This window comes from Neolamprologus multifasciatus, chromosome 5 (genome assembly GCF_963576455.1).
Source record: "Neolamprologus multifasciatus chromosome 5, fNeoMul1.2, whole genome shotgun sequence".
Classification (NCBI taxonomy): domain Eukaryota; kingdom Metazoa; phylum Chordata; class Actinopteri; order Cichliformes; family Cichlidae; genus Neolamprologus; species Neolamprologus multifasciatus.
This window is the reverse complement of record NC_140443.1, coordinates 18,130,828-18,197,984: the sequence shown is the minus strand read 5'-3', so window position 1 is coordinate 18,197,984 and position 67,157 is coordinate 18,130,828. Positions and strand designations below refer to the sequence as shown.

At 41.0% G+C, this 67,157-nt stretch overlaps 1 protein-coding gene across 2 annotated transcripts; it reads left to right on the top strand.

The window, feature by feature from the left end:
* Positions 1-16,481: 16,481 nt before the first annotated feature.
* On the top strand, positions 16,482-36,536 carry slc6a1b (solute carrier family 6 member 1b). Of its 2 annotated transcripts, none has more exons than XM_085159376.1 (15): positions 16,482-16,919; positions 18,179-18,629; positions 18,914-19,045; positions 19,266-19,366; positions 19,801-19,910; positions 20,340-20,472; positions 21,193-21,327; positions 21,955-22,058; positions 22,628-22,752; positions 23,382-23,494; positions 23,725-23,856; positions 25,766-25,868; positions 26,059-26,159; positions 26,526-26,693; positions 29,686-36,536. In XM_085159376.1, exons 2-15 carry the CDS (start codon positions 18,383-18,385, stop codon positions 29,797-29,799), a joined length of 1,818 nt encoding a protein of 605 aa, XP_085015502.1. In that variant the 5' UTR covers positions 16,482-16,919; positions 18,179-18,382; the 3' UTR covers positions 29,800-36,536. The 2 variants fall into 2 exon arrangements, with proteins under 2 accessions (XP_085015502.1, XP_085015503.1); XM_085159377.1 differs by lacking the exon at positions 16,482-16,919 and adding an exon at positions 16,971-17,145.
* Positions 36,537-67,157: the final 30,621 nt, after the last annotated feature.

The following is a 67,157-nucleotide window of genomic DNA, read 5'->3' as shown; positions in this document are numbered from 1 at the left end:
TGGAAGCAGACAAAAACAAGCACGCATGCTACAAGCTTTACCCGAGTCATTTAGACAGCCGTTAGCACATGATTCTCCTTATGGGGACCTGATATGTTTAATATGCTGCTGAGAATATAGCCCAGAAGAAGCGTATAGTATAGCTTTTATTTTGGAAAGAGACATTTCTCCATAATAAACTCTCTTTTCCAAAGATGAGTGATTCCTCAATCAGATACAGGGCTCGCAAAATCGCTAGCCCGACGTCCTGGGGCTTTTTTCCAGTCGGGTTACCAAAATCTATCTCTGCCCTGCCCGTCGGCCTATGTAGGAAGGAAAAATATATGTCAATGCTTTTGCATTCTTTCGGAAATGTAGCTGGGTAATTATGTCATTGGCATCGGCCACTGTCAATATGTGACATACTGAAATTGCGTTTGAATTTGCCTTGTTTTTTGCTTTCACTTTGCAATCGCGTGAACTGTGTATAGAGAGCGACAGTACTGATTGGTGAGTGATGATAATTTGCGCACCAATTCCTCTGACATCGTCTTATCAATCGTTAGCTTACTATGCAAACATGACAAGTGAAATCTCCCGCAGCAAGCTTAAACATGTGAGCGGTTGATCGCGCAGAGAATCGCTGAGCGTTATGTTAGTGCGTGTGTAAAAGCAGCAGGATATATATTTTAGTTCTGCTGAGCCAAATAAGACAGGTCAGGGTGAAGAAGTGACAAAACGGAAAAGTTATGACAAATCAGACTATAAGGCAAAAAGAAAGTGCAGCTTTATGGTTTCATGGACAAAAGAATTTCTGTGGCTGCAATATGACGAGCTAAATAACCAGGGCTGCACATAAGTGGTCCGCAGGTGCGCATTCGCTGTCAAAATAAAAACCCGCACAAGATAAGAAGTTGCAACGCGTGTTTGCGTACATAAGATTTTCAGGAGGAGGACAGACATTTGTTTAGAACTCTTAAAGATGTCGAAGAAGCTCCTTTAAGCAATTACTTTGGTGTTCCTCCACCTCCAAAGAAATGTCAGAAGGAGTCCGAACCACAAAAGAAGCACGTATTCTCGGAAAAGTGGTTGCAGGAGGTGAGCTGGCTTCAAACAAATGATGAACGCACAGAGATGTGGTGCAGAATGTGCCGTGAAAATTTAATAAATGACAAATTAATAAAAAGGCATGAACATTTTTTTTGTATCGAAAAAATATCGAACCGTGACACCAAAGTATCGAACCGAACCGAACCGTGAATTTTGTGTATCGTTGCACCCCTAATATATATATATATATATATATATATATATATATATATATATATATAACAACATTATAGTTGCCTCAGCAATGGAGATGCACAGCATGGTCTATTTGGGCTGAGTGTCCCCAGCATCTCAGTATCTTGGAGATACCTGTATCATCAGATCTCAACACATTGCGGTGCATAAGTCACCTTCATTTACTTCTAGCGCTGTTAATAAAAAGCAATTCTGACTATACAGAAGATTTTGGGATCTAAGTACTATAATGTATCACCAAACAGTGATTCTAGCCAAACCAGTGTGGATTTAATTTTTTTTATTTTGATTTAAAATATAAAAGTTTTGTTTAAAAATGGCTCAGAGATTTTCACAGTGTGACGACTTTAAACTACTAAAATATTAAAGGATGTGTTTTGCATAAAACATGACAGAATAAATAAAATGGCCTTCTGTTAAAGTAACAATATAGCCTGTTGTGCTGTCACTAAAGACAGGATCTTTTGCCCTACACTGATATGCATGTGATGACAGATATCTCCGATTGCCTGCTTTGTATTTAGGACAGGGAATTGTAGTGGTCCACACAGCTTTTTGCAGTACAAAATGACTGTTCTTAGTGTGACAGCTGGAATCTGTCAACTTGTGAGACAATTAGACAGTGTAGTCTCAAGACAGATCCGTGACTGATGACTGTGTAAGGATGTCTATTAAAACAGAACATGCAATCATCACCATCTATCAGGAGCTAAACCACCCTAAAATCTAAAGAAAATGATCAAGAAAGAAAAGACAGCATTGTAACCAGAATACTATTTATGGAAAACCAATGTTGCTCTTGAGATTTAAAAAAATAATGTTTATGACTATTAATATATAGTGATATCAGACTTCAAATATTTTTTAAAACATGCATCTAATATTCCAAGTTGTGGAAAATTGGGGTTTACCTTTGTATTATCTGCAAATGTAATGATAACATTTGTATGTAAACATATGAAAGATATGTATAAAAATGTATAAAAAACATATGAAGTTTAATTTGAAAGTGACAATGATAAAGAGGAGGTAAACACAGACTACACGAGAGCTCTCGATTTACACTCCTCGTTTATTTCGGCAGGGGGGCCGAAACGCGAAACCCACGTTGACAAAAATGCCCTGGCCACCGCTGCTGCTGTAGTGGACGCCAGAGGCACTGCCTCGGGACAGCTGGTTGTGCGGTCCACTACAGTCAAAAAGTGCGTGAAACCTTGTGACTGCGGCAGAGGACCAACCAGGTCCACGTGCACATGATCAAAACGCCTCCCTGGGACGCGGAAGGATTCGAGGGGCGCCTTGTGCCTATGGATCTTAGCGCGTTGGCATGGGATGCACGCCGCTGCCCAGTCTTTCACCGATTTACGAAGGCCCGGCCAAACGAACTTAGAGCTGACCAGCTCAACCGAGGCCCGGACGCCTGGATGAGCGAGGGAGTGTACTGAGTCGAAAACGCGACGACGCCACGAAAGGGGAACTACAGGACGCGGACGGCCGGTGGAAACATCGCAGAGCAGGCTAGGCCCGCCATTCCAAGTGTAACCATCTCTATAAAAGAAAACATTTGGCAGTTGATCTCTATCGGTCTGAGAAAGGCTATGAGTCATGCTTGACATACCAAAAGTAAAGAAGAGGGTGGAGGAGTGATGATTTCGATTTGTTCTGCAGCTTCTGAGATTCTGCAAGGTGTTCCGATTCTGAACGCTTTGCAGAATTCCTTATAGTTAGAGCTTGGCCAAAATTAGTGTGATCCTGATTAGTGTGATTAGAGTTTTCCTAAGCACAGCGACAAGTCTACAACAGAATGACTAAAATAAATAAATAAATAAGGTGTTGTAATGTCCTTCTCAAAGTACAGACCTCAACCTGACTGAGATGCTGTGAAGAACCCCTGAGAGAGTTGTGCATAAACTAATGTCCACAAACCACAATAAACTAAAGCAACACTGTAAAGAAGTGTGCACTAAAATTTGTCCACAACAATGAGACTGAAATCATACAGAAAACACTACTTACAGGTATTTCAACTGATAACCACCTGGTGGTGAGGTGGATCAGGTGGCAAGGAAGGATGCAGACCTGGCATGGCTAAATGTACGGTGAGGGTGCACTGGAACGCCTAGCAGAACACCCATATATGGTAGAGCTTCGACAGCATCCAAAAGGAGACTGGGGACATTGAGTTTGAATGGACCATATTCAGCACCTCCATTGCTGAAGCTGCCGCACTTAGTTGTGGCTGCAAGGTGGTTGGTACCTGTCATTGTGGTAGCCCCTGAACCAGATAGTTAATACCGGAGGTGGGGGGGGGACTTCAGAGGCAGCTGATAGATACCGACAGAACAAAGGGAATGTGGCTCTGGCTTTCACTTGAACGGTCTTAGAATCTCGTCTCTGCTTTTTTACGGATGATATGATTCTGTTGGCTTCAACAGGTGGTGGCATCCAGCTCACACTAGAGTGGTTTGCAGTCAAGTGTGAAGCAGCAGGAATGAGAATCAGCACCTCCATGCTACTCAGCCCGAAAAGGGTGAAGTGATCAGTCCAGGTCAAGGATGAGTTGCTGTCCCAAGTGGAGGAGTTTAAGTATTGCAAGTTATTGCTGCTAAAAGCAGTTCTACAAGCTGTTCTATCATATGATATATTAAATTTTTCACACTCTGCTTCTACAAAATACCTAAAGCTATCATCATATTAAATTAAATATACATGCAGTATACACAGTAAGTGCATAAACACTATCTTCTCTGAATAATGTCTTCAAACGAAATTTTATTGTATCAAATGTTGATGTGCTTGAATAGCTGTTAGGACTGTTTAAATTGTGCATAATGCTACTGGTCAGACAATCATGGCAGCTTACAGCCTATAAAATATCTGATGGAGCAAACCAAATTTAAATTAACCCCCAAGAACCTCATCTGATGTGCCATAACAGGGATTCTATAAAACCTAATGAGGCTTTAACAGCAGCCCACAGGAGCTGGAAGAGAAAAGCAGCTACAAAGTCTGGCTGTAACCTCACCCTCCAGCCTCTGTTTCAGTTCTCTCCTTCACATCAGAAGTCCTGCACAGTGACTGCTAGGCTCGCTACTCTGCACAGAAAAGATTTTGCCTTCAGTCCAAACATCAACTTGCTCTTTGTCCCTCACTGTATTACTCTCTGTTTCTCTGTGATGTCAGCTTTTTTGTAGCCAATCTGGATGTTTCTGGCTGCAGCCTTATACAGTATGACACTTTACGTCACAGAGCCAAGCAGCAGTTAGAAGAGCCACATCAGCCAACCTCATCAAAACCCCTTACTGCTTCAATAAACGTTCTATTATGTTTCTATTACATTTCAGTGTGTGTGTGTGTGTGTGTGTGTGTAAAAGCCATGGCCACAGTTTTGACCCTTGCATAAGACCCTTGCCCTCAGAATGGTCCAGACTGATGTGACCAATCAAGCAAACAGCCCACTACTCTGTTACCTAGCAACACTTCAGTGCATATTTCATTTATGACAGCAAGTTTTGCATTTATAACTCTTGTATAACTTGAACTCATTTAGCCTCCATTTCTTCTCAGGTATTTTTGGCTGTTATGCCATAAACCAATCAAATTTTTACCTCTTGGTTGATTGCTGCCATTCAGTGATTATCTCAAACTACATGACAGTTTGTGTAATCATCGTGCATTATGTTCCCATCCAATCAAATCTGTGTATTTTACTGAATTAGTTAGTTAACGGTTCCTGCATCCTGCACAAGACAGAAGATGACAAAGAGTGGAGGGACTACCACAAACATTTTCTTACCATGTGTGTGCTGAGGGTTCAGGTGGCAGCAGATGCAGATTCTCTGAAAGCCATTAGGTTTACATATCAGTCCAGACTCCTTGATAATATTCTGCCTGCCTCAATTACTTTTGCAGCAACGCATAAAGCCAGTCTGGGGAACACAGCTGAAACCATCAATAAGCACTATTCTATTGAATGGCAGTGTAAGTTGGAATCACAAAGATGTATGCAATAGAATTTTATCTGTGAATAAGTATGTGATAGACTGCAACTGGTGCTTTGCTCTTGGTGCATATTTAAAACCATCTGCATGACAGCCTGTGATTTCATTTCTTAAGCATCTCCATTACAAATACACATAATAAAAGCTAGCTGAGTTGAACATAATTCAAACTATTGACTACTGAGTCCAGCAAGCTTGTACCTCCCACAATGCACATTTCTGTTGCTTGAGTGATGTAGAACATTGCAAAATAAAAATTAGTTTTTTATTCCAGACAAAACTATCCAGAGGAGGAGGATGACAATGACAATGGTGGGCTTTACAGAAGAGAATCAATGTGAGAGTCAATGACAGTCAGATGTGTGTAAACAGTGCTACTGGCAGTCAGACTGTGCAACACTAATAATGCCAAAATCACCTTAAAAATGTTGTGCAAAGGACCGCCTCTATTAATCCCAACCCCCTAAAGCCGTTATAGGTCAGGGTTTCTAGCCATACTCTTTGGAGGTGCAACACTAACAAAAAAAAACCCCACACACCTACAAATACGAGTTCTCTGTGGAGGTGTCTCTGTAATACAATCCAGAAAGTGGTGTGTATTTTCAAGGTGAATGTTTTTTTAATTCATATAATTTGCAAGCGAAGAGTTTTTTTTAATCTAATCTGTAGATCTCTGCTTTTATTAACCAAATCACAATGTATTCTAAATGTAAACATTCTCTGTATCTTTTTTGAAAAGTACTTTATAAGTTTTGTTTATTATTATGTTATGCTATTGTTATAAAACTGCAATGATAAAGAACTAGAAAGAAAGTGAAAATGAAGGATTGGCGCAAATGTCTATACTATGAATGAAGCGTATTACAGATTCGTGATCATACTGGCAGAAGGTTTTACTGATTGGAATTTTGATTTTTTGTCAGAAAGGAGAGGTTCCTCAAACCCTGCCAGTGTACCACCTTAAATCCTAATTAATAGACTCCACACTGCCATGACTGTGACACAACACAGGTTACACATATGTGATGGAGTGAGAGGATGGAGTTGATGGATTGGATCTCGGCCAAGCAGGCTATCGGGTAATTCAAGCCACAGCGAGTTAAAATGAAATCTATAGAACAAAAAAGGAAAAGGTGCTTCAGTTTGCAGGCGGGAATTTACAAAGAAAGAAGAAAAAACTCAGGAATAAAGGATACTGGAAAGCAAATGAAATGACAACAATCAAAGGGAATGGTTGGGCTATAAATATATAAGGAACTTAACAGGGAAACAACACAGTAAAAAAATAATATTAAGATAAAAGTCACATGCTTTTAACTTCTGGGATATTAATTTTGTCAGTTAACTAGCAAAGGGGTTTAAACAGGTACACTAGAGGCGCAACAATGAAACAACCCACAAAACAGGAAGGGTTTGAAAAGTTGATGTGAGTGGCACTTTTTCCACCACCTTATCTTCTCTGATTGTTTTTTCACTTGTTTTGGATTTGGATAAGATAAGATAAGTCATTGCACAGTCATGCATAGTACAATAGTGCAATGTTAGGGTTAGTGTCAGTACTGGTATACATACACTGGTAGCATGAGGTGGTACCTGGACTCTAGAGAGGTTGCACAGGATGATGCATCCTCGGCCCTTTGTAGGTTGATCATTTTCATTTCCATCAAACAGTGTGTCATTCTTATGATTCTAACACATTATCCAGATTGATGATTATTTAGACATCCAGGATGATTTTTCCCATTGAGATCTGATGTGTAACATTTTTGAAATAGTGTATGTACACAGACATGGAAAGTCACTAACAGGAAGTAACTATCATTTAAAAACAAAAGAGACAAAAAACTGAGGGAGATAACAAAAGGGAAGCAGAGGTGACACAGTGAAAAGGTAAGCTGTAAAACAAATAAGAAAGAGAAACTACAAGAAAAATACCCGAAGAGCGAGTGTTTTTCTCTTCTTCCTACACATATTTCACTTTCTTTTTCTAGAATTTGTGCCAGCACTCCCTCTACATGCTGCCTTCCTCCTGCTTCTTTCTCACCGTGCCTTTCCCCAAGGCTCAGTTTGAATCAGTTCCCCAGTTCAATCAGGCTTCAGCAATAATCTCTGCACCTGGTTTAAAATGGCAGCTAATCTTTCACTTAGAGTGTCTGTGAGGGTAATGTGAGTGTCTTTCATGGCCCTGTGTATTTTGTAACATTTGCTTTTATCCTTGTGTTATTTTGTGTCTGCTAGCCAATGGTTTCTCAGCACCTGTATGCTCTGTAGCACTGTTTGATTCCCTGAAGACTAGGCCAGGCTTAGCTTTAGTCATTTTTACTATTAGATGCACAAAGAAAAGGGACACAGCTATGTGTATTTTGATTGTAGTAGGAAGCTAGGTTCTTTTCATTTGTAACTTAATAACTTTAATATTGGAGCACTGTTTGCTTCTTTGATTTTGCAACACAAGGCCTGTTTTTCTCAGTATTGTCTCAGTATTAGTATTCAGTATTGTCCCCTTTGTTAATTGTAAACTGCTCCAATGCCGGTTGCCTTTGATTCTAAAAGTCTCTGGTTCTCTAGTGGAGGAGAGGAGACATGGGTGGGGACATTGTAATCCTGGCAGAATAGTTAGGACATAGATGTTTCATTATAGAGTAAAGTTAATCAGTCTGAACAACTTTGCATTGATTTGCAGTTACGATTCCCTCTAAAAGAAAATAAACCAAGCCAGCAAAATATTCCCAGAGCCACCAGAGTCCAACTCTGTAGGGGTCCCAGGGTTTGGCATGTCACCTGTCTGCATATTAAAGCACACGTTAACCAGAGAAGACAGAATGAATAAGAGAGCAGATATTTAATCGGTTAAATATGCAGATGTTTAATAGCACTCATTAGTATAAAGATGTGGCTCGGTACCACACAAGCAATTGAAATTGGCACTGCAACATGTTACCATGCCAGAGAATCAACCACCCACAGTCTGTCCAAAGACTGTGATTGCTGACTTTATCAGCAATCACTTGTATTTAGAATCTGTGATAATCCCTGCCCCAGTGGCTGTGTACAACTCTGAACTTTAGCTCAAGCACAGTTGCCAGGTCTGTCTCAAAATCTTTGATGGTGTTTAGATATAAATATATTAATACATTGTTTAAAATATAGGTTTGCAGTTATATGTCATATCATTTTAAGGCAAAGCAACAAAAAAGAAAGAAAAGAAAAAAATCAACAACAAAGGAGCTACCACTTTTTGAAAGTATGTAGCAATCTACAAGTTAAAAGTGCAGTTAGTTATTTTTATTTTGAGGTTTTTTAATAGGAAAAAAATGTGCTCATAAATATACATCCAATTAATGTCTAATTATGTCTTCCAATATGATGCATTGTCATAAACTTAGAACGGAATCATTTTTTTAAAGTGGTAAAAAATGATTGCAGTTTTTGTTAATTTAGTTCCTGTCAACCAATATCAGCAAATGCAAAAACTGTTTGTGTGCAGTTTGTCACACAGTGTGTCTGCTAGCTAGCTAAAGGTACACATGCTGTATTTCCCGGGGAAACGAGAGAACGAGTTCTAACTTCACCGCGAGACGGAGAAAAATGAGAAAGACAGGACTGGAGAGAAAGAAGTGAGGTTACATTTAAAGGTTATACCAGTGCAACAGTCAGAGTTTGGTTATGTTAGGTATAGCAGAGATGAATCTGAACTTAAGTTGATGATGCTTAGAATCACTAACTGAATTCTACCTTCATACCAACTTCATGCTGTCTATTATAAAGACAGTATACATCAGGGCTGGGGGAACTCCAGGCCTCCAGGGCCGGTATCCTGCAGGTTTAAGATATTACCTGGGTCAGCACACCTGAATCAAATGATTAGTTCATTACCAGGCCTGTGGAGAACTTCAAGACATGTTGAGGAGGTAATTTCGCCATTTAAATCAGCTGTGCTCGATCAAGGACACATCTAAAACCTGCAGGACAGTGGCCTTTGAGGCCTGGAGTTCCCCAGCCCTGATATACAGTATAGTGTCAGTGTAGGGGACTGAAATTTATTAAGACAACTTACGTATAGTTAAGTTTAGTTCTGTGAATCCACAAAGAGCTGTGAACCTCAGAGCAGCATCAAACAGCTCAGCTGATCACAACCTGTACACAAAGATAATCTACTGAAGTTCACAACAGAAATTATTGTGAGTTTTCATTCTTTTGTTCAAGTTCAAGGTCAAGACTTTAACAAATTTTTAGAATCCTCCACATGCTGAATCTAACATAAACCCCTGACTATACTTACTATCCCGTTTAGGTGTGGAGGCAAAATGTACAATGTAGGCAGCAAAAAATAGAGTTTGATAAATTGTTATATTCTCACATCCTATAAGAGTTATTCACTAATTGTTCATCTAGCAAACTTATCTCCACTTCGATCAAAGTTTCACTGATACTGGCTAGCAGCAGCTAACAGTAACAAAACAGAAAGTTCAGGATATACTGAGCAAATTACCTCAGTATTGCTGCCACTGGACAAAAGTGCACCTCTCCACTGGTAGCTCTGATCTTCACTGACTCAGTGACTCCTAGCGGACTCCTTTCATAAGGTTTTACAGCCTCCTCCACAGTAAATAGATGTGGACACATACTGACAGTGGGTAGCCATTTTTCTATGATCACGCTATCATCACTATGAAAGGTGGCCAGAGTTGTTTTTCCTTCCTACAGCACTATGGCTATGATTATGCACTTTAATCTTTCAATATCTAGCAGTAAGATTTTATGCACTCTAACTTTCTAATGTTTTTCTCCATAAAGTTATCACAGTGGATCTTTTATGTTTCCTGATATTGGTCACTCCCCAGTTAGCCTCATATAACCTAGTCCATCCTTACTGATCCTCCACTGGTGGATAAATATACTGAATGACAACTGAGTGTACTTTTCTCTGTGCTCACTTTGTGAATACTGAATGTGTAATGGACAAATGCATGAGGTAAATTGTCACTCTATATGTTATCATTTAGATTGACTAACGTACTTTATTTGGGTGACTTTGCTAGTTTTTGATAATCTTATTTTAATATATTTTGTCTACAGAGTTGCCTGTAGGGGCAGCGCTGTTTCTGTCTCTGTCATTAAATATACTGGCTTGGTAGAAGTCTTGTTCTTAACTCAAGTTATAAGTTATTCAGGGATGCAACAGATGCATATGGTTGTTATAAAATGTTCCTATTATTTTTTTCCCTCAAATACAGTGGGGCAAAAAAGTATTTAGTCAGCCACCGATTGTGCAAGTTCCCCCACTTAAAATGATGACAGAGGTCAGTAATTTGCACCAGAGGTACACTTCAACTGTGAGAGACAGAATGTGAAAAAAAAATCCATGAATTCACATGGTAGGATTTGTAAAGAATTTATTCTTAAATCAGGGTGGAAAATAAGTATTTGGTCACCTCAAACAAGGAAAATCCCTGGCTCTCACAGACCTGTAACGTCTTCTGTAAGAAGCTTTTCTGTCCCCCACTCGTTCCCTGTATGAATGGCACCTGTTTGACCTCATCATCTGTATAAAAGACACCTGTCCACAGCCTCAACCAGTCAGACTCCAAACTCCGCCATGGCCAAGACCAAAGAGCTTTCGAAGGACACCAGGAAAAGAATTGTCGACCTGCACCAGACTGGGAAGAGTGAATCTACAATAGGCAAGCAGCTTGGTGTGAAAAAATCAACTGTGGGAGCAATCATCAGAAAATGGAAGACATACAAGACCACTGATAATCTCCCTCGATCTGGGGCTCCACGCAAGATCTCATCCCGTGGGGTCAAAATGATCATGAGAACGGTGAGCAAAGATCCCAGAACCACACGGGGGGACCTGGTGAATGACCTGCAGAGAGCTGGGACCAAAGTAACAAAGGTCACCATCAGTAACACACTACAACGGCAGGGAATCAAATCCCGCAGTGCCAGACGTGTTCCGCTGCTGAAGCCAGTGCATGTCCAGGCCCGTCTGAAGTTTGCCAGAGAGCACATGGATGATACAGCAGAGGATTGGGAGAATGTCATGTGGTCAGATGAAACCAAAGTAGAACTTTTTGGTATAAACTCAACTCGTCGTGTTTGGAGGAAGAAGAATACTGAGTTGCATCCCAAGAACACCATACCTACTGTGAAGCATGGGGGTGGAAACATCATGCTATGGGGCTGTTTTTCTGCCAAGGGGACAGGACGACTGATCCGTGTTAAGGACAGAATGAATGGGGCCAAGTATCGTGAGATTTTGAGCCAAAACCTCCTTCCATCAGTGAGAACTTTGAAGATGAAACGAGGCTGGGTCTTCCAACATGACAATGATCCAAAACACACCGCCCGGGCAACAAAGGAGTGGCTCCGTAAGAAGCATTTGAAAGTCCTGGAGTGGCCTAGCCAGTCTCCAGACCTCAACCCCATAGAAAATCTGTGGCGGGAGTTGAAAGTCCGTGTTGCTCGGCGACAGCCCCAAAACATCACTGCTCTTGAGAAGATCTGCATGGAGGAATGGGCCAAAATACCAGCTACTGTGTGTGCAAACCTGGTAAAGACCTATAGTAAACGTTTGACCTCTGTTATTGCCAACAAAGGTTATGTTACAAAGTATTGAGTTGTATTTTTGTTATTGACCAAATACTTATTTTCCACCCTGATTTACGAATAAATTCTTTACAAATCCTACCATGTGAATTCATGGATTTTTTTTTCACATTCTGTCTCTCACAGTTGAAGTGTACCTCTGGTGCAAATTACTGACCTCTGTCATCATTTTAAGTGGGGGAACCTGCACAATCGGTGGCTGACTAAATACTTTTTTGCCCCACTGTATGTACCTTCATTCTTCATGACCCTTATGAAAGCCACAGACCGAAACACACTGGTCAGATAATAAATCAAATATTCTTCCTGCCACAAGTGTTCCTTAAGCTTCACTCCCTTTATGCTCTTGTTCTGCTCCACACACCTTGGAAGTGGGTGAAGCTGTTTGTTCTGTTTCCAGTATTTAACAATCTATACATATAAGTTAAATATGTATACAATACATATTAAATATGGGGCATATGGATTTCCAAATAAGGAAAATCACTAAATTTGCAAAAGCAAATAACAAAAATCATATAGATGACATCCCAGTCCTGTATGTAAATGAGAAATCAAACAGCGTGTTGGCTTTACTTGTGAAAGGTTTTCAATTGAATTCAATTATATTTATATATAACCTTTAAGGTGTAGGTTTGTATCTACACCTTTAAGGAGAGCATTCCCTTTCACTGGTGCTTTGCTGAGAAATCTTTCTCATGTTTGCACACAATGATACACTGTGTTTAGCGTGCCTTATTGCATCAGACATGCAACACAGATGTTTCTTTCTTAATTGACCTTTTACCTCATGCACACAGAATGACACGTTGTATATTCATCACCTGGACCTTTCTTACCTTTCTCGACATGTATCACCAGTGTTGTAATAAACCATGACACGGGTTGAAACAATTCAATGCCCCATTTACAGAAAACGCATCACTCCTCTCCATCTCCACACATCAATAGCAAAGCACCTATTTGACTGACAGTTGGACCATGAAAGGTCTGTAACAATAATCAATTTAGACCATGCTTCTATAGCCTCCTGGGTTTGAGAGATATACGTACATGTATAAAATTACCACCTATCTAGTTCAATATCATCCATCGTTCTTCCTGCAACTCAGAAGGTAGAGCAGATTGTTTGATAATAAAAAGGTGAATAGTTTGATGCAAGTCCTTGTCCTTTTGCAAAATGTTGGGCAAATCCATCTGTGTTTGACAGCTGGCAAAAGGTGCTTTAAAATTTAAAAAGGCTTAAAAAGCCTACGTGTGAATGTATGTGTGAATTTGAGTGCTCAGTTAAAGTAGAAAAGTCAATTTACCATTAGTGGAAAAATATTTAGCTTAAGTGAGATTTTTTACTCTTCACCTGTGCATTTTGGTCACCTGTGCTGCTCTTAAAGATGTTGCCTCACTGGAGCATAAATTGACTTTGCTGCAAAAAAAGGTGTGGAAAATACAAAACCTATTTTTTGCAGCAAACTCCCACATCGACTTCTATGTTACACCCTGGCGATGAGAAGGGAGAGAGAGAGGGAGAGAGAGAGGGAGGGAAGCCAATATTTGTTTTACTTTGTCGCTGTGTTTCCACCCTCCCTTTTGTAGAAATGCACCCTGGATTCCTTTTGTGAATCACCCAGCAACAGACACATCACTTTGTCACCATCTTTTCAGTGCAAGCGGAAACCATTGCGCCCAGGCTCTTCTGGAGAGGCCAAGCAGAATCCTACCTGACTGTCTTACCAATGAAGAGCCAAAACCCATTCTGTGGGGTTGCTGTGTGTTACACATAACTGGTCCTGACAAAAGTCCCTCCCTCTGCAGCACCCAGAAAGAGCCGAGGCTTTTTAGGATTAAGACACATGGAAAACTGCAGTTTGCATTTGCTTTCCATAAGCTCTCGAGTGCAGAGCCAACAAACAATAGTGTTTGTTTTTTAAGTGTTAGCTTAGCGGGTATTTGAGTTCCTAAAAGCACTGAAATCATTACAATTAATGCAAGAAGCACAGAGTTTTTATAGACCTATTCTGCCAGTGGAAAAAAAACATGTGGCTGTATTTACGAAGATAAAAATATGTTTAGCATAATAATATATAGATTGCATTCTTTTTACTGTATCCACTTGAGTTTGCGTAAAGATAAAGCTCTGCCATCAGATGTGATTTAATTTTAACCACACCCGCTGTACTGTATATAAATGCTGGTAGGTTAATCCACCACGATGGTCTGCAGAGGATGAATTTAGAGAATTATGATGAACTCTTGACTTTTCTTCTAACACCATCATGAGGTTTATATTTAAAGTTAGGACTAAAATGTGTTGATGTGGCCTTGGTATACTTGAATAATCAGGTCAGTATTCTAATCTGTGCATTACATTACTTTATAAGTGCTACACCAACATTAATATCACTGATAACAGCCTTAAATTTTTACCGTGCTGACATACACGACTAAATCCCTGAGCATAGTAACATTAATGCTTGCTGAAAATTAACATCTTTGCATTTAATGTCAATGAGCTGTCATTTCTGTGGCTGTACGTCTCATATTGTTATATTAATCTGCATGTAGTCATTCCAGATTAAGAAACTTCTATTCTTCAACAAGTTAAAAAATGTATGGCTTCAGGGGCATTTTTATAACAACTATAGAGGGATGTTACTGCTACGACAAGGACGCTGAGGAAAAAAGGGCTTCACCTAGCCAGGCATCAAAGCATCGCAGAAGTACTGAAATTGACCCGTGGCATATTTCTACATGGCTCTGTAAATATGCCTGAATTTAAAAATGCATCTGTCATCATTATCGCAGTCATCATCTGCATCGCCATTTTGTCTGTCCCGCATGAGAGATAATCGACTGTACAGTTTCAGAGCATTGCTTTTGTCCCCAGCGTCTCAGCAGCGAAACTGACAGGAGGCCAGCTGTCTGCCCGTGTGTCTGCCTGTACTCTGCTCTTTATTACCACCACCTCCTTCTGTAATTACAAGCTCCAGTGCACACAAGCACACCATCAGGTGGGGCCAGGGCCACAAGCACGGCACCAGCAGCTCTCATCATTGTGGCATTTTGAATTCCCCCCGCGTGTAAGAGCTGTAGGCCAACAGGAGGCACATCAGAGGTGCCACAGCCTGCAGGCCAATCAGCCAGCTGGGGTAAGAAATGCTACATTTTGTTTCATATCATTAGAAGGTTAGCTCACCCCTCATTGGTTCACCATCTGGGCATTCTTTCTTCCTTTCTCCCTCAGTGCTGTGGCTTCTCAGTACCGTATCAACACTGCACAGCCTTCAGCATGGTGCGCAGAGATAAAAAAGAACTGAAGATGGAGGCGAAAGATCTGGGTAGATGAACATGGAGGCGAGAGCAAATCAAGAAAAGTAGAGAAGTGAGGGAAAATAACATAAAAAGAAATTAGGCAATATGACTGAAATAACAATATTAATATCAGAAAAAAGTACATATTATCCAGGACTTTAAGTATATTAAATTGCATATGATACCACGTGATAATAAAGTGAAGCTGCTTTAATGTCAAAATTTACATAGAACATCAAAATTGGGGTGACCGCGGTTCAGGGGGTTGGGAAGCTTGCCGGTACGATCCCCAGCTCTGTCTGTCTTGGTTGTTGTGTCCTTGGGCAAGACACTTCACCTACTGGTGATGGCCAGAGGGGGCTGATGGCACGATATGGCATCCTTGCTTCTGTCAGTCTGCCCAGGGCAGCTGTGGCTACAACTGTAGCTGCCTCCACCAGCGTGTGAATGAATAGTGGAAATGTAAAGTGCTTTGAGGGTCTCGAAAAGCGCTATATAAATGCAATCCATTATTATTATTAAAATTGCACAGTAGAGTGTCACCTAGCAGTAAAGACAATGCATCAGTGTGGAAATATGCGAGGAGAAGTCATCTCAATAACAGTTTCACATCATCACAAAGGGAGGTGTAGAGTCTCTCTCTCTTTTTTAATCTGACACCAGTTTGGTTCTTACTCATTTTAACAACTCAAACTTTAACTATTAAACCATGAGCAAGTCTAATCTCCCAGTGAGAGCCGCATATTTTATCTCAATGTGGGAGTTAAACTCTGCATTAAGACTGCTCGTTTGAGATGTTCCACAAGGGTATTTCATTTTGGAAGACAGCGGGCTAAGAAGATTATAAGCACATTTTTCAATTTATCTCACACACCCTGACTCCTTTTATTGGCTGGGACCCTCTTATCATGTTTTGCCAGCAGCTAAAGCAGCCATTGGCATCTTCCACTGTATCCTCTACTTTGGAGTAGTTGCATTTGATGCAGTATTAGACACTTATTTTTACCCCGAGTGTGGCCTTTTTGAACATTTTGTTTCTCATAGTTGTGCATGTGCGTTATTAATGCGTTTCGGGGTTCTAAATGGCAACTTGATGAAATCAAGTTAATTCAAGGGATGACTTTGGGAAAACAGAGGATTACATAAAAGTGTTAAGTCTGTGTTATTCATCATCTGGACCTTGAGTGAGTCACAAAGGGAGAGAGGGGGAAGGGGGTGGGAGAGAGAGAGAGAAAGGGAGAGAGAAGTTGCTGATGTTTAAAAAAACGGGAGAAAAAAAGCTGCAGGAGTAACGATATAAAACCTTGAGACAAGCGGATGCTCCTCTCTCAAACCCGCTGCCATCTCAGTGGTGGAAATGTTGGAGTTGGGGAGGGTCGACTTTGAGGTGACATTGACGCTATGTAGACGAAAGTGAGGATCCTGCGCTCCATGTTACGTCCCTGCTCGCTTCAACTGAGACGGCGGCAGCTCCTTTTCTCCGTCTTCTCTCCCCTCCTCTCTTTCAGCACCACTCCTTTAAGGACAGCACCTCGCTCTCAAAGACGCATTTGCCCACTATCCTCTCCCCTTTCGGATCATATATTCGCTCGCTGTCGCCGAATGCAAAGTTTTCACCGCGGTTCGACTCAGTGCAAGTGAAAGGAAGTTACTTTTTTCCAAAATCGGGATATTCCCCCCGGAGAAAGAATCTGCAAAGTAGCGGACTGTATTGTAAGTATTCACTTGTACGGGGTGCAATTTACATAAATTCGAGAAAAGAAATGCCTTTGTTACACGCGAGGACCATCAAGGAATTTGCCATGTGCAGATGTGCTGAATTTGTGTAAGGATATGCAGCTGCGCGTGAGGTCGACGAAGACTTTTTACTTTTTTCTTAGTTTTCATCAGGAGCCATTAGCATCTTCTTTGATCTTTCTGTTCTACAGCCACATTTCATGTATGTGAATGTGTGAATATGTTTTGTAGATTGTGTAATTTAAATACGCAGAAAATGCACAAGCAGTTCTTGTCGCGATGTCTCTTAGATGCAAAATGTCACATTAACTTGGAATAGAAGTGGTGTATTTTTATTAGTAGACTGAAATATGAAAAAATAATACTCTAGCTTCCATCTGTAAATGCAACCCTGGTACCCCGCTTCTCTCAATTACGCACAAGGTAATAAGGGGGCACAGAGAGCGCACTCTCTACTCACGATTTTAGCGGTCGTTTATTTTGCATTTAAAAATGCTATTTAAAATACAAACAGATGACGTAGATCTTTTACGTTTATTTACCTTTTTTTTTTTTTTTTTTGCATTAACTAAAATAACTATTGCAAATTAGAACTCTATTCCATGGATATTTGATGTAGATCTATATTCAAATTGCAAATTCTGGTGAGTTATTACCCTCTCCAGGTGATTCATTATCGAGTCTGATTTCTAAATGTGTTTAATTGCTTTTCTCTTGTAAGGGAGCAGTGAGAAGTGGGCCATTGAATTTAGAGCATAATGAATCAAGGACAAGAGCAGGCTCTAAATTTCTGCTAACATGGATTCACTCCAGGCAATTAAAAGTGATTCATATTGCATGAGAAGCTTTTATTTGATCCCGTGGGATTCACAGAACACGGGACAGACTTTTTTGTCACCCCTTAAGAAATGTCACGACATATATACATGTATAAAGAGAGAGAGAGAGCTAAATAGATATAATTCAAAGAAATATTCTTTCTGTCATTTAACAGAATTTTTTTTAGGAATATTTAATTCCTCTTTAAATGTTTTTTTTTTATTTCACCCAAGGAGTTAACATCCAAAGTGATTATCGCAAAATTAATCCCTCATTATTAGGACATTCGTTTTAAGGCTCTATACATATATATTTTGAATAAGTATATTTGCATTCAAAGCAACTAACAATATCTAATTTAGGAATGTCACTTTTTCTGTGAAATTTATAACTATATTATTATTTTTGTTTTTTAGGGTCACTGGACTGTTGCTAAGGTCCTCGCCTCGCCTCTCCTCCAAATCACTCGCTGTACCCCAGTTTTCGGTTTTTTTTCCCCCCCTCTCTCGGCTGTTGTCTGGGAACTGGAAGTACGGGACGGATAAACTGCTGTCTATCTGGACCAGTGCTGAAAGCCCCTCTTCTCCACTGGTCAGGACTGTCCGACGCACACCTCGACCATGGCTACCAACGGGACCAAAGCCTCGGACGGACACGTCTTAACGGAGACGGTGAATGACGCGCCCACCACCACGCCAAACGACAAACCCAAAACCTTGGTGGTGAAAGTACAGAAGACGAAAAAGGAGATACCCGAAAGAGAAACGTGGGGTGGGAAATTTGACTTTCTCCTCTCTTGTGTCGGATACGCAATCGGACTTGGAAATGTCTGGAGATTTCCTTACTTATGTGGAAAAAACGGTGGAGGTAATGAGGAATTCTTGGCAATTTTCAGTATATCCACACACCAGAAGGAGCACAAAGATCTCGACATTAAAACCTGACAGTTTGCCCAGGACTTCTTTATTTATAACAGATATAAACTGCATGTCCAGTATAACCGTGCGTAATTGCGCACAGACAAATAGCTGTGACGTGATCTGGGGCGCAGAAACAAAACACCCCTAATATGTTTTATTGGATTATGTTGAAAATTATTAGCATATCCTTTGTCGTCATTTACACACCTTTACTTCTCACCTTTCATTCAGGGGCCTTCTTGATTCCCTACTTTATGACCCTCATATTTGCTGGTATGCCTCTGTTCTTTCTGGAGACGGCTCTTGGTCAGTACACTTCTATTGGAGGTCTTGGAGTGTGGAAGCTGGCTCCAATGTTCAAAGGTAAATTAGATATATATATATATATATATATATATATATATATATATATATATATATATATATATATATATATATATATGTATATATATTTGTTAAGACTTGAAACTAAATTTTCTAAATAACTACTTTATTTAGGCATTCTAAGTGGACTTACATGTGTTCCTCATTTTGTTTTATTCAGCACAATTTGACATCACACCTTTATTTTCCATTGTTTCAGGTGTTGGCCTGGCTGCTGCTGTTCTTTCCTTTTGGCTCAATATCTATTACATTGTTATCATTTCCTGGGCTATTTACTATTTGTACAACTCCTTCAGTGCTGTGAGTATTTGATATTTAAAGTCCTACATTTCTTAGCAAATGTAGTAACAGGGCACTAATTCTGAACCTTTAAGGGCCGAGATTTTCCAGACATAGCCCTGTCTGTATTGTTAGTACTATTACTTTCTAACCCTTTAATCATGAGACAGGTGCTGTTTGCCAGTATCTCTTATATAAGGCCTCACAGCCCTTAACAGAGTATGACATTTATTACTTCCTTTCCCACATAATTAGTGCCTTACACAAGGTATTGATAAATGCATTTGGCGATGAAGCATTCACTGCTCTGAGAAAACCATGAAATCTCAGTGTCCCGAATGGGTATCGTGGTCTTGGCAGCTTGACAGCTAGAGAGAATAGGCAGTGGGAGAGTGCTCCAAATAAAAGAACCTGTGTGTGTGTTTGTGTTTGTGTGCGTTTTCCTTAAATTTCAGGATTTGCCGTGGCAGACTTGTGGAAATAGCTGGAACACAGATCGCTGCTACACCAACTACAGCATCACAGACACCTCAAACCTCACCAGTGCCGTTGTAGAGTTCTGGGAGTAAGCTGGACATTTCAGTTAATGTTATTAATAGGTTTTAAGTGCACAGTAAGGTTAGAGGTTCCCTTATGTGCATGATCATTACATCATGGGTCAGAGTTAGATATGGCCATTTGCATATGATGACTCAGTGGCCATATCCGTTAATAGCAATCTACCCAGAATATCAGCAGAGGAGGAAAATCTGTGCACAAATGGTAAATGGACTGAAAAGAATAATGGGTGAGAAAAATAACGTGTGCACAGAAGCACAACTTTCTTTCGCTATCATACCTTTAAGCTTTAAGGATGAGAAAAAAGCCATCAAAAGACTCTTTGTGAATATCCAGATGCATGTAGGCATATTTGTGTATGCTTCCATGCATGCTACATATGTGACATCAAGGATGCCCTTGTGTATTGTAGTAAGACCCCTTTACTTCCCTCCAGACGAAACATGCATCAGTTGACCGATGGCCTGGAGAAGCCTGGGGAGGTCAGGATCCCACTGGCTATCACACTCGCCATAGCATGGGTCCTTGTCTATTTCTGTATCTGGAAGGGAGTCAGCTGGACTGGAAAAGTAAGTAGAAGAAGAAGGTACAGACATCAGCAGAAACAATGAAAAAGCCAAATATAGAACTGGAACAACAGAACTTTAGAAAATTGTTGAAATAAAGGGAGTTACTCACTTATTTTAGAAATTTTGTGTAATTTCCTGTTAGTGTGGGAAAAGAGCTTCACTGGTACACTGTCACAAAAAAGTTAAAAAAAAATCATACAAAAATGACTAAGATTGGAGACATAGGCTATTCCTTTGGAATATGAGTTTGCATCATCTGTACACTGAGCTAAAGTATGAGATTTCTATTTGCTGTTGCTTGATCTTTATTTTGGTGTCTGTTTTTTTCAGTATGGCAAAAAGAGTTTCAACAATTTCCTAACTTTCACAACAAGATCCTCTGCTGATTCATTTTTATGCAGTAGATGTTATCTTGGCTGGCATGATTAGTGTTGACTTTGACAGCACAGTCTGAAATTAGTTCAGATAAGGAGGGAAATAGTGCGCCGGGAGTGTGCTGAACCCAGTCTTTCTGGGGTCACTGTGCCTCTGGGAGATGGCTGACTAGGGCACTATGCTGCTCTGTGTGGATGGTGCCTCAGTAACACAATAAGTTGATGAGATTAACAACTTGTCGGTTTTCAAACTGCGCTCTTGCCTCGCATGACAAATATTCTCGGGAGATCTTAAAGATGGCTTAGAGAGATTATTTTGCAGTAATCACGATTTTGTGCCCCGTAGGTGGTGTACTTCTCTGCCACGTACCCTTACTTCATGTTGTTCATCCTGTTTTGCCGTGGTGTCTCTCTGCCCGGTGCCTTGGATGGAATCCTCTTCTATATCACACCAGACTTTAACAAGCTTAAGGAGTCTGAGGTGAGCTCGCTGCTCTTTCTGATCATGAATACATGTAGATATTCTGCAGCAACAACCAAAATTAAGGTTGCTGCAGAGTATAAGATGAGCCCCAAGAGGATGTGTTTTGGTTTTTGGGGTGATGTTTCAGGGTTTTTTTTTAACATTATGTAGGTCTCTGTACCTACATGAATGGATGGGAACTAATAAGTCAACAAGATTCCAGATACATTTTCAGTGATTGCAGAGCTTTAACGTGGATGTCTGTGAATGATGTTTATAACCATGATTGTTCATTGCAAGTACCATTATTAGCACAGTTCACAAATACTTTCTTTTACAATATTGATTATGAGATAATGTGTTTATTTCTGTAAAGACTGAGAAGTTGAGGTCAGATCACGATGCAGTGATTTGACAGTTGATCAAATAGCATCAGGCACAACAAAACAATGCTTAGATGTTACAGTGCAGAACAAACAGCTTCCCTTATTCTAGCATTTATGCACATGCTTTCATCAGAGAAAAGAGTCCTGATAATCAGTAAATGAATATAATCCTGGCCGGTTTTTCAAACAAAAATCTTCTTTTAGCAGCAATTTTTGCACAAGCACACTTACTTGAACCTCTTTTCTGTCTGTGTGTCAGGTGTGGCTCGACGCTGCCACTCAGATCTTCTTCTCCTACGGGCTAGGATTAGGCTCTCTGATTGCTCTCGGCAGCTATAATCCCTTCACCAACAACGTATACAGGTAGGTGAATAAAATACTGTTTCTGTTTATTTACAGCTTGAATTAAATGCCTGTTAAAAAATTACCATCTAACACCACTCACTCATATAATTTATTCATTTATTTATTTATTTTTTATACGGAGACCGTGCAGATGTCTCTTCCTGGGATTATTTTTGGTTTCCGTGACAGCATAGTGTCTGCAGTGCGTTCTATTTTGGGACTATTTGAGCCCCCTGTTATATCAGTTGTTTCATTATTTTGGCTCCACATAGCATTTTAGATTCAGGTACACACATTTGGTGACTGTCACAGGCTGTCACCTTATAAAATAAACACTGGTCATCTGCCCATTTGTCTCTCTAGTCATAAAACTGCTAGAAGTCACTGCCGTTTTATAAAATCAGGACATTATCAATGTATTCAGCTGTTGTGCCACTGCCAGATGCAAAATGGCTTTCCACCTTTTCCTTTCCACCCCACCCCCCAGCACCCCACTCCCACAAGCCTCGCCACAATGTGTGACGGGTTGATAAGGAATTGATATAGGCGTGACAATGGCTGCAGCGTGCTTTGTCTCCCCCCTACAGAGATTCTGTCATTGTCTGCTGCATCAACTCCTTTACCAGTATGTTTGCCGGCTTTGTCATCTTCTCCATCGTGGGATTTATGGCCAATGTGACAAAGAGACCCATCGCTGATGTGGCAGCCTCAGGTAATTGCAATCAATGTTGAAACTCAATAGTAATAACAGACACAGGCAAGAGATAATATGACTACAAATACGGTGCAAAAAGTCAGCCATTGCAGCTGCTATAATTTTGAAGGGACAAATGATTTTTTTTACACTGTTGGTCCAGATTGCTGGGATTATTAGAAGGGAAATACTTTGCAAAAACTCTCTGTACTCTCAGTCCTTTACAAATACTCAGCTTTGACATTCAGTGTACTTTTTTCTCTCAATGACACTTCGAGATCAACTCCTTTTTTTGTTTCTTCTTTTATCAAGTGTTACACTTTCAGTATGAGCCCAGTTTAAATTTATTGTTTTGACTTCTTTAGTCAAAACCAGATACTTTTAGCTGCTCCCTTATTCACAAGGAGTCACCACAGTGGGTAGCTCCCCATGTTTGATTTGGAAGATCTTTACATCTGATGCCCTGCCTGATGCGACTCATATAGAGTAATCTCCAAGGACAGGAATCAGGAGCCTATCACTTGTTAGGCAATTGTGAAAGCCATTACACTATGGAGCCATTACATCATAGCCAAATACCACATGTTTTATTTGTGTCCCACTGTCAAATACAAATCACATTATCTCTGATATTTATCTTTTATCAGGACCTGGCTTGGCTTTTTTGGCATATCCAGAGGCTGTCACCCAGCTCCCCATTTCCCCTCTCTGGGCAGTGTTGTTTTTCTCCATGCTCTTGATGCTGGGAATTGACAGTCAGGTAAAGATATTTCAAGAAAAATTGTTTCCTTTTACCAATATGAAATGCTTTCTAAAATACTTTTCTAACCTTCAAATAAAAATGATCTAAGTTTTCAGTTTGATACTGCACTAATGTGCCAAAAAACTTACCATTGCTCTTTTGCTCAGATACTAAACCTTAGCTATGTTTTATTGTGACAGAAATGTATTGTGTAACACAGTTTCAACCTGATTCTGCAATCTCTCCAGTTCTGCACTGTGGAAGGCTTCATCACTGCCCTGGTTGATGAATTCCCCCATGTCCTTCGAAAGCGTAGAGAGATCTTCATTGCAGTTGTCTGCCTTATTTCTTACATCATTGGCCTGTCCAACATCACACAGGTGAATATGAATGTGCACTAACTCTGAATGTGCAGCATGTCAAACATAAGGGTTGTGGGCCAGAATCGGTCCTACAAAGCGCCCCCCATGGCCATTCATGCTGCACCACTGTAATTAAGCAACAAATTATTAAATAACAGATTTTTTTTTACTACTTACCCTGGAAATGTCTGTATTTTACAGTAAGTCCAAAGTAAAAAACAAAACAAACAAAAAAACAGGTCATTTAATAGGACATTTTCTGTGAATTTACCTTCTGTTTTACAACAACCAGACATTAACCTGATCAATGCCTGGATTTGTTGGGTTCATCTTTACACTTTGTAAAACAGTCATAGGGTCTAATTCTTGAGACTAACATGCCAAACTGATTCACAATATTTAGTATTTACGCGAGTACAAAAAGAGATCCCCCAACATCTACTAGCAAGATTCCCATGTGGTGTGATCTGGTCATTAAGAGCTCTGATTTGCATATCATATCAACATATCCTTGAGAAATGATAAAATGGCTTTAGTCTAGTACACGTTCTCTCCAATTTCTAAATTTTCATTGAAACTGCTGCATATATTCAAGGAGGAGGAACCCCAGCGCTTTGTTAATCACATCATAAGGTCACAAACAATTTATTAAAGTAACCTGACTGTCCGAGGAGGCGATTATCCCAAAGTTTTCTCGACACATTCATTCTCCTTAGTGAATGAGCCTTTGTAGACACTTCATAAGCTTCTAACATGTTACCTTTATACTCGGACTGTCTACTGATTTCATTTTCGGGGCACATTCATCCTCCCCCAAAGGAAAACAGCCCTTTGGTTCTCCTGACCCCACATTCGCTGCTATTTTTGTACTCTCAGGACAGCCATACTCTGCAAATGGGATTCAAAAGCTTCAGTTGTTCCAAAATCGCTAGTATATTTTATTATTTCCTCAATAATTTTCAGTCTTAGCATTTTAGTATTAGTCACAGCTCATTTATGAGTGAATGACCTCTGTGTATAAGACAAATTTTCCTGGGGCTTATGCACAGTGCGCTATTTTAATCCCATTTTAATCTACAAGAGCTGTTTTAACCCAATTATGACTGTAATTAAAATAGGTGTTTTAGTCTGTTGAAGAGAAATGTCATTGTACTTAATCATTTGTCTTTTCTACTATGCTGGATTTCAGATTTGTGTAATTAAATGACATTTGAGGGCTTAACACAGTTCTATAAACTATTGTTTACACATAAATATTTAGCTATCAAAGTTTATTTTAATATATTGGAATTCCAAACTCTGCTTCTTCTATTGACACACACTGAGTCATTTCCCTCAGGTAACATTATGCTAAAAACACTTCAAAGATTTGCAGCAGTTTGAAATGCAAGACAAAGAAAATGATAAGCAAGAAAAAAAAAACAAATTGCCAGTAATATGCAATAAAAGCTTCTTTATCTCTTGAGCTATGACAATTCAAGAGACTGCGCTGTTCCTCTATTCCAGTCACATTGGATTTCCATCATGCTACATGCACAGCACGTTATTTTATGGCAGTTATTCTAATCGCTGTTCCAGGCAGTATGAAGTATATCAAGCTTCAAAATGTAGAAGTGGACAAACTCCAAGAAGTCCTCTTGAGCTGGTCCCTAGAATGACTTGATAGCTGCAAGGCACTAAAGGCTGGCACTGTTTTTAAGTAGAAATTTGAGCCATATTGGTACTGTGTGCACTGCACAGTAGGAGAAACACAGCTTTTCACAAAGAATCCATTTAGAGTTCTGAGTTCATCAGTTGGATGTTTAACCATTTATTCTCACTCTTGATGTTACTTCACTGCACTAGTTTAATACTGTCCCGCACATGCCTGTAAGTGCTTTTTCCATTACTTCTCCTTTCTCATCATGTTCTTTGCCTCTGTTTTCAGGGTGGACTGTACGTGTTTAAACTGTTTGATTACTATTCAGCTAGTGGGATGTCCCTACTCTTCTTGGTCTTCTTCGAATGTATCTCAATCTCATGGTTCTATGGTGAGCCAAACAAAAAGGTTTTTTTTTTCTCCATCTTAGAACAGTAAGTGTTTTCTGTCTTTTAGCTGCCAATTTGGTGTCGCTAAAATGCCAAGCTCTGACATCTAATACTCAGATGGGAAACATATGAATCCACAGTGACATAATGATAAAAACAGCACTGATAATGTTTTTGTTTTTTTTGTTCCAGGTGTGAACAAATTCTATGACAACATTGAAGAAATGATTGGCTACAGACCATGTCTCTGGTGGAAGGCCTGCTGGGTTGTCTTTACTCCACTCGTTGTGGCTGTAAGTGGCAAGCAAAAACATAACACAAAAGAAAAATAGTACTCCACTGTGGTCAGCATTTTATTTGAAGGCACTCTGCATATTGCAAATGACTTGAACCATTCATTTAAGAAAAAGTGTGCCATTGTTTGATGATTGCTTCTCTCTCTGGCTGGAGTCTATTTCTTTTCACTGACACTTGATTTAATGCTTGTGTAAACTTGCATTTAAGCACCATCATCCAATAGTGTGTCCAAACCACATCTGTATAAGACAATATAGGAAATAGTACAACAATTTGCAAAACTCTTATCTTAAACATTATGCAGTTTGGTAGCATATTTGTAAGCATAATTAGATCTATTCTCTTGTTCCTCTTGCGTACAGGGAGTCTTCTTGTTTAGTGCAATACAGATGGTTCCTCTTACTATGGGCGACTATGTGTTCCCTGCCTGGGGTCAGGGGGTCGGCTGGTGCATGGCCCTCTCCTCCATGATTCTCATCCCTGGCTACATGGGCTACATGTTCCTCACACTCAAAGGCACATACAAAGAGGTAAGACAAATATATTAATGCTTGACTTTTTTAGTTGTATTTCACAAATTGTTATAATTGCCTGCTTGACACTACAAAAATTAATATAATTAATTAGTGGGATGTTATTATTTTTAAAGCTATAGTATAAATACCAAGAGTGTATGGCTGACAAGTAGCTAAAGATATACCAGCGTATAATGCATCACTATACCCACCTCTGAGCTTTTCACACATCTAGTAGCTTTACCCTGGACTCTGCAGCTGAATAAGCCACACTCGGTGTTTCAAGTGGATTACTTCTTATGCATGATTTTTTTGCACAAGCCAAACTGATATTAGCTCATACAGGATGTAAGGCGATCCTATATGCAGATAAAGAAAAATACAAGCCCAAAGGATTTAGTGAAAGATCCATTTACACCATGTACAGAAGTTTAGATAAATATTTAGGTCACCACAAATGCAGTCTGCTTTACCAGAATACACTAACCCATGAGCTATATTACCTTTACTTTTTATTATTTTCATAATGGGCAGCTTTGAAAGTACTATGAAAGGATTATAATTAAGGGCCAAACAGAGAACCTGTGCAGGCACCAGCAGTCTTCTATTCTCCTTCTTCTTCTTTCTCCACTGGCAGTTCCCTGATTCTTTTTACCGAGTTTAATGGCTTTGCCATGAGTGCTCTAGGGCCACCAGTGGTTGAGTTTTGGCAGTATGTTTAGGCACATAACTTTTAAAAAACACAAATGAGGCAAATTAGCTACTCGTGGATTCCAAAGAATCTTAATATCACCATATCTTTGGGACATATCATGAGTACATATTCTAGCATAAAGATGTTTATTCTCAGTGCATTCTTGTGCTCCTTTCCTAAGTCCTCATGAATTCTCCCACCCACCTTGACCTTGATAAAAATGTCCTTGAGTTCAAGGAAATGTGACTAGGTAAAAGAGATAGGATGTACTTTTGAAACACAGCCAGCAATGCAGGAAATACCAACACGTTCTTAAATTGTCAGTATATTACGCCTCGGGAGTGAGAACGGGCTGCATCTAACCAGTAGACGGTCGTACAATAATAGTAAAAACAGAAAAACATAATCAGAGTCAACCAATAGGCACAGAAGGCTTCTATTTCAGCCTATGCTTGCTCTGTTGTCATCCATTCATCAGGTCTGGCTGCACAAACTAGGCTCAAGGACTCAAATGGAGTTCACACAATACAAAGCATCAGACAAGTGGGTTGATTGTCACAGAACTGCTGCTGAGTTTTCCTTATGCCCAAGAAGGTCTCCTAGTGCCTCTTTTCAGTGAATAAAAGAACAAGACATTCAGACAAAATTGGCATCTGCTGGGAATTTGCATGTGTGACCATTAATATTGCTAAAAGCTATGTCAACGCCTATAAGAAGGTACAAACTTGCAGTTTCTAGTGTAAAGCTATAGAACTGATCAGTTCTATAGCTTTAGTAGTGTTTTGTTTTTGTATGATGTTGGACGAGAGAGATATAGGCCATAAACAAGAATTTTTGTGTGGTGTCTCTGGAAGGCCCCAAAGCCAGGATATGTCTCCTTGTCGTGTCAACCTAATTGATGCAACCATCATGAGTGATTTCATTGAAAGGTTTAAAATAAATACAGGCTACAGTTTTTTCTGATGTCTACAAATATTGTCAGAGGTGATCTTCAAAACAACCCTCTCTATAGTTATCACATGGATTTTGACTTTTCTATCCATTTGCCCCTTACAGGCAATTGATATAAAAAAAGGAAATTATACTGCAGCACAGCATCTCTTTCATAAATTAACATCAGTCTTGGTGTACACACTATGCACTTTTCTCTGAGTCCCTAGAAGCCATGCAAATGGTAAAAAGAGGTTTTATTTTCAATCAGTGCTAACATCTACATCTTCAACATAATCAGATCAAACTGACATTGTGACTGTACCCTGCTGAACTTCTTGGCCCCCTCGTTGCCGCTTGCAGCTATGTTTTGTAATTAATTTTGTAATTTAGAAGCCAAAAGATGCTCTACACTGAAAGGGAAAAGGATGAGCATAGCGAGTGCGACTTTGCTCCATGCAGTAAAACTGTACAGCACCACTGTAATTCAATGGTTTTATAATAAGTAAAACACACTAGCATCCTGGGCAAAGTAGTAAATTGTCATGAAGCGTAGAGCAGTGATAAAAGGATTAGTGAAATAGATTTTTAATTAGTTCTGTTAAATAATTTCTGATAGCTGTGTGCTGTAACAGCGACAATGACTTACAACAGCCATGAAGTCCTTGGTAAATGACGTTTATATGCAGGGCAGTGCCACGCTGCATTTTTATTGACCTGATGTTACTAATCACTGTAAGAGAATTCCTTTTCTGGTATACCATTTACATTAAAAACTTCTTGATTTGCAGTCATCCACAGTGAGCCGAATAAGCAGGCTTACAGATAGTCTCTTAGTCTCCTCTGACAGATATAGCTTTATAGTCACCAATGACAGAATAAATGGGCGATAATTGCAGACAGTGGAACAGAGGCTATCAGAGGCGATGTGCAGGCGTCAGATCCTGCAGTAACAGCTGATGGCTGATTGTCTAATTGTAGCAATCAGCAAGTTGATTAGTGCTCTGCACCCAGGCGAACACTTAGTTTCACAAACACTCCATAAAAATGTTGACTGCAAAGCCCTGTTCTGACGCTGCATAGCTGAGAGCATTTTTTAAAAATTTAGTAAGTTTAGTAAGTTTGGCCCATGCAAGTTTGTTGGTGACATTAGTAGGTTTCACTCTCTAAAGGTATATTAATTCAAATAACTTTATCTCAGGTTGGAAAGTGCAGACATCTCCCCTCATAGCATCCAGCAGAAGAATGTTTACATTCAAAGCCTAAGGTCATTTATCCCTTAAGCTCACAGCTGCATAGCTCGTGTGGTTTGTTACAGCCTTTGGATTTGAACACAGACTTCTCAGCTCACGATATTAACTGTGGTACCGATCTTCTTCTCAGCGTCTGCGGATGATGATCAAGCCTTTGGTACTGGTGAAGGCTCAGGAAAATGGTCCAGACCAGCAGACAGAAAACCAGAATCAGAACCCTGCTACTGAGGAAGCCTACATCTAAAAAGGTCTGATCTCTGTCTCAACAGCCAGACTGGCACTCCACAATAGAAGAAACGTAATCAAGGTTGGGAACAACCACTAGACTTTTATGTCTGCTTTTATTCACCTACCTCCTGGGGACACGTGAAACCAACCTGATTACACAGTTATTTTTAGGGGGTTTTCTGTATGTTTATTTGTAAAATACAAAGTTATAAAACTTATGATGACAAGCAAATTATCCAGCAAAGTTATTGTGATATTATGAATTTCATTATGCAAAAAAGTTAGCCTTTTTAGAAAAGGAAATGTGACTTAGTAAAATACTGTATATTGAATATATATAATTTAAATTTGGAGGCCCATGTTGATTCAGTAGTAATGTGCTTTGAGTAATCTACTAAACTCCAACTATTATACAAAAGGGTTTATTGGTAAAATGCATTTTGCATGTCCATGAAATAAATACATCAAAATAAATGCCGTGTAGTAGATGAAAACACAATTTGAAAGTTAGCAAAGTGGAAATGGAATATTGAGCAATTTAAGGCAAAGACAATGTGGGAACGTGCAACAGGTAAGGCCAAATTTGCTTTTATTTTTAAAACAAATTTAACTAGACTATCAATCCCCTGCAAATCCTGCACTTCACCTGAAATGTTTACTACCCGTGTCTGGGGATACAACTGAAAAGCACAAGTACAGTATGGAATTTCTAAGTGTCCAATTTATTTTTGGCATGAGTGAAAACTGTGACCACAGCAAAAATAACATATATAATACATAGCAAGAGACTGTTATAATTGTTTCTTTGTTTTCTAAAGAACAATAACTTTGTATGTTGTCCAAATCTTTTTTGTAGAACAAGTTTTAGGTTATTTTCTATGTGTGTGAGTGAGAAGGACCAAATTAATGCTCTGAGACTGCTGACCCACTGAGCATTTATGGATTAAATAAAGAGTCTAATTAAAGTAATTATTTGAGAATCCCCTTTTGACTCGGTATAGAGCAGCAGGGTAGTGAAAAGAGCAGTCGCCCACAAGCACAGTTTGAATCTGTAAACTAGTACCTCTAAAAATAAAGGCGTAGCCGTTACAAAACTCCTACATGTGCACTGCATGTAAAGTATTTCTTCTGGAGAGTAAACATTTGGAAAATGGTGACTTTTCTTCAACTGACACCAATTAAGTAGAAGGAAAAGTGTTACGCTGAAATAAAACAATACTAATTCAGAGTTTAAACTGTGAGAGCTAATAGGCTGCAGTGTAGCGTGCGAGATGATTTCTATCATTACTACCATTATTCTGTCTGGAATCGTTTACTTGTGTATCTATTTAGTAACCCACTTCTCAGGAACAAAGGTGGAAGTGACCAAATTCTCTCAGATACTACCACGATACACTGAAACAATGAATGCTGTATTAAACGACAACAAGTGTGAAAATGGTCATTTTTTCCCATAAATTCAACATGCTACCTGAAGCAGCAACAAAACATAAAGTCGCAAACCAGAATGAAGACTTCACACATATATATATATATATATATATATATGAATATATATATGTATATATATATATATATATCTACTTGGGTACATTCAAAAGCTGATCCAAATTCCTGCCTCTCTTCTGTGTGCTATCTGCTCTGCTAGTATATTTTCTTTCACTGTGTATAAGCTGTTATGGCTTCACAGATTTTGGTAGAAGCCATAAGTTGTTCCTATTCTGTCTTATATTTCCAATACAAGAAATGGGCAGATAAACTTTGGCACAGACACAGAACAAAACTGGCTGAAGTACTGTTAACAGGACATAGCCAGATGCTTTATAGGCCAACACCACCGAAAACTACTCCTTTTCATAGGGTGAATAAAAACCTATTATAACATATCAAGTTGCTCGGCAATATAATAGCATATGAGTAGATCCTGACTTTGTGACAGACCGCAGATATCGCTGTATTACTACGAAGAAGGATCAAGAGAATTTGCTTCTGTGGCAGCTATGCGACAGGAATCAGGTTGAACCAGTCCCATCTTTTCTTTTATTTATGTTTTTTTTTTTTCAAAGATGTGTTTAAATGTGCAATGACTAAAGGGTTCCGTGAATTTTGTATAAAGTTACCATATTGCAGTTTTCTCTCTTGAATGATGTTGTAAACTGGACTGTGTAATACATGTATCTGTGAATGTCCGTACAACCTGGATTTTTTTTCCTTTCGTCTAAATGTTGAACAGAAAAAAATGATATAATTTGCTGTTTTCTGCAATAATACTGTCTCAGAAACTAAAGCACATATCTCTCAACTGTAAAAAAACAAAACAAAAAAAACTATGAAGATAACAGCAGAATAGATTAATAATAAAGAAGATGATGATAATAATAATAATAATAATAATGTAATAGAAATGTCTAGTCAGAGAATATTGTTTTGTATATTTCTAGCTGTTTCATGGGCCTAATGTAAAATATTATATGTAAAAAAATATAATAAATGTCTAGATGGTGTTATATGAAAAAGCATGATTGCAATATATGTTATCTGCAAAATAAATAAAGTTCTATAGATTATAATCCCTGTGTTATGTGTTCATTCCATTTAAAGGGTAGCTGAATAAAAGTCCACTCCATTTTAAATGCTTTCATTTTCTAAAATTATTTATTTATTGTGGAACTATGCAGGTGGTTAATTGTGGAACAAATTGTTTTATGAAAAACATTTTACCCTTAGAAAAAACTTAAAATATGTGATAAAATTCAAATTATTTTCTGTTTCTATAAAGAAAGATGTTATTGCACATTACTGACCTGTTCAGTACTATGGTAGTTTTTTTGCACGAGTTGGTGAATATGCAATCAGCTCTGTCACTACAAGAGATGTTTGCTGTAAACATAACTGATAGTTTCTGACAAAATGGTTCATGCCGCAGTAACATTCTTGTGACACCTGCACTGAAAGCTGGGCCAGCACAGACACTACAGCTATTGTGGCTAAAAGCCAATTCCTCCAAGCCACAATGCACAATACATCTCTCTGCTGTTATCCAGTGGTTAACCTACATTCATTTCAGTCCAAATAATCATCAAATAACCAAAATATGCACATAGAGAAGCAAGCGTGAGAAGTGTACACATCGTAATTTAACGGAATTTATGACTAGGGAAGTTGGAACAAAATATGTGACAAAGGGATATTTAAATAATAAATGTAACCTTCAAAAATGTGTTTTTTTTTAAAAAATCACATTTCCTTTTTTATTCTGAAACTGTCAAAGCGTATTGTCAAGAATTAGATGTAATGAAACAGATGTAAATGTCAGTAGTTTAGAGTCACTATTTAGCATCAAGGCTATGGACTTGACACTCTATAAAAGAGCACACCAAGCTCAATATGGCAAAGTCTGGGAGTAGCACTTCTGCAGGAAGCCAGTGTGCTTTTAACTGCTTGTCTGATAATGAGATTTAATCTCCCTTTCCAGCCAAATAATTGCAGAAAGCTCCAACACAGAAAATCCCATCATGGCCCAATTTTTGCAGCAATTGAGTAAGTGAGCATAGGTAAGTAAGTAAAGCATTGTTTCAGTTTCTAGCTAAAATCCAGTTCATGTCTTGTGAAACTACACAAAATTCAAATTAAAAAAAATCATTGGAGCCTGACTCTCCTTAACCAAAAAAAACATGATATGGAAGTTACTCTGTTCTGTACAGCCACTGTTTGCCCTTACAGCGGCACCATTAAGTGATTGCAGAGATTTCATGCCAGCAGTGCCGAAGAAGGCATGGGAAATCAAGACAAGACAGAGTAGTGAGGGTACATTGGATATATAATACAGCAAACAGTGTTTGTTATGTGAGCAAGGCAGCAAATGCCATTCATCATCCTAAAATAGTTACAGGCTTTTGGTCAGCTTAAGTACATGGGATAGAATATAATGTGAATGCAGAATATGTAAAGCATTTATTGTCATTGTGTTGGTGGTAACATCATCACTTCTTGCAGCATTTTTAAGTAATGTTGCTTCAGAGTTTGTGTTAGGCTTGCAGCCAATGCCAGATGTGAAACCATTTACAGTATATGTGCTTGCAGCTCAGCCATTTTAGCTATTTCCTTAGCTAGTATAGTGCAAACACACACCACTATTGGTGGTTAAACACTAGTCACAGTATTACTTTTTCCTTCTGAGAACCAAGTCTAACTCCGGGGTTTGGGATTTGGTACTTTATAATATACTATCTTGTCATGTAAGGTAGAGCCTACAATAATACATACAGAGAAAAGCCCAACAATCATATGACCCCCTATGAGCAAGCACTTTGGCGACAGTGGGAAGGAAAAATTCCCTTTTATCAGGAAGAAACCTCCGGCAGAACCAGGCTCGGGGAGGGGCGGCCATCTGCTGCGACCGGTTGGGGTGAGAGAAAGAATACAGGATAAAGACATGCTGTGGAAGAGAGACAGAGATCAATAACAGATATGATTCAATGCAGAGAAGTCTATCAACACATAGCAAGTGAGAAAGGTGACTGGAAAAGAAATATTTAGTGCATCATGAGAATCCACCAGCAGCCTATGCCTATTGCAGCACAACTAAGAGAGGATTCAGGGTCACCTGGTCCAGCCCTAACTATATGCTTTAGCAAAAAGGAAAGTTTTAAGCCTAATCTTGAAAGTAGAGATATTGTCTGTCTCCCAAATCCAAACTGGAAGCTGATTCCACAGAAGAGGGGCCTGAAAACTGAACACTCTCCCTCCCATTCTACTTTTAAATACTCTAGGAACAACAAGTAAGCCTGCAGTGTGAGAGCGAAGTGCTCTAGTAGGGTGATATGGCACTATAAGGTCATTAAGATAAGATGGGGCCTGATTATTTAAGACCTTGTATGTGAGGAGCAGGATTTTGAATTCAATTCTGGATTTAACAGGAAGCCAATGAAGGGAAGCCAATACAGGAGAAATCGGCTCTCTCTTTCTAGTCCCTGTCAGTACTCTTGCTGCAGCATTTTGGATTAACTGAAGGCTTTTCAGTGAGTTTTTTGGACATCCTGATAATAATGAATTACAGTAGTCCAGCCTGGAAGTAATAAATGCATGAACTAGTTTTTCAGCGTCACTCTGAGACAGGATATTTCTAACTTTAGAGATGTTGCGCAAATGGAAAAAACAATCCTACATATTTGTTTAATATGTGCGTTGAAGGACATATCCTGGTCAAAAATCACTCCAAGGTTCCTCTCAATGTTACTGGAGGCCAAGGTAATGCCATCCAGAGTAAGAATCTGGTTAGAGACCTTATTTCTAAGATTTTCAGGGCCGAGTACAATAACCTCAGTTTTATCTGAATTAAGAAGCAGAAAGTTAGCGGCCATTCAGGTCTTTATGTCTTTAAGACATTCCTGCAGTTTAACTAATTGGTGTGTGTTATCTGGCTTCATGGACAGATAGAGTTGGGTATCAATGCATAGCAGTGAAAATGTATACTATGTCTTCTGATAATACAGCCTCAGGGAAGCATGTATAATGTAAACAGAATTGGTCCTAGCACTGAACCCTGTCGAACTCCATAATTGACCTCAGTGTATGAAGAAGACTCTCCATTTACATGAACAAATTGGAGTCTATTAGATAGATATGATAGAAACCACTGCAGCACAGTACCTGTAATACCTACAGAATGTTCTAATTGCTCTAACTGGATTGTAAATACTCAGCTATTAACCTAACATGAATGTCTGCAGGAAATCTGAGCACCAACGAGCATGCAAATATCTGACAGAATCCCCACAGCCAAACCTAAAATGTTTTTGCTAACCACTGTAATAATTTGCTGCCCAACAAATACAAATATAAAAACTGTAACATTTTCTCTGGGCACTCCTGCTTACTCCCACTAACTGAAGAAAACTGGTGATTCTAAATTGGGTGGGATAGTTGTGGGATCCCCCCACAACCCGAATTACAAACACAGTAGAAATTGCATGGATGGTGCCTCAACATAGAGTAAAATGTTCAAAGAAGTATGTATGCATGCATTTTTTTTTTTTTGCTAATGCATGCATTAGCATTGAGCAAGAAAACAAGAATATTTTATCTTTGGTTTTACTACAGTGGTCATGACTGTATCAAATTTATACACATATAAATAAAAGTCATGTTTGCTCATGGTAAGTAAGCAGTGGTGTAGCAGATGTGTTAGTTGTCCTGATGGCACAGATATGAGATAAGCAACGCTGACAGCTCCAGTCTAGCAGAGGTAGTAGCAGTTCAGAAGTCACCTTCAGGGCTCCAGCAAAACACAGTGAAAATGGTAATCTGTTTTTCCACCCTGCCAGCTTGGCCAAGGCTCCCAGTAGTATGCATGCTCTCCAATGAAATTACTATCAGAAGGATTTTTTTTTTCATGAGAAAGATGCTGAAAAGTTGTTGCCAACTGCAGTTTACTTTGCAATGGGAAACACCATAGCTGTGAACATTTACAATTTGTTTCACTTGTAAGTTGGGTATCGTTTAGGTTTTATCCAATACCGACGCTAAACCGGTACTTTTAAAACAGTGCTGGTGCTTAAACGGTGCTCGAACCGGTGCTTAAAGAATGGAGAACAAAAACTTTGTCCAAAAACCTCTTATGTTTTTATTTTTAGCAGTCTCTTTTTTTCTGCAAAATGATAACCAAGTTAGCCTTTTCTGTTGATACAACATACCTCCTTTGGTTGGAACCGGTGCTTAAACAATGGAAAACACAAACTTTGTCCTAAAACCTGTCATGTTTAGCTGTTTTTTTTGTAAAAAGATAACAATGTTAGCCTTTTCTGCAGCTATAGGGCATTTATGGTATCACTCTATCAAACAAGAAGACAGTCGCATGTAACTACGACGGTGTTTGCTAGTTCACCTTATATGCATTAATTTAATAACGTGGTTAGCCTACTCAATGTAAATTACACACGAACAACATTAAGCTACTCACGCAGAGAAGAACGGCTGCTGCTGCCATCATCATCCGTCATCATTTCTGCTACACTGGCAGGGCTAGGGGCCAGGACTCTACTATTCGGGTTCTTGGGGAATGTTGCTAACTCCGGGTCCGATAACAGGCACTACACCGGCAGTAGATGTGCTCGGTGCTTGGTCTTGCAGCAAGCTATCAAATATTCGTGCATTTCTCGGCTTTTAAAAAAATGCTATGCGTCGCCAGGTGTTTCATCAGATTCGAGGTGTTACCCCCTTTGCACAGTATCACCTTAAAGCACTTGTTGCAGGCTGGTGAGTTTGCATCTTTTGCTGTGAAGTGCAGCCAGACTTTTGACTAGTGATGTGTCAGTTGCGAACGAAATGGCTTTTAGAGCAGGATCTTTGACGTGAACGACGTGAGCCGACTCCTACGGAAGAGGATTAGGGCCACTGGAAAAAAGTCTGAGAAAAAAGTCAGAATTCTGAGATTAAAGTCAGAATTCTGAGAAAAAAGTCAGAATTCTGACTTTTTTCTCAGAATTCTGACTTTTTCATCAAAGACTTTTTTTTTCAGAATTCTGACTTTAATCTCAGAATTCTGACTTTTTTCTCTGAATTCTGACTTTAATCTCAAAATTTGGACTTTTTTCTCAGAATTCAGGAAAAGAAGAAAAAAAAGACATGCACACTTTTTTTCCCCCCCAGTGGCACTAATCCTCTTCCGTAGACTCCTTATCAAGAGCCGTGGGTTGTTGTTTTTTTTCTTTCTCTCACCCTCTCTCGCGTAGGGGTGGGTTTTTATAATCGATTTATCGATTAAAATCGATTCTGGCTTGGATAACGTAAAATCGATTCATTAAAATCCTGAATCGATTTTTTAATATAAATTTATTTTGCCCGAAATGCCAGAATCTCTGGTGAAATCTCAACAACCACCAAACAGCTAAGACAGTAAATGAGAGCAGGAACACGGATTCTGCACAAAGACATAAACACACAGTGCAACCCGCGGATCAGAATCAGTTAGATGTCGCCTTTCTCACAGTCGGGGTTGAAAGCCGACAGCTTGCTGATTCTGATCCGCGGGTCCGCGCTTTGTGTTCACGCCCTTTACACGCTGATTCTAAAGCTGTTAGTTTGATCTCTCTCCAAACAATATTGACCGAACCAGAAGCAAAAGAAGATCCAAACTACGCTTCACATAAACATCGTCATGAATTCACTCTGACTTTTGCTGTTTTGCTTCAACCACGATGCACAGCTCTCTCTCGTGTGCTTGCGCTCGCTCTCTCTCTCCCTCCCCCTCTCTCTCTGTACTGTTTTCTGCATTATTCGCTTGCTTGTTATGCACAAGTCTGCTGTTGTTTACAGCGCTGTCGGCCGACGTTTTTTTTTTCGTTTTATATACTTCCGAAAAGAAAACCTATTTTCTGCTGTTCAATACTGAACAAATTTAAACTATTTAAAATTATGCAAAATGCAAAACGCTCAGCCGTGTCTCTAATAAAATGTCTGTAACTTCAGAGGTAATGTTCATGTGTTGATTAATGGTTTTCTTTCGTTTTTGATGTACTGCAGAATATTTTTATAAAATCCCAGGCCAGGAAAATCACCTTCATGTTTTTCTGTGTTTTATCCTCAGCTACTTTGACACAAAGGCATCTGCTGTAAATGTACTGATCTGAATTATAATAAATTATAATATTTCTGACTGTCAAAATTTCCCAGATTCAAATCTAATCGAATCGAATTAAATCGAATCGTGGCTCGAATCGATTCGGGACCTTGTGAATCGGAATTGAATCGATTCTAGAAATCAGTGACGATACCCAGCCCTACTCTCGCGCACTTTTTTCCCGCTTCGCTCCGCATGGGAGCCTTGTGCTTTGCGCTGGGCAGAGGGGGGAGGGGCGGTAGTTACACTGGCAGTAGCACAGGAACAGAGCCTGAGGGAGAGAGAGAAAGAGAGCCAGGGACAACAATCATCCACAACAGTTCAGTTCACAACATTCAGTTGTGGATGATAAAGGATTCAGAAAGTTTATTCACGCAGCGCAGGCCCATATGACAGAGAATATGCATTTTTTTTTTTTTCATATTTTAATTTATATTTAATTGTGTTGTGGTTTGCAATGTTTTGTGTTGTTTCACTTTAAATTTGTTTAAAAGGAAAAAGCTGAAAATTTAAATAGTCAAAAGTTGAAATGTGAATAGCTGGTTTTTGTATTATATGATTTATTTATTACATTTTATGTGGCGTGAATAAATAAAAGTATATTTACGGTGGCCCCTAGAGACAAAGCACGTACAAACTCCAAAACACGTACGAACCCTGAAGCACGTACAAACTCCAAAACACGTAAAAACTCCAAAACACGTACAAAACACAACTGAAGTGCTCCAGAATGCTAGGCGCCGTGTTGAGCTTTTGTTACCTAGTGGCTACACAAGCCAGCAAGTACCAATGACCTGATTTTGTGTGTGGTAGTAACAGGTAAATGAACTTTTTTTTTTTTAAATTATTTGAATATATATGAGTGCTTGTGTATAAATACACAAACCATACACATATGCTTTCAATTGTGTAATTTAAGTGATCTAGATAGCTCTGTTTTGGAAGTTCAGTTAACTCTAGGAATGTGTTTTGGAGTTTGTACGTGCTTTGTCACTAGGGGCCACCACATATATAAATAAAACCACTTTTTTTTACATTAGTAATTCCTTTTGTGCATAATTTTATATTATTGTTAATAATAAATTAATTAAAGCAACAAAACAACCTGAAGAGCCAGTTCGGAGCCGAAAGAGCCGGCTCTTTTTAGTGAGCCAAAACGAAAGAGCCGGTTCTCTAAAAAGAGCCGGAAATCCCATCACTACTTTTGACCACTTAGTCTTGGGCGTTTTTAATCTGTAGCTCTGCTCTAAAAGAACGTATGTACCTGGGCCCACCTACTATTCTTGGAAAGGTAAAATGATTGGCTACAATCCAAAGTGTATGACATCTCAGGAAATAAAAGAACCAAAACAAAGCACCAAAATGTGCGCTGCTTTTCGGTCTGGTTACTAACGTTTATGTCAGAACCGGTGCACCGCTACCCATTCCTACTTGTAAGGTTATAAATACATATTAGGACATAATTTTAAAAAATTGCCCTTGTCATGTCTTAAAATGTGGTAAACACAACCTCGGATTAACACCATGTTATTATTTATTTAACAAAACCAAAGCCAAAATGCCGAAGTACTGAATGAAAAACTAAATACACCTGACGATTTAAAACCTAGTACCACCTTTAGCAACAATAACTTGAGGTACTCTTTTTCTGGATATTTTTTATCTTGTTTACTCTTGGTGAGGTTTGATTGCATTTATTTATGCAATGCTCTTTTATGATCCCACAACAACATTGCTTTCCACCCTTTCTTAGGGTTAAAAGATTTGTTTTTATGCCATATAAATCAAATTGAATTGAACTGAATTGGAGAATATGACATATAACAGCTGTGTTTTACATTAAATTAACAGCCTCTATTATTTGATATTCAAAAGATAGGTTTGGCCTCATTTACAACATTAGGCAATCTGAGAAAAAGGAGAAAAAATAAATTCAAACTAGTTTAAACCTGCCAATTTCATAAAAGCTCAGAAAGTGCAAGGTTTTAAGTACTCTGTTTTAGGGCTGGGCGATATATCGAGTTTTTAAAAAATATCGATATATTTTCATACGAGCTATAAGATGTGACAATATCCTTTATATCGATATAGTCTATGTTACGTTATAATTATACTTGTGGAGCCACAAGTTTGCCTCTTTCGTCCACTTTTGTCTCTATGCAATGTTACTCGGCCTCGCCTCTCCTTCACTGAACACAACTCCTCCTCCTCCCCCATAGCTTCACCTGCAAGCAGCGACAAGATGGACACGGCAAATCTCTGTTAGCGAGTTGTGGGGCTGGACAGCGTCAACGTGTTAGCGAGCTAACCGCGCTAACGAGCTAACCATGCTAACGACAGCCCACAGGGGCTGCACGGCCTAAAATCCCTTCATTTTCTCAAAAGTTGACAGTGCGCCTTATGTATGAATTCTGGTTGTGCTTACTGACCGCGAACCGATTTTAGGTGGTACACGGCGCTCAGCGATCTGTCAAAAAGGGCCATAAATGGCACCTGTTAAGAAACATGGTTACAAAGAGGATTTCAAACTCAAGGCTGTCAGTCACGCAGTAGAAGTTGGGAACAGAGCAGCTGTGAAATCTGTCTTTGTTATTATGCTCCGCGTCTGTTAGTTTACATTTTGACTGCACAATTATGAGCTTTTTGTTATGCACAAAAACAACATTGTTTTCTTTTATTTATGGAGCATGATTATTTAATAAATGCTGATAATTTATTTTTGAGTAATTTCTTCATGTAAATCTATGCTGTATGTAAATAAAAATGCCTGTGTGACATCTGGGACACAGTGTGACTAAGAACTCTCTTTTTGTTCTTAACTTATGGCTTTAAAAAAATATCGAGATATATATCTTATATCGCCATCCAGCTAAAAAATATCGAGATATGAATTTTGGGTCATATCGCCCAGCCCTACTCTGTTTTATTACATCACTATATTCAAGATTACAGAAAAATGAAATATATATGCAGGTGACATTTGAAAAATTGGACATATTGATGCTCATCAGAGAAAAACAAGGGCTTTAGACAGACTTTAAAAACTATAGACCCTCCTACTAGCTGTTCCTCAAAATTAGTGGGATTTTTCAACAAATAGTTAAGCTAGTAGATGATCATCAGAACATAACCTGCTCTGTAACATTAAGTTACCATCAAACCTTAAAAGCGCAACCACTTTAGTAAAACTGGAAGTGCTAGGTTAACTTTGAACTTACCTCACTAAGCTTTTAATTCTGCTTATAGGCCTCGAGTCACATTTTTTAATCAGTGGTTTGTTATGATTTTGTAAACAACAGGAAATGATGGTTATCCCACTGATGGGGACAGTGACAGATCAGAAAATGCATCAGTGCAATTTCAGTATTCTGTTGTTTATTTGGGGTGATATAAACATAATGATATGTTTAATATTTTCGTCTATTAGACATAACCTGAGGTTTTAAAGGCTATCTAGTGTACACTGCCAAACATCTCCTTCCTGTATTACCCTGAGCCACTGCTGAATCAGGATATTAGTGAGTCTTCTGTTCACCTTAACAAACAGTGTGCTGATAGCATATCAACTCCCAGCAGAGAGGGACAGACAGACAGGCAGCAAGAGAGCAAATGCCCTTATCGCTGCCTGCCATATGATAGGATTAGCTGGAGTGTTGGTTAACAAAGCATTAATGAACAGTTTTAATTGCCTGCATGAATTCCCTGCCAAGCACCCTGAACTACACACAAACACACACATCATGCAGATAACAACACAGGGTTGTGACGTGTTTTGTCCCATCTGAAATTGTGTCCAAGTGATAGAAAATTTGCATTCATGACTCAAGTACAGTCACAGTATTACTGCTGTCGTTCCAATCTGTTTGTATACAATGTGCCACAGAGCATGGGTTTGAAGGCATTCATTTAATTTAACCTCCATTCACTCCTTCACGCAATGCAGACTTAATTGAAATCAATATTGAAATCAATGTTTTTGATAAGCTCCTGGTGCCATATTACAGTCCAGCTTCTCTGCAGTCACAGGACTTCCAGCTGTCGCCTGAAACCCCTCTGATTACAGCAGGGCAGTGAACATCTTCTGTTTATGTTGCTATGATAATGCTGTTTTTTACCAACCTTTGCCATTTCATCTGCCTACTATTCTGGATATGAGGCATATAATCAGCAATGTCTGCAGTGACACATTCCTGCACTTATTTTTTGTATGTAGTGCTGCTTTAGTGATTTTATTCTATTTTATTCTTAGGTAGTATACATATTTGTTAGGGGTGCAACGATACTCGTATCGATATTGAACCGTTCGATACAGTGCTTTCGGTTCGGTACGCATATGTATCGAACAATACAACATTTTTAATTTATTTTATCAACTTTCCTTCTGACGGTGCTGTCTGTGTTGAGCGCTCAGTGGATCTGCGCTCGACAGTGCAGCCTGGGCGGAGTAGTCGAACACAGATTCACTGAGCGCAGGGCAAGCTAGCGAGACAGAAGTTAAGCTCTCCTTGCAACATGGCAAATTGAACCTCCCCCACCCTCATTCAGATCTGACGTTTGGAACTATTTTGGTTTTCATGTGACGTATGACCCTGAAGGTAAGCGCGTCATGGACTAAAGTAAAACAGTATGTCAGATGTGCCAGCAATGCTCAATTACATGGGTGGGAACTAGTGTGTTAGTGCAGTTAGCTCGTTAACGTGTTGGCTGTCCAGCCCCACGCACGGGGCAATCCGCGGTAGCTCGTTAATGGAGATTTGCCGTGTTGTGGCGTTAACCTCATTTCAGATTAACGCTGACAGCACTAGTGGGAACACAACGAATATGACTGCACATTTACGCCGACATCATCCTAGTGCAAAGACAAGTGGAAGCAGACAAAAACAACAAGCACGCATGCTACAAACTTTACCCGAGTCATTTAGACAGCCGTTAGCACATGATTCTCCTTATGGGGACCTGATATGTTTAATATGCTGCTGAGAATATAGCCCAGAAGAAGCGTATAGTATAGCTTTTATTTTGGAAAGAGCCATTTCTCTGTAATAAACTCTCTTTTCCAAAGATGAGTGATTCCTCAATCAGATACAGGGCTCGCAAAATCGCTAGCCTGACGTCCCGGGGCTAGCGATTTTTCCAGTCGGGCTGCCCTGCCCGTCGGCCTATCTTAGGAAGGAAAAATATATGTCAATGCTTTTGCATTCTTTCGGAAATGTAGCTGGGTAATTATGTCATTGGCATCGGTGAGCCACTGTGAATATGTGACATATTGAAATCGCGTTTGAATTTGCGCTTGTTTTTTGCTTTCACTTTGCAATCGCGCAAACTGTGTATAGAGAGCGACAGCACTGATTGGTGAGTGATGATAATTTGCGCACCAATTCCTCTGACATCATCTTATCAATCGTTAGCTTACTATGCAAACATGACAAGTGAAATCTCCCGCAGCAAGCTTAAACATGTGAGAGGTTGATCGCGCAGAGAATCGCTGAGCGTTATGTGAGTGCGTGTGTAAAAGCAGCAGGATATATATTTTAGTTCTGCTGAGCCAAATAAGACAGGTCAGGGTGAAGAAGTGACAGCCAAAGAAAAGCTTACCACAAAACGGAAAAGTTATGACAAATCAGACTATAAGGCAAAAAGAAAGTGCAGCTTTATGGTTTCATGGACAAAATAATTTCTGTGGCTGCAATATGACAAGCTTAATAACCAGTGGTGCACATAAGTGGTCCGCAGGTGCGCATTCGCTGTCAAAATAAAAAACGCGCACAAGATAAGAAGTTGCAACGCGTGTTTGCATACATAAGATTTTCTGGAGGAGGACAGACATTTGTTTAGAATTCTTAAAGATGTCGAAGAAGCAAGCTCCTTTAAGCAATTACTTTGGTGTTCCTCCACCTCCGAAGAAATGTCAGAAGGAGTCCGAACCACAAAAGAAGCGCGTATTCTCGGAAAAGTGGTTGCAGGAGGTGAGCTGGCTTCAAACAAATGATGAACGCACAGAGATGTGGTGCAGAATGTGCCGTGAAAATTTAATAAATGACAAATTAATAAAAAGGCATGAACATTTTTTTTGTATCAAAAAAATATCGAACCGTGACACCAAAGTATCGAACCGAACCGAACTGTGAATTTTGTGTATCGTTGCACCCCTAGTATTTGTGTATCCAAATTTCCCCCTTTCCTCCTTCATCAGTAACACTGTGATAGCTGTTCCCATTAGTTAAATACCTTTCTCATTACAGACATTTTCACATGTCAAACAGTTTAGGAGGCTCAAACACAAACATCCCAAAATGGTCAGCAGCTTCTGCACTTCACCAGTCATGCTAATAATTAACTGCTGGTCTAACTGCACAGCCCAAACAGACACAGCATGCCTCTGATACGGCACTGACAAAGGAAGGCTAAAAGTATGCCACACTGCAATCAACACAAGATTTCAGTATAATCGTGGGAGAAGAATACTGAACTTGAGGTAAATATTTCAGATTGTCGGATGACTAAATACAGTCTGGCATCATGAAATGGCTTATCAGTAGCACGATAGTTGAATTTTGCATGTTTTCTCAATTCCTTGGCAGAAGGTTCTTGGTTCGAACCTGTTGGCTGGCTAGGCAGGGAAGGCCTCTTTGTTTGCATGTTCTCTTGCTTTATGGTTGCCTTTGTGAGTTCTCTCTGGGTACTCCAACTTCCTCCTACAGTCCAAAGACAGGCATGTTAAGCTGATGACTTTTAACTGGCTGAAAGTATGAATAACCAAACAATATTGTTCCAGATAGATAGCTAGATGGACCGATCGATAATTTAGTGATCCCACAATAAACAATGATGGAAAGAAATGGATGGATACACAGATGCATGTAGTCACTTCTGGCACCTAACCATCAGAAATACATTTCGTATCAGTACTCACATAGTTATTTTAATTGTATTAAATGACAAAATGCCCCGGGGCCTCCTCCCGGTGGGACAAGCCTGGAACACCTCACCCAGGAGGCGCCCAGGGGGCATCCTTGTCAGATGCCCAAACCACCTCAGCTGGCTCCTTTCGATGTGGAGCAGAAGCGGCTCTACTCTGAGCCCCTCCCGGATGGCCGAACTTCTCACCCTATCTCTAAGGGAGAGGCCAGCCACCCTTCGGAGGAAGCTCATTTCCGCCGCTTGTATCCGCGATCTCGTCCTTTCGGTCACTACCCACAGCTCGTGGCCATAGGTGAGGGTAGGGACGTAGATCGACCGGTAAATTGAGAGCTTCGCTTTTACACTCAGCTCCCTCTTCACCACGACGGACCGGTGCAGCGTCTGCATTACTGCAGCTGCAGCCCCAATCCGTCTGTCGATCTCCGGCTCCCTTCTCCCATCACTCGCGAACAAGACCCCGAGATACTTGAACTCCTCCACTTGGGGCAGGAACTCATCCCCGACCCGGAGTGGGCACTCCACCCTTTTCCGGCTGAGAACCATGGCCTCAGATTTGGAGGTGCTGATCCTCATTCCCGCTGCTTCACACTTGGCTGCGAACCGCTCCAGTGCGAGCTGGAGGCCCTCACCCGATGAAGCCAACAGAACCACATCATCCGCAAAGATCAGAGATGAGATTCTGAGGCCACCAAAGCGAAAGCCCTCCGCCCTGCGCCTAGAAATCCTGTCCATAAAAATTATGAACAGAACCGGTGACAAAGGGCAGCCCTGGCGGAGCCCATCACCCACCGGGAACGAGTCCGACTTATTGCCGGCAATGCGAACCAAGCTCTTGCAATGGTTGTATAGGGATCGAATGGCCCGTAGCAATGGGCCAGACACCCCATACTCCCGCAACACCTCCCACAGGACACCCCGAGGGACACGGTCGAATGCCTTCTCCAAGTCCACAAAACACATGTAGACTGGTTGGGCAAACTCCCATGCACCCTCAAGTATCCTCAAGAGGATGAAGAGCTGGTCCAGTGTTCCGCGACCAGGACGAAAACCGCATTGTTCCTCCTGCATCAGAGGTTCGACTAGCGGACAAACTCTCCTTTCCAGCACCCTGGCATAGACTTTCCCGGGGAGGCTGAGGAGTGTGATCCCCCTGTAGTTGGAACACACCCTCCGGTCCCCCTTCTTAAAGATGGGGACCACCACCCCAGTCTGCCAGTCCACGGGTACTGCCCCTGATCTCCACGCAACATTGCAGAGGCGTGTCAACCAGGACAGCCCTACAACGTCCAGAGCCTTCAGGAACTCGGGGCGGACCTCATCAACACCAGGGGCTCTGCCACCAAGGAGTTGTTTAACTGCCTCAGTGACCTCGCCCCCGGAAATTGGCGGGTCATTCCCCTCATCCCCAGACTCTGCTTCCTCCTCGGAAGATGCATCAGTGGGATTAAGGAGGTCCTCGAAGTATTCCTTCCACCGCCTGACAATTTTCTCAGTCGACATCAGCAGCGCTCCACCAGCACTATACACAGTGCAGGTAGAGCACCGCTTTCCCCTCCTGAGACGCCTGACGGTTTGCCAGAACCTCTTCGAGGCAGTCCGAAAGTCTTTTTCCATGGCCTCTCCGAACTCCTCCCACACCCGAGTTTTTGCTTCAGCCACTGCCCGAGCCGCATTCCGCTTGGCCTGTCGATACCTGTCGGCTGCCTCCGGAGTCCCACAGGCTAACCAAGCCCGATAGGACTCCTTCTTCAGCCTGGTGGCTCCCTTCACCTCTGGTGTCCACCATTTGGTTCGGGGATTACCACCACGGCAGGCACCAACCACCTTGCGGCCGCAGCTCAATGCAGCAGCTTCGGCAATGGAGGCGCTGAACATGGTCCATTCGGACTCAATGTCCCCCGCCTCCCTCGGAATGCTGTTGAAGCTCTGCCGGAGGTGTGCGTTGAAGAACTCGCGGACTGGGGCCTCTGCTAGTCGTTCCCAGCACACTCTCACTACGCGTTTAGGTGCACCAGGTCTGTCCAGTGTCCTCCCCCGCCACCTGATCCAACTCACCACCAGGTGGTGATCAGTTGACAGCTCAGCCCCTCTCTTTACCCGAGTGTCCAGAACATGTGGTCGCAGGTCTGGTGATACGATTACAAAATCGATCATCGACCTACGGCCTAGAGCGTCCTGGTGCCATGGACACTCTTATGTTCGAACAAGGTGTTCGTTATGGCCAAACTGTGATTAGCACAGAAGTCCAATATAGCACAGAAGTCCAATAACAAAGCACCGCTCGGGTTCAGATCAGGGAGGCCGTTCCTCCCAATCACGCCCCTCCAGGTCTCGCTGTCGTGAGCATTGGAGCACCTTCCAGCACCCCCCCCCCCCCCCCCCCCCCAGGGACTCTAAGAAGGCTGGGTGCTCCGAACTGCCACTCGGCGCATAAGCGCAGATGACAGTCAGGACCCGTTCCCCGACCCTAAGGCGCAGGGAACAAACCCTCTCGTCCACCGGGAAAAACCCCAACGTACTGGCAGCAAGCCGAGGGGATATTAGAATACCCACCCCAGCCCGCCGCCTCTCACCAGGGGCAACTCCAGACTGAGACAGAGTCCAGCCCCTCTCCAGGAGACTGGTTCCAGAGCCCAAGCCATGCGTCAACCTCACACACTAGCTCAGGCTCCTTCCCCACCAGAGAGGTGACATTCCATGTTCCTATTGCCAGTCTTGGCAGCTGGGGGTCAGTCCGCCAGGGCCTCCGCTCCTGGCCGCCACCCGGCACACAATGCACCCGACCCCTATGGCGCCTCCTGCGGGTGGTGGGCCTGCGGGAGGATGGGCCCATGTCTCCTCTTCGGGCTGTGCCCGGCCGGGCCCCATGGACTAAGGCCCGACCACCAGACGCTCGCCCTCGGGCAGCCTCCCCGGGCCTGGCTCCAGGGCGGGGCCCCGGTAACCCTATCCCGGGCAGGGTAAACTGTTCCCTCGGTGTTTTTTTCAATTCAATTCAATTCAATTTTATTTATATAGCGCCAAATCACAACAAATGTCGCCTCAAGGCGCTTCATAGATACAGAGAAATACAGAGACCCTTTTTCATAAGGGTCTTCTGAATCGCTCTTTGTCTGGTCCCTCACCCAGGACCAATTTGCCATGGGAGACCCTGCCAGGGGGCAAAAGCCCCCAGACAACATAGCCCCTGGGATCCCTGGGACACACAAACCCCTCCACCACGATAAGGTTGCGATTCATGGAGGAGCCAGGACACGCTGGAGAGATTATATCTCTCGGCTGGCCTGGGAACGCTTTGGTGTTCCCCCGGATGAGCTGGAGGAGGTGGCTGGGGAGAGGGAGGTCTGGGCCTCTTTGCTTAGGCTGCTGCCCCCGCGACCCGGCCCCGGATAAAGCGGATGAAGATGGATGGATAAATGACAAAATCACAGGAAATGTCTCAAGGAAAAGTTTTGAGAAAAGATTTGTGTTAAATTATACTCATTCACGTTCAAAAATTATGGTTTGAAGATGCACAAAGTAGATTTTCACTGGATGGAAAGGATTAAAATGAGTTCATCAGAGGGACAGCTCAGATTGAGTGATTTAGAGACCGAGTTGGAGAGGCAAGGCTTTGTGGACATGTGCATAACAGAGATAGTAGATATATTGAACAAAGGATGTTGGGGATGGAGCTGCCAGGCAGGAAGAAAAGAGGAAGACCACAGAGGAGGTTCATGGATGTAGTGAAGGAGGACATGCAGAGGGGTTGGTGTGACTGCAGAGAACGCTAGGGATAGAGTGAGATGGAGGCAGATGATCTACTGTGGCAACCCGTAAAAGGAACACCCAAAGTTCAAAAACAATGCTTATCTATATGTATTTAATTGTGACAAGCGGGAAGTGAGAGACCAGTCTTACTATGAGCCTAACATTTTATTTGATAAGAATTCAGTACCAGCAGGTAGGGGTTTAAACAGAAAAATTTCTCTGTGTTGGAACAAAACAAGAAAAGAGATGGTGAATTTCTGGTGGCAGCGCTTCCTTTCTGCTGGCAGTAGAGAGTAGAGAGTATCATTGCCTCAGCAGATCCTCAACCAGAGAACCCAACCCATCTCTTCTAGCCTCTTAGACCTTCTGCCATGCCACATTTATCACCAAACGTACTAGCACTGATAGCTCGACACTGAAACTCAGTGGCAGCCTCCTTTCTTTGTGGCATTTTCTTTAATATAGTGGAGTAAACAAAAAGATACAAGATGAAAGAAATACATGTTCTTTATGTGAGACAGTATGACATACAGATAAATGAGTAAAGGTAACAGGACAAGCAATTCATAATTTACATATTCTCTCATTTGAATATTCATTTTCATTTATTTTTATTGCTAAGTGATTATTCTTAAAGACATCATGTGCTAAAACCTTATGATTAGGTCTTCACTGAGTCAGAAAGCATCACCTTATTACTGAAGAGGGTTTAATTAGTGTCCCATTTACTGTCAAGAACCATTTCCTTGTCAACGCAGTGCTCTCTAACTTAGACAAATTGTTAATGTGTTTGTGTCGCTCAAGGAACATCATGTGCTTGACACAGTTTTCAGACTATTACCCATACAGCTTACATAAAAGTTCAGCTACAGTTAAGATAGCAACCTTTTAAAAAGAGGTTTAAAAAAGAGAGAAATTAAGAATTTAATAAGGCAGAAGAATGAAAAGTAAATGTTTGGAAAATGGGCACCGGATGTCACCATGGGAACAGTGTGAAACGTAGTTTTTGTGAAAGGTTATTGCAACACCTCAGTTTACTTTAGGAGGCACAAATGCAGGATTCTGCATCTCTGTAAAAAAAGAAATTCAAGGAATAAAAATGAATTAAACAATGTTTCAAGACAACAGCAACACCTGAACTTGTTAACAGTTCACCATGTATTCATATTTGTGGCAATAAAAAGGTGGAAGACAGTATCAGTAACAACATTAATCTAAATTAGTAAGAAATTTTTGGCCAGAAAAATCCAAATTTAAGATAATTCAATTCACAATTTTAAAAGAAATTAATAACTTGTACGAATGTATGACATTCAACATTTTCATTTGAAAACCCAAATGTTAACCTCCCGATAATGTCAGATGAAAAGAAATCACTCTTTTGGGCACCACAGATCCTCTCAATCCAACAAGACGGGCAAGACATAAGAACTGCCATTTTTGATATTTGAGCTACTTTTCTGGCATGGCTGTGTTGTACCTGTAAGTCACATTAAATACTGAGACTATCCCAGAGTGAGTGTTTTTATAACAGAAACAAAACCACCTTATTCAATGGCTTGGTCTTAAAATTTCTGAAATGTCTCTGTTATAAGGATTCTTGTTTTTCTTACCCCCTTTTTTCCTCCCTCTCCCTCACCTCACCAGACTTACCTTGTTTCCCTTTCTCACCGTTGATTGGCTTTGGAGTTTGCGTTTGCGCTCACCTGTCACACATTATATAAGGACTGCACTTACACTTACAGTACAGCTCACTCTTTTCACTCCCACATAGGGTGGCAGCTCAGATGAGTTTGATTTGGTCTCCTGAGTTTAAGCGTTATTCTTAAGTTAATTAGTAACTTAAAATCCAAACTTTATTTTCTTTTCAGAGTTAGCAGACCATGTGTCTTCCTTTAAGTTGAGATACCACTAATTACAATTCAATAAACCGAGATACTGCAACAGATTGATGGCTGTTTTATTCGCATCCTGACCGGGTGAGGTTTTGGTGATAACAACATTCACCTTCCTTTGAACCTCCTCATTAACATCACTATATTACAGAATAAATCCTTTTGCTGAGATGGAAATATACTATATATGATACTATCCTTCACCAAATATCCTCAAAGCTAGTGAGTACCTAGCAAGCATCCATCATATGCAACATCCGCAGCCACTCTTCCTCCCATTCCTTAATGCTGCTTATGCAGAAAGGAAGGAATCTGATGTCATGCCTGCCTGCCCTTGGCTGTCAAGTCTACACACACACACACACACACACACACACACACACACACACACACACACACACACAAAAGCATACATACATACACAGACAAACGTTATTTACAGTATAATTACTTCCATGGCAGTTCAGATGCAAGCCCATCACTGGGTATTATCAAACAACTGAGGCGTGTAACAGTCTATAATACACAGAGAAAAATCTATGACTTCTATTACTGAACCACACATGTGACCAGTGATATCACCAGTGTAATCCAGAGGAAAAACAGTGTTCATTGATCTGTTCTTTGTTTTGTTTTTTTTCCTCTATTAAATGAATCTATTCAAGTTTCATAAAAAATCCTGAGGTCATGATAACAGTTAGCAGCTAGAATATCCCATCAAACATATTCATTATCATTCAAATTTAAGGTTACCGCACAGAAATATGAATGACAGGAAATGACAGAAACTGTTTAATTGTTTGGCCTTTAAAGGGCCACAAATGCAAATCTGTGTAGAACACAAAATGATCACATTTAGATCACAAAGCCATCTCAAAAACCTGCTGTTCACTCTCTTGCTCTCTCACCATAACCTGAGCCAGCCAAGCAGAACATGCACTTGTCTTGCTTCATACATCAATTTTAACATTGCCGAGGGGCGTATTGAGAGAGATTAGATGTAATTAGGAGGATGTTTAAGAGACAGTTGCATATTAGCATGAGTTTCACGTGGTGCTGAATGCCAAGCAAGCATCTCCTGCAGACATTTTATGTTTACAGACAGATGTTCTATAAAGCTCAACTGCCCCATAAGGAAAGGAGCTCTCATTGTACTTCTCATACAGTCAGGAGGGGCAGGATAAAACTATCAAGGCATGCACATTCAACACTAGCCAATAAGAAAACACTTTTATACTCTATCCTGAGTTTTAGAAGATATATTTTGAAAGAAACATAAAGCCGTTATTGTGTGGATTATGTTCACTGTACTTTTAAAGCTAGGGCAGGAATATATTATTGTGCCATTGGGTCATTGTACTCATTTTTATTGTATTCATTTCTCAACATTTCATTATTTCCAGCAAACTTACTTACATTTCCTTATATACACATGTAATTTTACTCGTATGACTTGCACAATAAATTTTTAAGCAATAAATTGGGGGAAAAACACCACCAAGATATAGTAAATATAATGCAAATTAATTGATTTTTAATTGTTTATTTTTTTATTGTCAGAAAGTTCAATGAACAGTCCATTTTTTTTTCTTTTAAAAAAGGACTTTTCTGGCAATTATTTAATTGCCCAGGTTAACCAAGTGCTCTGAGTGCAACACATAGCAAAAGAAAAACAATACTGTGATCTAAAAATTATCATTTTGTTTGTAAAATTCACCAGAACTGCTTTTACCTTGAAATAAAATATCTTTGGCTGTACATTTCTTTACACTGCTGCCTCATGAATTGTCATTAAAAAGGCTAATTTCCCAAGTAAATCAAGCATTCCTGCTTTGTTGCACCATTCAAATCTTTATCAAAACAAACAATTTTCAGTGCATCAGTTGCCAGCTCTGATGTTTTTTTCATCTCATATGTGCATCAAGTGGTTCAGACCAAAAAGCAAACAACAACAAAAAACCCACTATTAGTAAAACCATTTCTTTCCCAATCAACCAATACAACACAATCATTCTCAAAGAGATTATGATTGGAAAAATGATGATGTTCCCTCTAACATGTTAGCAAAGATTGTGACCAATGGAAAAGCATCAGTTTTGTTGTTGGAGATCATTCTCTGTGTCTGAAATTAGTGAAAGATTTACTGTTTATGCAAGGCCAGTGGTGACATTTTGTTTTCTAAGAATTACTTTAAAAGTCTCACCTGAGTGAAACTCAGACTGAAACTTGAGAAGAGAGAAGAAAACAGGACTGACTCACACAGGCACACACACATACACAAAAGTAAATAGGACATGCTTCGAAGAAAAATGGCAGAGACAGATTACAGATTAAGCGTGCCACATCCAGCTCTCTAACTCCTCTTTCTGTCTCTTTTCACATGGTAAATACTTTTCTTTTCTTTGCCTGGAGAAAGTAGTGGGAAACAGTGAGTCAGACTGGAGTGCCCAGAGCTGGACTGGACTGTTAATGCTGCTCAATGAATTAAGAGTCGGTTCTGCTGGTTTACCATTTGAATGACTGGGAGGCTTGGGAAGGTGGTGAGCTCAGGACACAAAGAGATACTTCACAGCCAAAATGCAGTTGGGTTCACATCTACATGTCTAAATATTTGCTTCCAGCAACACAGCATATATTGCATAAGTAGAAAGACATTATACTGTTCAATAACACACAAAGTATTTTTGTTGTTGTTGTCCTTACATGTCTAATATCAATTTGATTGCTTGAACATCTCAATAACTTTTTTTATGTGTGAACCTTTTGGGATAAGCTTCGCTTACAAATGTTATAAATTAGCACCAATTTACCCAATTTAAAAATCACAACTTTTAACATATTGACAATTTTAAAAGCACATCAAAGGACAACCTCGAAACTGAGCGCCTATCAGAATCCAACTGAAAGTCTAGCTAGTTGAGGAGATATAACAATTTACCATGTTTTTGGTAGTAACTACTAAATGGCTACTATCAAAAGCATTTTCTATTTTTCTGTTGTTCATTGTGCAAGATCATTATAGTTGTGGTTTACATAAATTGCCTGAACTACATTTGTAGTTCAAGCAAAACCATGTCGAGGATACAAGGATAAGTGCCCTGAAATCAGTCCACAACCGGCATTCATTCCTGGTTATATACTGTTGTATTCTTTGTACATCCTGAAGCTGATAAGTACGGAGCCACCTTCCCATGACAACTAGTGTAATCATGACGTTTGCAATACCATTGAGGTTGTCACTTTAAACCTTCAGAGACAAGGACAGTTTCTGTGAAATGGCATTGTTTTTTGTTTTTGTTTTTTTTGCAACTATATAAGATCCAAACCCTGACACTCCTTAAAGTTGAGTTCAGCTGCTTATTTTATTAAAGGGGTCCCTGTTCTCATAACTAACATAAAATATGTGACTGCTATTTGTTCTGTGCAGTGTTTGGCTGGGGGTAAGATGGTTGTGTGATGGAATAGAGAAAGTTTTTAAGCCTGTGAGAGCTTTGTTTCCCCAAAGGTGCTTTCAAGAACCCTGACATCGGTGAGGTGAGCCCATCAAGCTAGTCCTGATTACAGCGAGAACTTCACTTTTTTTCACTTTGTTTTTACAGCACGTTACATCATTTTCACAGATACCTATGAGGGTGCTATTTATATAGTCCAAATATCATATCATATGGCTTATTAAAATGTTTTGTCTAAATTGCCAACATGGTGTGAGCGAGCTTTGTGAGTTCAGGTTGTAATAATGTTAAAGACATGCACTTCTATCATAAAAAGTGGCACTCTACCACTACCACAGTGATAGAAGCTGAAGATATGTGCACTGAAATGAGAGTCTACATGACAGCGATGCCATTTAACTTAAAACTTAAAAGTCCACTGCAGCAGCACTCACTGATAGGCAGCAACCTCCGGTCAGGTCAAGAGACAGGACTGATGCACCAAAATAAGCCAAATCCTTGGACGCTCCATAGAAATTCCATCTGCTCCCAGCATCTCTGTGCCAAACACCTCAAGACAACCCGAGGTGTGGTGTCCGTGCCCATATGGATGACAGCTGTTTTGGCAGCACCAGGGAAAACTACACAAGATTAGGCAGGTGGTTTTAATGGTGTGCTGTTTAAAGAATCGTTAAAAAACACAAAAACAAATCACAAAAACTGAAATTAAGCTGTTAAGGATCAGCATGACCTGAATAGCATGGAACTGTTTGCATCTGCTAATGGCCTAATTAATCACATAGGCCACTGCATGTGTCACATAGTAGAACAACAAATTCTTTTCATTTCCACATCGCACAAAATTCCTCCCCACCCCCCTCCCACCGACCTCACTTCCTTTTCCATAGCAGGAATATCTCCAGGCAGTCTTGCAAGACAATGACACACAATTACCCAGAGCAAAAAAGCACTGTGGCACTGACAAATGTAGTTTTTACTGTGCAGGCAACACTATGTTCTCAAATCAGCACTAACTACCTCCTATTTATCTCAGCCAAGGAAAGAGAGAAAAAAAAAGTGAAGGGAAAAGGGAGGCAGGGAAAGAGAAAGTCAGAGTGATCGAGACAGACAGAAAGAGGAGGAACTAAGCCGTGGGCTACGAGACACAGCGAGACGTTCCATGACAACCGAGCAGAAGGATCCAGAAACATTTCCTATTAGAAACGTCACATGCCAAATAAGCAATTGCTCAGCAAGAAGGTGCAGCTGCATAATGACCTATGGCTTATTTCTCATGCAGACATGAGTGACAGTGGCTATTTTGTACAGCTCTATTGAATTGAAACTGATGTAATTCAGAAACACTGAAAGGCATTTTTAGACCCTTCAGTTAAAACTGAAAAGTGTCACTACACCAAAATCTTTAGCCTATGGGCATTAAATCTTCTCTTTCTGTAATTCACCATTAATGTTACAATATACATATATATATATATTTATGTTATTTAAATACTTTTTTTTTCATTTTACATACTTGTATTGTTCAAAAGATGATATCTAAAAAAGTTGTTCCTACAATTAGTATTGTTGTGATATTAGAACTTGACTTAACCTCAAGTTTTGCTAGTTTTGCAAAATGTAATTTATTACATTTGTCCAAATAAAATAAAGAACGTCTTTCTTTTGTCTCCAAATATGATGACATTAATCTAAATGTCATGCTGTAAGGCGTGACATGATTTTCTAGAGACACCAGTTCCACAGTGCAGCCATGACTGAGATTCCTGTCTCTGCGGTCTTTCATTTGTGAAGGTTATCCAGAGAACCTAAACCATTCACAAACCCCGGCCTATGTTTGTAGTTTGTTCATTGCCCAGCAATCGTATATGTTGTCTTCCTTTCATTTCTAAATCCCAGCATAATTATCAGCTAATACTACTTAGTTAAATGTTTTGATTAGCAAGGTGCATAACAAATTTACTCTTGACCTCCTTGCGGCTATATTTCAATTTTTGTTTAGTTGCTACTTTCTAAAAGAATTCTTCAACACAGAGGTCACAAAGGTGTCACAGTGTCTTTCAGAACTCAGTGAGCTGAGGCATAGTGCAAGAACAGCTGAATCAATGGGTATTTGAAGAGAGAGCTCTAATTGTATTCAGTCTTTAGCATTTAGAGCATTTCATAGTGCAGTGGGCACCAGGGGGCTTGAGGAATTAATCCATGGCCCCCTTTTCTTAAAGTTACTGAATGCCCTGAGTGGTACTAGCACAAAAAAGCACAAGACCCAGCAGCAATAGGAACTGATGATCCATGATGCCTTTGTACTGTGCTGGTCATAAAGACTTCTTAGTGTTTCCTTCATGCTTCCTATGTCTATTTTCCGTAACCGTATCTTTTGCTTTATTTCTGTACATTTGTTTGTCTTTGTGTTTTTGTGGTGAACATTCAACTGAGAACAGCAGATTGTTTTTAATGTGGATGTACATGTGGTATCTCAGTGCCCAATAAGCCACTGGGTTAGCTAAACTACAACAAGGGCAGCAACCTTTTACAAGTTGAAAGGCTTTCAGACACAGAAAGACAAAGTCTTGCATAGGACAGTGCACTTTCAGTTATTGTCTTAGTCATGAAATACACTGGGACAAAAATCCTTTCACTGTTCATGCCCACTGTAGGATTAAGATCATAGATTTGATAAGCGTTCTTTGTGGGGTGTTAGGCTTTGTGGTGTGTATACCAGTCAAGAAGAATGCACTTCTTTTCTAATCCTTGGAACACGATTTGAGTTTAGTCATGTGTGTGTGTGTGTATACATATATATATATATATATACAGTGGGGCAAAAAAGTATTTAGTCAGCCACCGATTGTGCAAGTTCCCCCACTTAAAATGATGACAGAGGTCAGTAATTTGCACCAGAGGTACACTTCAACTGTGAGAGACAGAATGTGAAAAACAAATCCATGAATTCACATGGTAGGATTTGTAAAGAATTTATTCGTAAATCAGGGTGGAAAATAAGTATTTGGTCACCTCAAACAAGGAAAATCCCTGGCTCTCACAGACCTGTAACGTCTTCTGTAAGAAGCTTTTCTGTCCCCCACTCGTTACCTGTATGAATGGCACCTGTTTGACCTCATCATCTGTATAAAAGACACCTGTCCACAGCCTCAACCAGTCAGACTCCAAACTCCGCCATTGCCAAGACCAAAGAGCTTTCGAAGGACACCAGGAAAAGAATTGTAGACCTGCACCAGACTGGGAAGAGTGAATCTACAATAGGCAAGCAGCTTGGTGTGAAAAAATCAACTGTGGGAGCAATCATCAGAAAATGGAAGACATACAAGACCACTGATAATCTCCCTCGATCTGGGGCTCCACGCAAGATCTCATCCCGTGGGGTCAAAATGATCATGAGAACGGTGAGCAAAGATCCCAGAACCACACGGGGGGACCTGGTGAATGACCTGCAGAGAGCTGGGACCAAAGTAACAAAGGTCACCATCAGTAACACACTACAACGGCAGGGAATCAAATCCCGCAGTGCCAGACGTGTTCCGCTGCTGAAGCCAGTGCATGTCCAGGCCCGTCTGAAGTTTGCCAGAGAGCACATGGATGATACAGCAGAGGATTGGGAGAATGTCATGTGGTCAGATGAAACCAAAGTAGAACTTTTTGGTATAAACTCAACTCGTCGTGTTTGGAGGAAGAAGAATACTGAGTTGCATCCCAAGAACACCATACCTACTGTGAAGCATGGGGGTGGAAACATCATGCTATGGGGCTGTTTTTCTGCCAAGGGGACAGGACGACTGATCCGTGTTAAGGACAGAATGAATGGGGCCAAGTATCGTGAGATTTTGAGCCAAAACCTCCTTCCATCAGTGAGAACTTTGAAGATGAAACGAGGCTGGGTCTTCCAACATGACAATGATCCAAAACACACCGCCCGGGCAACAAAGGAGTGGCTCCGTAAGAAGCATTTGAAAGTCCTGGAGTGGCCTAGCCAGTCTCCAGACCTCAACCCCATAGAAAATCTGTGGCGGGAGTTGAAAGTCCGTGTTGCTCGGCGACAGCCCCAAAACATCACTGCTCTTGAGAAGATCTGCATGGAGGAATGGGCCAAAATACCAGCTACTGTGTGTGCAAACCTGGTAAAGACCTATAGTAAACGTTTGACCTCTGTTATTGCCAACAAAGGTTATGTTACAAAGTATTGAGTTGTATTTTTGTTATTGACCAAATACTTATTTTCCACCCTGATTTACGAATAAATTCTTTACAAATCCTACCATGTGAATTCATGGATTTTTTTTTTCACATTCTGTCTCTCACAGTTGAAGTGTACCTCTGGTGCAAATTACTGACCTCTGTCATCATTTTAAGTGGGGGAACTTGCACAATCGGTGGCTGACTAAATACTTTTTTGCCCCACTGTATATATACATATATATATGGATATATATATATATATATAGATAGAGAGAGAGAGAGAGAGAGAGAGAGATATTAGCGGTGCAACGATACACAAAATTCATGGTTCGGTTCGATACTTTGGTGTCACGGTTCAGTATTTTTTCGATACAAAAAAATGTTCATGCCTTTTTAATTTGTCATTTATTAAAATTATAAATATATATTTTAACTCAAAAGTACAGTTTTTAAATTTAATGTTGCTGAAACAACAAAGTAATAAAAAAAAAAAAAATCTCTGATCGAGAAATCACTCATCTTTGGAAAAGAGAGTTTATTACAGAGAAATGGCTCTTTCCAAAATAAAAGCTATACTATACCCTTCTTCTGGGCTATATTCTCAGCAACATATTAAACATATCAGGTCCCCATAAGGAGAATGGGTAATCATGTGCTAACGGCTGTCTAAATGACTCGGGTAAAGTTTGTAGCATGCGTGCTTGTTGTTTTTGTCTGCTTCCACTTGTTTTTGCACTAGGATGATATCGGAGTAAATGTGCAGTCATATTCATCATGTTTACACTAGTGCTGTCAGCGTTAATCTTGTTGAAATGACGTTAATGCCACAACATGGCAAATCTCCATTAACGACCTACCGCGGATCGCCCCTTGCGTGGGGCTGGACGGCCAACACGTTAACGAGCTAACTGCGCTAACGCAGTTCCCACCAATGTAATTGAGCATTGCATGGCACATCTGACATACTGTTTTACTTTAGTCCATGACGCGCTTACCTTCAGGGTCATACGTCACATGAAAACCAAAATAGTTCCAAACGCCAGATCTGAATGAGGGTGGGGGAGGTTCAATTTGCCATGTTGCAAGGAGAGCTTAACTTCTGTCTCGCTAGCTTGCCCTGCGCTCAGTAAATCTGCATTCGACCAGTGTTGCCAACTCCTCAGTAAGGAAAATCGCTATTGGCTGTCCTAAAAGTCGCTAGAAGTCGCTAAATGACGTCATCACCTAATTTGCATAATTGGTCATGCTAATGTAATTGTAATCTATGTTGTTGGAGAGAGAAATAACATCGTGAAAGACACATAAAGTGAGTAAAAAACGTCCTAAATGCATTTAGAATTTATTTAGAACTACAAATTAAATTTATTTTAGCAATTATTGTTTTTTTAATGTCACAATTCCAACCCTGCTCCTTTACCCGGGCTTGGACCGGCAAAAGTGTCCCCAAATAGGCACTCTGGTGGAGTTACTTTGTGTGTGTGTGTTTATAAGTAGTTTTAAACCTTGTGATCCACAAAACAGCATAAGAGTAAAAGAATAAAAGAAGAACTGACTGCGTTACAGCACCCGCTGCTTCTTGAGAGTAAAAGCGATATGCGCTTTCACGTCTTTTTTTAAGCGACTTTTTGTAGAAGAAAAGTCGCTAGGGGGTCTGAAAACTCGCTAAATATAGCAACAAAGTCGCTAAGTTGGCAACACTGCGTTCGACTACTCCGCCCAGGCTGAGTAGTCAAGCGCAGATCCACCGAGCGCTCAACACAGACAGCATCGTCAGAAGGAAAGTTGATAAAATAAATTAAAAATTTTGTATTGTCGATACATATGCGTACCGAACCGAAAGTACTGTATCGAACGGTTCAATATCGATACGAGTATTGTTGCACCCCTAATATATATATATGTATATATATATATATATATATATATATATATATATATTTATATGAAAATTAATGTTACTGTACATTACTGTGAATACAGTCCAGTCTGAATGTTAACTCTGTGAAAACTGTCACACAAGGTGATGATGTGAGATATTTATTGCAAAACTGTATTTATTGAAAATTTACCACAGCAGAGGCAGTAAAATAAATTTGGTCTCACTGGAGGAGGAGAAATCAATTAAAAGCCAGTTATATTCAAACAACATGCACCAGTAACCTACAGTCTGTAGTTTTGGTCCCGTAGGGTGAACATTACTGGATAATCATTACATTTTCCATTATCACCAAGACATATCAAAATTGACAATTACATTTTTTCAATATGCAATAGAAACATAATCATGAAATCAGTAAATGTGACCTCCCAATGCCTGAGGCACAGCAAGTCACAAAGCAGCACTGTTCATCTTAATGATCTCATGCTGCATTTCACTCATTACTCTTATAGTTTGCAGGCTGTTGTATCCTCAAGGCTCATGGGACCTTTACTTTAGTTCTATGTGCAAAAAATACAGTAGTTCAGAGCAATGATTTATCACAGTGATGCACATATTTTCCAATTGATCCTCACTGGTAAGGGAAATCTTTACAAATCCTAAAATATTGTGGAGTATTGGAAATCTATGAGATTCAAATCTGAAATGACTTATGTGTCACATGGCAGGTCTAATAGGCACTGACATAACAGCAGATCATGTTGTTTTCAACACAGCTCCGGAGAATATTTCCTGTTAAGGGAATAGTACTTTATTTTTAAAAATATTCATTTGTATACTTTGTTTTTTTAAAAATCTAAGATTTATGTAGTGTAGTAAAAATCAGATTGTACTGATTTTGTAAATAGGTCAAATGTGACACAATATTTGGATGCAAACTATAATTTCATATTTAGATTTTATATATACCAATATATATAGACAAAGAGCGATTCAGAAGACCCCTATGAAAAAAACACCGAGGGAACAGTTTACCCTGCCCGGGATAGGGTTACCGGGGCCCCGCCCTGGAGCCAGGCCCGGGGAGGGTGCCCAAGGGCGAGCGTCTGGTGGCCGGGCCTTAGTCCATGGGGCCCGGCCGGGCACAGCCCGAAGAGGAGACATGGGCCCATCCTCCCGCAGGCCCACCACCCGCAGGAGGCGCCATAGGGGTCGGGTGCATTGTGTGCCGGGTGGCGGCCAGGAGCGGAGGCCCTGGCGGACTGACCCCCGGCTGCCAAGACTGGCAATACTGGCAACATGGAATGTCACCTCTCTGGTGGGGAAGGAGCCTGAGTTAGTGCGTGAGGTTGAGAGGTACCGGCTAGATATAGTCGGGCTCACCTCTACGCACGGCTTGGGCTCTGGAACCAGTCTCCTGGAGAGGGGCTGGACTCTGTCTCAGTCTGGAGTTGCCCCTGGTGAGAGGCGGCGGGCTGGGGTGGGTATTCTAATATCCCCTCGGCTTGCTGCCGGTACGTTGGGGTTTTTCCCGGTGGACGAGAGGGTTTGTTCCCTGCGCCTTAGGGTCGGGGAACGGGTCCTGACTGTCATCTGCGCTTATGCGCCGAGTGGCAGTTCGGAGTACCCAGCCTTCTTAGAGTCCCTAGGGGGGGGGGGTGCTGGAAGGTGCTCCACCTGGAGACTCTGTTGTCCTGCTGGGAGACTTCAATGCTCACGTGGGTAACGACAGCGAGACCTGGAGGGGCGTGATTGGGAGGAACGGCCTCCCTGATCTGAACCGAGCGGTGCTTTGTTATTGGACTTCTGTGCTAATCACAGTTTGGCCATAACGAACACCTTGTTCGAACATAAGAGTGTCCATAAGTGCACGTGGCACCAGGACGCTCTAGGCCGTAGGTTGATGATCGATTTTGTAATCGTATCACCAGACCTGCGACCATATGTTCTGGACACTCGGGTAAAGAGAGGGGCTGAGCTGTCAACTGATCACCACCTGGTGGTGAGTTGGATCAGGTGGCGGGGGAGGACGCTGGACAGACCTGGTGCACCTAAACGCGTAGTGAGGGTGTGCTGGGAACGACTAGCAGAGGCCCCAGTCCACGAGATCTTCAACGCACACCTCCGGCAGAGCTTCAACAGCATTCCGAGGGAGGCGGGGGACATCGAGTCCGAATGGACCATGTTCAGCGCCTCCATTGCCGAAGCTGCTGCATTGAGCTGCGGCCGCAAGGTGGTTGGTGCCTGCCGTGGTGGTAATCCCCGAACCAAATGGTGGACACCAGAGGTGAAGGGAGCCACCAGGCTGAAGAAGGAGTCCTATCGGGCTTGGTTAGCCTGTGGGACTCCGGAGGCAGCCGACAGGTATCGACAGGCCAAGCGGAATGCGGCTCAGGCAGTGGCTGAAGCAAAAACTCGGGTGTGGGAGGAGTTCGGAGAGGCCATGGAAAAAGACTTTCGGACTGCCTCGAAGAGGTTCTGGCAAACCGTCAGGCGTCTCAGGAGGGGAAAGCGGTGCTCTACCTGCACTGTGTATAGTGCTGGCGGAGCGCTGCTGACGTCGACTGAGAAAATTGTCAGGCGGTGGAAGGAATACTTCGAGGACCTCCTTAATCCCACTGACGCGTCTTCCAAGGAGGAAGCAGAGTCTGGGGATGAGGGGAATGACCCGCCAATTTCTGGGGGCGAGGTCACTGAGGCAGTTAAACAACTCCTTGGTGGCAGAGCCCCTGGTGTTGATGAGGTCCGCCCAGAGTTCCTGAAGGCTCTGGACGTTGTAGGGCTGTCCTGGTTGACACGCCTCTGCAATGTTGCGTGGAGATCAGGGGCAGTACCCGTGGATTGGCAGACCGGGGTGGTGGTCCCCATCTTTAAGAAGGGGGACCGGAGGGTGTGTTCCAACTACAGGGGGATCACACTCCTCAGCCTCCCCGGGAAAGTCTATGCCAGGGTGCTGGAAGGAGAGTTCGTCCGCTAGTCGAACCTCTGATGCAGGAGGAACAATGCGGTTTTCGTCCTGGTCGCGGAACACTGGACCAGCTCTTTATCCTCTCGAGGATACTTGAGGGTGCATGGGAGTTTGCCCAACCAGTCTACATGTGTTTTGTGGACTTGGAGAAGGCATTCGACCGTGTCCCTCGGGGTGTCCTGTGGGAGGTGTTGCGGGAGTATGGGGTGTCTGGCCCATTGCTACGGGCCATTCGATCCCTATACAACCGTTGCAAGAACTTGGTTCGCATTGCCGGCAATAAGTCGGACTCGTTCCCGGTGGGTGATGGGCTCCGCCAGGGCTGCCCTTTGTCACCGGTTCTGTTCATAATTTTTATGGACAGGATTTCTAGGCGCAGCCAAGTGGCGGAGGGCTTTCGCTTTGGTGGCCTCAGGATCTCATCTCTGATCTTTGCGGATGATGTGGTTCTGTTGGCTTCATCGGGTGAGGGCCTCCAGCTCGCACTGGAGCGGTTCGCAGCCGAGTGTGAAGCAGCGGGAATGAGGATCAGCTACCCTCACCTATGGCCACGAGCTGTGGGTAGTGACCGAAAGGACGAGATCGCAGATACAAGCGGCGGAAATGAGCTTCCTCCGAAGGGTGGCTGGCATCTCCCTTAGAGATAGGGTGAGAAGTTCGGCCATCCGGGAGGGGCTCAGAGTAGAGCCGCTGCTGCTCCACATCGAAAGGAGCCAGCTGAGGTGGTTTTGGGCATCTGATAAGGATGCCCCCTGGGCGCCTCCTGGGTGAGGTGTTCCAGGCATGTCCCACCGGGAGGAGGCCCCGGGGCAGACCCAGGACACGCTGGAGAGATTATATCTCTCGGCTGGCCTGGGAACGCCTTGGTGTTCCCCCGGATGAGCTGGAGGAGGTGGCTGGGGAGAGGGAGGTCTGGGCCTCTTTGCTTAGGCTGCTGCCCCCCGCGACCCGGCCCGGATAAAGCGGATGAAGATGGATGGATGGATGGATATACCAATATCTTCTGTTTATAATAATGGATTGCATTTATATAGTGCTTTACAATTCCACTATTCATTCACACACACTGGTGGAGGCAGCTACAGTTGTAGCCACAGCTGCCCTGGAGAAGACTAACAGAAGCAAGTCTGCCATATCGCGCCATCAGCCCCTCACCAGTAGGCGGCAGGTGAAGTGTCTTGCCCAAGGACACAAAGACCGAGACGGTCCGAGCCGGGGCTCGAACCAGCAACCTTCTGATTACAAGACGAGCTGCCAACTCTTGAGCCACGATCGCCCATTTATATAGCCTTGGTTTATATAGCAATTTTAGCAATTTTCTAAATGTTTGCCAATACAAATAAAATCAGTAGAATTTTAAGCATAGTTTTAAAACTAAAAGACATTTTATGAAAGTTTTACCTAATGAGAGTTTGACCATATTTGATCTTGAAGAAGAGGTCAGAGGTCCAAAGTAGTGTAAGATTTTGAATCCCCATATATCATTTCCCATATGTTGTCAATACAAACGGTGGTAGTAAGAAGTTTCCTTTTTAATGGCTCTATATATCATTATTAACACTTTGACCTGCTATGGCCTGATTGAGAGGTCAGAGGTCAAATGTGGCATACTTTAAATCTTATATGATACTTTCTCGATATTGACATTACATTTTGTAAGTGACATTGCATTTTGTCGATTTTCAACCAATAAATCGTTATGTAAAGCCTTCATTTAATGGGTTGTTAACACGATCCCAAAGTTTTATCAAGATTCACTAAAATGTTTTGAGCTAACATGCTTACAGACACAAAATGACACGCAAACACTGCCAAAACATATCCTGCCTGGTGGAGGTAATAATCTTATCTTATAAATTCAATTCAGTTTTATTTATATAGCACCAAATCATATCAGCAGTCACTTCATTACATTACATTGTGATCTACCATCCATTACCAATCAGCAATCATGTCTTGGTCAGTTCAATCTGAAAAGATTTGTTTTTGTCTGTTCTGTGTTATACACTTCCCTATTTCAAATCACACACAATGTGCCATGATACTTTCTCAATTCAGTAGTAAGTCCTAAAACATCAGTTATGTATACAGGCATGTACGTGTCAAAAATTACAATTAAATTAATGACAAACAGCATTTATATGGTTCCACACAGGAGACTGTGTGTCATTGTCCCCTAAGACCCGCTGCTTTCTCTCTCTCACTCTATCAACACTCAGGTGAAGCTGAGAAAGCTTTGGTGCCTCATCCTAACCCTGCCCATGGGTATGGCAAGACTCCCAGCACCCCTGCTTGCCAGAACCATCACATTTTGAAAATAAAAGGCCAGCTGTATCCAAATTTGCCACATTTGTGTCATCAGGACCTTGTCTTGATATTTTGGAACCATAAAATCTTTAAAGTATAGTGTGAGGATCAGATCTAGTGTACTAGATATAACGCAGTGAAGTCATCCATAACATTTTTAAGGAGGGTGTTTCTTAAAGCCTTGCAGCCTGACTGACAGAGGCATTGATTTAAAATGCATATTTGTATTTGCAAGATTAGCTGCAAGCCAGGATTTTTTTTTGTACTGTTCAGCTCATTATCTATATGAAACAGTGTGGTAAGAAGCATAATAGTAGATGCAAACATGTTTTACTGTAGTTTAATAAACTAACGGAAGTACTCAGCATGAGCTTATTGTTTTAACGGATCTCAAGACAAAGTGGACAATAAATATGCTGGGTAACTGTCATGAGTTGTGGCATCAGACAGCTTTTCCTCTGCACATGAATGGTGCTGATCAGAAGCTGTATGTGTGAGAACTGAGCTAATGGTGACTGTGTGTGACTCTAATTGGTGCAGCTTGCAAGTCATGCAGTAAACACATCAAACTGTCATTGTAATGAATATTATTATAGCCAGTTACAGTGATTTCTTCTGTATATAATTCATTTGACAGTTCCTGTGCGTGAACTCAGGTGCATTTAGTCAAAGGAGCTTGCAAAGAAAAGTGTCTGGACTTCTTTAAGTTACTTGAAGACGTTTCACCTCTCATCCGAGAGGCTTCTTCAGTTCTAAGGTCAAATGGTGGAGAGTCCCAGATATAAACCTGGTGGGAGTGTCCCCCCACAGAGGGACAAAAGGACCCCCTGATGATCCTCTAATCGCCTGAGCCAAGGTGTGGAACTGGGTGTGGGTCCCAATCAGCCAGGGTTTCGGGTGAGTTCATTGTGAAACCTGGCCCCACCTTATCATGCGAATTCCTGAGGTCAGATGGCCCAGGGTGTGAGTGGGCGTTAAGGCGTCTGGGAAGGGATCTCAAAACTGGATTATAGATGGCAGAGAGTTGGTGTCGTAAACCACCGCCTCTGTTCAAAGATGGTCGCTCACAGTGGACATAGATGGCTTCTTTCACTCCTCTTTCAAACCATCTGTCCTCTCTGTCCAAAATGTGAACATTGGCATCCTCGAAAGAGTGTCCTTTATCCTTAAGATGCAGATGGACAGCTGAATCTTGTCCTGTGGAGGTGGCTCTTCTGTGTTGTGCCATGCGCTTGTGAAGTGGCTGTTTGGTCTCTCCAATGTAGAGGTCTGGGCATTCCTCGCTGCACTGTACGGCATACACCACATTGTTAAGTCTGTGTTTTGGCGTTTTGTCTTTCGGGTGAACCAGTTTTTGTCTGAGTGTGTTGCTGGGTCTGAAGTACACCGGG

Excerpts from the sequence above, each read along its gene's own strand:
- slc6a1b (XM_085159376.1), top strand. The coding sequence starts at position 18,383 with ATGGCTACCAACGGGACCAAAGCCTCGGACGGACACGTCTTAACGGAG. Across the intron at positions 21,328-21,954 it reads ACAAGCTTAAGGAGTCTGAG|GTGTGGCTCGACGCTGCCAC; the intron begins GTGAGCTCGCTG and ends TCTGTGTGTCAG. Across the intron at positions 23,495-23,724 it reads TGCTGGGAATTGACAGTCAG|TTCTGCACTGTGGAAGGCTT; the intron begins GTAAAGATATTT and ends CAATCTCTCCAG.